Consider the following 72,089-nt stretch of genomic DNA (forward strand, 5'->3'; position numbering starts at 1 on the left):
ACTGTCTCCTTTCTTGTGGTTGGGAGGGGTCTGAAGATAGGCCAAGGAACCTCTCCTCCATGAGGTCCTCTAGCTCTTCCTCAGATCCCCAGGAGCAGTCTGACTCCATCTCAGAAAAATATTCTTCATACAATGTCTATGTCCATACCTGCCTTGCACAGCCATGCTCTTGGCAAGAGCACCAAGGTATGGGTCCTCTCCTGGACTCTGGGGTTGTGTCCTCCCCTGATGGGCTGGAAAGGAGCACCACATCAATTGATACTGGCTCCTGGCAAGACACCAGTGTTGATGAGTGGCCGACAGGAAGAGAATGAGCTTCTAGGATAGGCTGGAGAGGCACCATAATCTGCACTGGTGTCCTCATCGCCTTGGTGTAACGCCAAGCTAGGATATATCCTAGCTCCTCCTGTAACATGACCCAGAGCCACTCCTCAAGGGCAGGCACCAGGTCATGGGTAAAGGCTGGGCCAGTGCAAGTGTGGAGACAGTCTGTCAAGATATCGGAGCTGAATTAGAGGTGGGGTCCCGCTTCAGGAGACTGATGTATTGGCACTGCTTCCTCAGAGACAGAGCAGTCCTCACAGTGCCAATGTTTCTCAGGTGCTTCAAAAAGGACCAGTGCTGATAATTCTTCACCTTTGCTTGAAGCCCAGCATCAAGGTCATTTGGTGCTGATGAGGACAATGCAGTATCCTCATGAGCCCTCGAAGAAGGATCTGATGATGCTTGATCCAAGCAGGCACTACCACTGCCCAACAATCAAGGCAGGTGGAGATGTTGATGCATTTCCAGTGTCTGGTGCAGTTCCAGAAGCAATAGGAACTGATGCCTTCGATGCTAACATCAATGGACCAGACTCTGGCATGCCAAAAAGTCTCTCACACAGAGCCTCTCGACTTTTCTGTGTTCTCCTCTGCATTTGAGCACAATGGGAACAATGAAAAGACTTAAGGTCAGGGCCCAAACAAAGTTAGGCACACATCATGCGGGTCAGTCACAGACATGGTCCTAGTACAGTCTGTGTGCTGCTTGAATGCACTGGAAGGTTTCTGGGAGATTGCAAGGAAAACAGTCACAGCAAAATCAAGCAGCTCAATTGTCATAATAGGATTTTAAAACAAAATCAAAACCCAGCTGGGAGCTCAGACCTAAGGAGGTTGCCAGCAGCAGTAAAAAGTAAGAAAGCTTGAAAAAAATCAAGCAAAAAAGGAAACAAAAAAGTCTCTCTGAGCAGAAACAGGCCGGCATGTCTGTACCGTTCCATGAATGAAGAGAAACTGTGGGTCCTGTGCAAGTCAGGTGGGCACACATGCATGCAGTCGGGCCTGCCAAAGATTTCTGGAAACCTCAATATAATGGGCAGCACTGCACCAGGGCTCTGTAGATGATGTCACCCACAAGTAAGCAAACTATGTCCTGCTTGTCCTCAGAGAATATTGTGCTTCCCTCCAGTCGTGTGTAACAAGCTAAGAACAAACTGCTTAGGTGATCCAGAACTATATCCTTTTCTTCACTAGGAAGGGGACATAACATCCTTGGTCTTGGCCACCTTAATGCTAGAATCAGGTGTCTCAGCCAGAGTAAGCACTTTAGAGGTGGGGAGGGGGGCTATATATTACTGTCTCTCATGGCTCATCTCAACTGCAAAAGCTAAGTGAAAGCAATATATATTACTTTTTTGCATAGAAGCAACACTATAAAGGATGGCACTTGGAGGCATTACTTTATATTAATAGAGATGTGCTGTGATTAAATGTCTGGACAACTTTTGGAGATCTTGACATCTGTGATTGTCCTAAGAAAACATATAAACGGCCTTATACACAAATTTATAAGGAGGAATGAGATTATTCAATAGTTTTTGTATGATATCATTTATGTTTTTTCAGATGAGAATCTAACATTGTGCAGTAGCTTTGATCTTTCTCACCTTCATTTCAGTAAGTTTTTCCCTTCCTGTTATTTTCAACGGTTTATTCATCCAAGAGATAAGCAGGAATGCCCTTGAAAATGAGTCAAAAACAAAAACAAGAGGCACTAACCTGCCCACTGAGAAATCAACAAAAAAAAAGCAGATTACATAAAAACCACAGAAACGAGTGAGTAAAAAAGAAGAGGTTTATTAAAACAGTTACCCACTGTCTTATTCCATTTGCACTGCACTAGCCACAACTCAATTTAGGGAAACCCTCCAGCTTCACTTCTGGTCAGGTGCTAAATTTCTACAGATTGGACCCACTCAACTGGTACCTGCTTCTCTGCCTGCTCCCCAATGTCCAACACGTTAAATTGCTATGACATGTGCAAGCATGCCATCTCTCTTTTTTTCTAAACAAACTGAAAGCAAGTAGAGGGAGAGCAGATTGCATTCATCTACTTGGTGCCTGCTTGGTTCCCAGCTCCTAGGCCAAATGTGCTGACATACTGAACTGTCATCACTTACTGGCCGCATGTCACCTCCTCTTTTTCCAGACATACTGGAAACTAATGGAAGGAGAGGAGGTGTGTGATCACTTCAGACCCCCTACCCCCAAACACAGCACCATAAAAAAGTGTGAGACAGTACCAATGGTGTGGGGACTCAGTCTCCAGCCTAGTCTGTTCAAGGGAGATAAGAGTGGAAGAGACATTAGCCCAACAAGACTGTAGCTAGCAGTATATCTGGAATCTGGGCCTAAATACTTCCTGGGAGTGGCCTACTATCAGTCGCTGTACCAACCAGGTCATATGTATGTACCAACTGCTGGAGCCAGACAAATAGGAGCTGAAGGCAGCAACATCCCCTCTATAAGAGGAGTGAAGTCAGCTCCAAGTTGTTTTTCTTTGGCATCATTTGTTGGCAGGGGGTACATGGATGATAGAAAAAGGAGTATTTTATACTGTATCACACCTAGAATATTTGTTGATCAGGCATATAAAAAATATACTACTTTTGTTAAAGTTTCGATTAACATCTCTAATTAACTAATATATCTCCATGATCTTATACCTATGACTATACTGTTGTTGATTTTAGTCCCCCCTGCACACAAGTGCTGACCTATGAATGACTTATAGGGGCTGACACAAGTGTGAAGGTTTCCACGGCAGGCCGAGTGGGTGGGTTGCCAACACATTTCCCAGCCAGTCCAAGGCAAAGGAGGGTTTGGTGGATCACCCAAGGCCACAAGCAACTGCCGGAGGATTTGAACATGAGCTTTGGGATTCCGTTTGCTGCTCTAATGACTAGGCCAATTTTTCCCAAGTTGGTCCTGGGTAACCTCTTGCCAGTCAGGTTTTCAGGATATCCACAATGAATATGCATGAAAGAAATAGTAACATAGTAACATAGTAGATGACGGCAGAAAAAGACCTGCATGGTCCATCCAGTCTGCCCAACAAGATAAACTTATATGTGTATACCTTACCTTGATTTGTACCTGCCTTTTTCAGGGCACAGACCGTACAAGTCTGCCCAGCAGTATTTCCCGCCTCCCAACCACCAGTCCCGCCTCCCATCTCCGGCTCTGGCAGAGACCGTATAAGTCTGCTCTCCACTATCCTTGCCTCCCAACTACCAACCTCTCTTCCCCCACCTGCTCCGCCACCCAATTTTGGCTAAGCTTCTGAGGATCCATTCCTACTGCATAGGATTCCTTTATGCACATCCCACGCATGTTTGAATTCCGTTACCGTTTTCATCTCCACCACCTCTGCATATATATATCTGCATATAGTGGAGGCAGTCTATGCAAATCAATCTCTTGCCTATTCATTGTGGATATCTTGAAAACCTGACTGGCAAGGGAGTACTGGAGGACCAACTAGGGAAACACTGGACTGTAGAGCTGCACGGGAACGGGGTTTGTGGGAATCCCGCTGAACCCGCGGGGATGAAGGCAGTTCCTGCGGGGTTCCCGTGGGGATGGAAGCAGCTCTGCGGGGTTTCCGCGGGGATGGAGGCAGTTCCTGCGGGGTTCCCGCGGGGATGGAAGCAGTTCTGCGGTCTTCTCTTAGAAGTGTAAGCTGCACCTGCACCAGCCTCTCATCTACCGAATACCAATTTCTTTGAGTGCTGTCTTCTCCTCCTCTTCTTCTTCCTTCCTTTAACAGCACAAATGTGGAAAGTCTTCCATTAAGGAGGTGGTAGAGTCACAAATGATGACGGAATTCAAAAAGGCGTGGGATGAACACAGAGGATCTCTAATTAGAATATGGAAGTTATATAAAACCTAACCTTAAATGGCTGCATGTGTGTGGATGTGTCAAGTGACGCTTAGATGGCGACTCTGGCTGTGATGAACAAGGGCTGATACCTGGCAGACTTGTATGGTCTGTGTCTCATACATGGCAATCTGGTTTAGGATGGGCTGGAAAGGGCTTAGACAGCAACTTCAGTGGCTGGAACATGAGTACAGTGGTGGACAGACTTTTACGGTCTGTGTCCCACAAATGAGAAGACGAATAGACTGGAGTAGGCTTCAACGGCGGCAACTCCAGTAGTTGGAACATAAGGATAGGGCCAGATAGACTTCTGTGGTCTTTGTTCCAGAAACACGAAAGAAAGACCATAATCAAGTATATAATATCACACTCGTTGATTTAATGATGAATTGATTATGAGTGTGACTATTGGCAGAGTGGATGGACCGTTCAGGTCTATTTGCTGTCACTTACTATATTACTATTAATCCTCTTTGCTACCAGGCTGGTGCACAGACCTCAGCTCTGACACAGGCACGAGAATCAGATGTCACCTGACCTACTGGCGCGTGCATGTGGCGACCTCTCAGCACACAGTGCAAGTGAATCGGAGACAAGTCTTACATGTGCGCACCAGAGTGTTCCAACTTCCGTTCTTTCCTTGCCTACAGTGCTGTGGCTCAAATCCAGAGAGAGACTGAGGGAGCTGACTGGAATTTTCTTTTATGTAACATTAAATTCTTACGGGGATGGGTGGGGATGGGTTAAATTCTTGCGGGGACGGGTTGGGATGGGTTAAATTTTTGTGGGGATAGGTGGGAATGGGTAAGATTCCAGTGGGGACGGGTAAGATTCCAGCAGGGACGGGCGGGGATGGGTAAGATTTCTGTTCCCGTGCAACTCTCTACACTGGACTAAGCTCCTCTACCCATCTATAAAATATAAATAAGAATGAAACTACTCAGTTTAAGAGACAGTAAAAATTTAATGAAAAATTTTGTTAGAATAATTAATACATGATTTTAACATTAAACACACAAAACGTTCCATACTAAAAATAACTTTGTTACTATTAATATAACACATTCAAAAGAAGTTTAAGTTTGAACTATGAATAAATTAACAACAAAAATTATTATTTTTGTAAATATAAACTATCCCCCCTGTTTACTAAGCCACGTTAACAGCTGCTGTGCGCTAAAGCTGACATGGCCCATTCACTTTGAACGGGCTGTGTCAGCATTGCCACACGGCTTAGTAAACAGGAGGGTATATTTAACTAAAACATACAAAGGTTATATAATATATGTCCCATTTTTTCTTTGCTAACAGTCTGCTAGGACAGATGCTTTGGCTGTCAAAAAATAAAATAAAATAAAAACTTTTTTCCTTATTATCTTGGAAAACACATAATGGTTAAAAAATAATTTCTGGCCAAGTGTTCTAATTTTTAACACAAAAGTCACCCCTGCTAACTGGCTAATTCAATGTAGTTGTAACACCAGTAATGTAGGCATGTGAATAATAAAGGACTATAAAATAATTAATAATAAGAAACATTGTAACAGAAACCACTGGGTCTACCTAACCCACTTTCTTTACAAATTGTAAATATTAATTTGATGCTAAGTTAAATAATTCAAACAACCTACCAAGAAAACATTTAATAACTTTTAAAACTTTTATTATTGAGAAAGTCGGAAAAAAACTCAAGCATTCTTAACTCAAAATAAAAGGTCACTGCTCTGAATAAATACATACTGTTAATCCGAACCATATCCACAAGTTCAATCAAAAAGTAAAATTAAATTTCTTTTTTGCACAGTAAATAAACTTTCACTTGGTTCAGCCTTTTTCTTTCAAAAGAAAGACGAATAAAAACATACTGTTAATCCGAACCATATCCACAAGTTCAATCAAAAAGTAAAATTAAATTTTTTTTTTGCACAGTAAATAAACTTTCACTTGGTTCAGCCTTTTTCTTTCAAAAGAAAGACGCTTGATTGGAAATATACAATCGCTGTCCAACATGACTGCCATTAGTTAGTGGAATTGTTGGTGACAAGGGATAGCCTGGATATGAATAAGGTCTTGATGTATATGGTAGTACGCTGGGTGTCCCAGAGGACATAGTGGTATTGACTGGGGACATATTATTCACTGGGCTGCGACGAAAATTGTAGTCTGAAAATAAATACAAAATAAGTTTTATTTTACATGTATATTACAAATTCTAATGTGTTCAAAATAATAGTACAGATTATTACACGCAAACTTTTCACGGTATTTCTAGTAACTATATATATATATATATTTTTTTTTTTTTTTTAACAAAGTAAAATTACTTACCTACACTTATTCTCTTAAAAGAGCAGTTCAATGGAGTCACGCACGCAGGTCAAAGAACCACATCACATGTGTAATCAGAAAAATATTTAGAACTTTGTACAATAAATTTTGTAAATGCACAGTAGGAAATCTGTGTGCTACCATTCCCAGTTTCAGTCAATTTAAAGACTGGTTTAGAAACAAAGAAAAGCAGGAGGAAAAGAACAAGATAGAAAAGAAAATCTGAATTGTATAAATGAGCTGCTATTATAAGAGAATGGCAATTACATGCATGTAATTTCATTCTCTCTCATAAGCAGACTCACTGGGAGTCACACATATGGGACTAACTAGTAAAGAGATCTGTTCAAAGAAAAACTGGGAAAGACAAAACAAAGGGCAGCACCAAACAGTGGAGAACAATTGAGCAGAAATTCCATTTGACTCTGAATTTCTTTGTTTTCTTTAACAAGAAACATTAAGCATAGATAAGAAGATAGCTTTGGAAACCAACAATAAAAATGAGTCCCAACAGTAGTTGACTCTGTAGTCTTTCAAGCATGGATAATGCAATATTTGAATCCTGAGAAAAAGTCAAAAGTAAGTTGCTTACCTGCAAATAGTAATCACTGTGGACTGCAGGAAATAGTTGTAATTGTGTTATGTCATTGTTATTATCCTGGATATGGAATTTATATAGCTTTAGAAAAGCTTGGAAGACTTTTTTTGTGTTCCTTCATGTCAGACATACTGTAAACACTTGAACTGTGAGGCCCTTTCAGTCATATAATATAACTTAATAAAAACATTTTTGAACTTCAAAGGGAGTAGGAGGAGGGTGTATCCTGTTGTTCACAAAAAGCACCAGCTACAGGTAAGTAACTTTGCCTTCTCCACTGACATGTACACTAGGTCCACGTGGGCAAACTTCCAAGATAAAGGGTAATCTTGAATTCTCCTTCCCAATTTCCTCCTTAACGCAATCAGTAAAAATGGGTATATGATGAAAAGAATTGAGAAGGAAGTTTTTTAGTCAATTGTAAATAAATTCTTCAGTACTGACTTCCCAAATCTGCTATGCTGATGAAGTCTGTATCTAGATGTAGTAGGCTCACCAAAATGTACCTTCTGCACATACAGAGAGGACCATTGTTGGTGCCTAGTCCTATCCTAACCTTCTAATAGTATGAAGTAATGAAGGACAGACTTGTCTGTGAGGCACTAGGAAGGAGAAATCCCCTCTCAAATGTGGAGGGAAGTATACAGGGCCCTGTAACAAAAAGCCCTGGGTCTTCTTTCCTAAAGAGAATCCGGGAGAGTGGGAGAGGTTGTCAGAGTGTCATGATTTGCAGATAGATATCATTATTAAAGTGGAAATAGTCAAATAAGAATGCATTTGATTAATTTTGCAATAGTTTATGGTGTGCATTGGTAGTCCAGGGTAGAGATATTTTTAGGGATTTAACACCCTTGGTGCACAAGACAAACAGTTTCATACAAGACATCTCAGACTTTATGAACAAATTAAAAAAAAAAAACAACATCAAGCAGCTACCACACTTGGTACAATGTACAATCACTAACAGTAAATTCCCCAAACAGATGGCATAGCCACATGTATAAATTTCTAAAAACATCTACCATGGACCACCAAAACCTGCTAGAATTGTGTAATGAGGAAACTCTGGAAGAAAATAGAGCATTTATGTCAGCTGATAGTGGCAGCAAGGTGCACAGCTGCACACACACGGAAAAAAATCAGAAGCCCTGTCCCTTATGGAGTGGGTTAATTGGGAGAGACTAATTTGGTTAATGGAGAAATTTATAACAATCCAAAGTGAGTGGATCCAGAAATTTGAAAAGATTTAGATACCATTCTAACAGTATTTAAAAGACAAGGACTAAAGTAGGGAGGGGAGAAAAAAAGACTAAAGCAATTGGGCAAATAAACAGAAAAAAAGGTGGGACGTAAAGTGGAGAGGAGGAAATATGGGAGGGAAAGGAGAAGGAAGGGGTACAGAAGAGGAGAAGAAATGGGCTCTAGCTTACACTAGACATAGAAAAATGCATTTTATTTTCAGATTAGTGATTGTAATATGTGACCTGGTAGCTATATACTGAACTTCTTGGGGTAAGCCAGATGCTCTGGAAACCAGAGCAAATCTCTGACTTGAACATATTTCTCACAGAGAATTTATTTGCTAGAAATAAACTGATTATGTTGGCCAATATTCCCTAGTGTCTAATTTCTGGCCAGCCCTGGAGCTGACAATTTTGATGTTCTAATTTTGTATTAAACCCCAAATTATTTTGGGGTAGAAAGCTTATAAAAAGGTGCTTTCAGTTATACGCTCCATGGATAAATCCTTCTTATCTGTTCCCTTCTCCACTACTGCCAACTCCAGACTTCGCGCCTTCTGTCTCGCTGCACCCTACGCCTGGAATAAACTTCCTGAGCCCCTACGTCTTGCCCCATCCTTGGCCACCTTTAAATCTAGACTGAAAGCCCACCTCTTTAACATTGCTTTTGACTCGTAACCACTTGTAACCACTCGCCTCCACCTACCCTCCTCTCTTCCTTCCCGTTCACATTAATTGATTTGATTACTTTATTTATTTTTTGTCTATTAGATTGTAAGCTCTTTGAGCAGGGACTGTCTTTCTTCTATGTTTGTGCAGCGCTGCGTACGCCTTGTAGCACTATAGAAATGCTAAATAGTAGTAGTAGTAGTAGTAGATTACTACAATTTTCCATGGTGATAGTCTACTGGACTTCCCCATTCTTCTCAACTGTAATGACTGCTCACTACTAGCACTACAGAAAATAAGTGTCCCAGACTCAACATCAAAAATCTGGTAGCCACAGCCAGTTGATATTGTGTCATAGCTTAGAAATATAATGTATAGTTATAGATTATTAGATTTGTTATACCGCCATGGCTAACTAGCAGATCTTGGCGGTTTACAAAAATCCGAACAGTTTAAAACAGAAAGGAACTACAAATTTGATAGCAAAGATAATCAATCATACAAGAAAACACTTCCAGACTGGGACACGAGGAGAGAAAAGAGAGGCTGGTGAGAAGGAGCATATCTATATGCCTCTGTGAGTAGTAGGGACCCCCTCTTCGACTTGCCCAAAAACCTCCTGGATGAGGAGGACGGTACAGAAGGTGCCTGGATGGACAGACTATCAATGGTGTCAGTGTGTTGCTTAATGAGATCAGCAACCTCCTGTACCTTCTCTCCAAACAGGTTATCCTCCAGCACGTGGCATACGCCAATTTCTGCTGGACCGCAGGATTCAGGTCACAGACATGGCAGCCATGACAGTCTGTACATTGCTATACTCAGGGCAGAGATGTGGGATGTCACATCAAAAGTATTGTAAGCGCCCCTGGTCAAAAACGTAGGACACACCTTCTGCTGCTTGACCAGCTGGTGAAGAGATTCGGCCTGCTCCAGTTGGAGACAGTTTGCCCAATCAGACATACTGTGCACCAAGTTCCAGCTCATGTATAGCTGGAAAGATTGTATGCAGGACATGAGCTGAGAGGCCCAATACATCTTCCATCCAAAGCAATCCAGAGGTCAAGCTTCTCTGCCAGGGGGTGCCGAAGCAAAGTCCCTGAAACTCCTGGCTCTTTCGAGCGTGGGTTCCACCACTAGGGAATGAGGCAACTGAGGCCTGTCAAAGCCCTGGGAACTTTGGATCCAATACATGGTATCAATCTTTTTGGGAAGGACAGGGACCGACAGAGGGACCTCCCTGTTCTTCACCTGAACATCTTTAAGGATCCAGTGAAATGGTGCCTTAACTGCCTCTCAAGCAGAAGTCGTAGTCCAGGACCTCAAACATCTCAGCCTTGGGCTCGTCCTCCGTATCCAAATGAATAGTAATGGCGGCTGCCATTTCCATAACAAACCCTGGAAGGAATGACACTCTGGTAGAGACTTCCTCCTTTCCTCTGGAGGAGAGGGGTGAGATGAGGTACCATAGGACTGCTCCTTTGAGTAGTACACCTAGGGTACTCGTTAGACGTCCGTGAGCACTCCTCATTTGTGTCAGCAAAGTAAGAGGAACCATGCCCTTGTCTAGAGGGGCATCAAGGTGCAGGCTCCACCTGAGACTCCAGCAAAGCTTCATTCTTTATGTCAAGGGGGTGCCAGCACAGACGGCTGTCAATGCCGGTACTGCATGCGGTCCCAAGGTCAGAGGTTTCACTATAGGCTGAGGGCCTTGCTGGGCAGCAGGAAGAGGCATGGCTGGTGGAAGCACCCCAGACACCTATTAACTCTGCTGAAGAAGCCCTGTCAAATGCTCATGGAGCATGGCCTGGATGTGCTCATCGAGGGCCACCATCAGAAAAGGATGGAGCATTGGTTTAGAAGCACTCTGCTGAACAGTCAGGGTCAGTGCAGGTGCCTGGCCCTGGGTGCATGGAGACCCAAACATCGGCACCTCTACAATAGAGGGAGAGCGGACTGCCTGGTGCGAATGCTTCTTGGGGACCGGATCCCTCGGTACCCTGATGCTTCCAGCACCATTCGTTGAGGTGGATCAATGCTGTTGCTTCTTTGCCTTCGCACGATACTGGTCATTGATATTTCTTAGTGCTGAAGAGGACAATGTCAAATTCTCCATGCCTCCTCGTTGTCGGGTCTGATGCTGACCAATCCCAGGAGCCTTGCACAGAGGCTGGCACCAAGGCAGCTCAATATATGTCCACTTCCAGTGTCTGATAGGGGCCTAGCAGCCATAGGAACCGATGCACCCGATGCAAGGCTCAATGTCGATGGCGAGGATTCGGACTGGGCTACAAAACGTTTCTCTCTCTGAGCCTCTCTGGCCAGCTGAGTGCCTTTAGGCCCCAAACACTGGAGACACAAAGAATGTGTGTCCTTATCAGAGATGGTCTGATTGCACCAAGCACAGCTTAAGCCACTGGATACTTTCAATGACATGAAAGAAAAAACAGCTGTGGCCATATCAAACAACTGAATAGTAAGCAAATCACCCAGAAAAATTAGGAAAAAAGCCCGACCGGAGCTCAGGCCTAACAGGGGCTACTGAGCGTAAAAAAATAATGAAAACCATGGGGAAAAAATGAACTAAAACATAAGGGGAAGTAAAAAAAAACCCAAAAGGGGAAAAACACCAAAGAACACCGGGGAAAAAAATCCTTCAGGGAAGACAAAAAAACTGTTCTAAAAACAACCGCACCAGATGCAGTGAGGGAACCGTGAAGCAGCGTGTCTTCTCCTCACAGTGGATGGAAGAAGATTGCAGGTCCTGTGTTCTCATAGTAGGCGGGAAGGCACTTGGTCATGAGTGGTGACGAAGCTGTCACGTGTTCTTAAGGCTGTATTACTCTTTTTAAATGTTCCACACAAGCTGACATGAATGACATCACACACATTGCCCTCGGAGAATCATTCAGTCTCTCCGATATAGCTTTGTCATCCCTGAGCGCCCCTTTTGCTCCTTGATAACATAACGGTCTAATGGATTCACTCACAGGCTTCCTCCTTCTGATATACCTAAATAAGTTATTACTATGAGTTTTTGCCTTTAGCCTAGTGGTTATTGCAGTGGACTTTGATCCTGGGGAACTGAGTTCAATTCCCACTGCAGCTCCTTGTGACTCTGGGCAAGTCACTTAACCCTCCACTGTCCCTGGTACAAAATAAGTACCTGAATATATGTAAACCGCTTTGAATGTAGTTGCAAAAACCTCAGAAAGGCCGTATATCAAGTCCCATTTCCATATTCTCTTTTAGCATTCTTTATCAATGCTTTGCATCAAAATTGCCAGTGTTGCTTTTTATTTTCTTCATTCAGATCCTTTTCCCATTCTTTGAAGAATGTTCTTTTGGTTCTAATAGCCTCCTTCATTTCACATTTTAACTATGCTGGCCCTTCAGAAGACAACTCCAGAAGTAGGGGGAACCACAATTATCTAGGCCAGAAAGGATAGATGAGGATCATGATTCCCTTGTATTGAAAATCTTCCCTATCAAAGAGATGGGAGGATATGCATACAGACGACCTGTTCCTCAATGGAGAAAGGCAAAATGGAAGAAGGAACCAACTGAAAATAATAAGAAACTGCATAAGGAATGTCAAGTTAAATGCAAAGTGCTGATAAGGACAGCAAAGGAGGAATTTAAAATAAATAAAAGATTGCGTTGGAGGCAAAAACATATAGAGGGGCATTTTTGACCTGGGACGCCCATCTCTAAGGGCAGCGCTGCGAAGGGGCAGGGCCAACCGTATTTTCAAACAAGATGGGCGTCCATCTTTCGTTTCGATAATACGGTTGGGGCTGGCCAAATGTCAGAGATGGCCGGGTTTGAGATACCAAGGCCCGCCATCTCAAACCTGGCCAAATCCAAAGCATTTGGTCGTGGGAGGAGCCAGCATTTGTAGTGCACTGGTCCCCCTGACATGCCAGGACATCAACCGGGCACCCTAGAGGGCACTTCTAAAAATTAAAAAAATAAAATAAAAATAGCTTCCAGATGCATAGCTCCCTTACCTTGGGTGCTGAGCCCCCCAAATCCCCCCCAAAACCCACTCCCCACAACTCTACACCATTGAAGGGGAGCACCTACATGTGGGTACAGTGGGTTTCGGATGGGTTTTGAATGGCTCCCATGTTCCACCACAAGTGTAACAGGTGGGGGGGTGGATGGGACTGGGTCCGCCTGCCTGAAGTCCACTGCACCCACTAAAACTGCTCCAGGGATCTGTATACTGCTGCCATGGACCTGAGTATGACATTTGAGGCTGGCAAAAAAAGTTTTTAAAGTTGTTTTTTTGAGGGTGGGAGGGGGTTAGTGACCACTGGGGGAGTCAGGGGAGGTGATTCCCGATTCCCTCCGGTGGTCATCTGGTCAGTTTGGGCACTGTTTTGGACTTGGACCTGAAAAAAAAGGGACCAAATAAAGTGGACCAAATTCTCGCCAGGGACGCCCTTCTTTGACAAATAGAAGAGTAGTAAATCTCCTGGATCAGATGGTATTCATCCCAGTGTACTGAAATAATTGAAAAATGAACTTGCGGAACTATTGATAGTAATAAGTAATTTATCTTTAAAATAAAGCGTGGTACTGGAAGATTGGAGGGTGGTCAATGTAACGCCGATTTTTTAAAAAGGTTCCAGGGGAGATCCGGGAAATTATAGACCGGTGAGTCTGACGTCGGTGCTGGGGAAAATGGTAGAGGCTATTATCAAAAACAAAATTACAGAGCACATCCGAGGACTTGGATTACTGAGACCAAGTCAGCACGGCTTTTGTGTAGGGAAATCTTGCCTGACCAATTTACTTCAATTCTTTGACGGAGTAAACAAACATGTGGACAAAGGGGAGCCGGTTGATATTGTGTATCTGGATTTTCAAAAGGCGTTTGACAAGGTACCTCATGAAAGGCTACAGAGGAAATTAGAGGGATTAAAAACTGGCTGAAGGATAGGAAACAGTGGTGTTAAATGGGCTATACTCACAATGGAGAAGGGTAGTTAGTGGGATTCCTCAGGGGTCTGTGCTAGGACTGCTGCTTTTTAATATATTTATAAATGTATGTTTTTGTAGACTCCTGATGCAGGCCTGACGGCCGAAACATGACGTTGTGTCGAGTCTTCAAAACCTCCAATAAACTTTTGATTTAAGCACATCGTCCTGTTTCTGATATCCTTGGTCGCTCTCCCACTTTTTGTACTTTACAAAGTTCTTCAAAGTCGTTAACTCGTGACAGGATTGTGAAAAATTACAAGACGACCTTACGAGTGGAGACTGGGCGTCTAAATGGCAGATGACGTTTAATGTGAGCAAGTGCAAGGTGATGCATGTGGGAAAAAAGAACCCGAATTATAGCTACGTCATGCAAGGTTCCACGTTAGGAGTTACGGACCAAGAAAGGGATCTGGGTGTCGTCGTCGATAATACACTGAAACCTTTTGCTCAGCAAATAGAATGTTGGGTATTATTAGGAAAGGTATGGAAAACAGGTGTGAGGATGTTATAATGCCGTTGTATCGCTCCATGGTGCGACCGCACCTTGAGTATTGTGTTCAATTCTAGTCGCCGCATCTCAAGAAAGATATAGTAGAATTGGAAAAGGTGCAGTGAAGGGCGACTAAAATGATAGCAGGGATGGGATGACTTCCCTATGAAGAAAGACTAAGGAGGCTAGGGCTTTTCAGCTTGGAGAAGAGACGGCTGAGGGGAGACATGATAGAGGTATATAAAATAATGAGTGGAATGGAACAGGTGCATGTGAAGCGTCTGTTCACACTTTCCAAAAATACTAGGACTAGGGGGCATGCGATGAAACTACAGTGTAGTAAATTTAAAACAAATTGGAGAAAATGTTTCTTCACCCAACGCGTAATTAAACTCTGGAATTCATTGCCGGAGAATGTGGTGAAGGCGGTTAGCTTAGCAGAGTTTAAAAAGGGGTTAGACGATTTCCTAAAGGACAAGTCCATAAACCACTACTAAATGGACTTGGGAAAAATCCACAATTCCAGGAATAACATGTATAGAATGTTTGTATGTTTGGGAAGCTTGCCAGGTGCCCTTGGCCTGGATTGGCCGCTGTTGTGGACAGGATGCTGGGCTCGATGGACCCTTGGTCTTTTCCCAGTGTGGCACTACTTATGCACTTATGTACACCTTTCACCAAGGACTTCAAGTAAAGGTTCATGTAGAACAGGTAGGTTTAGTTGCAATAAATGAGCATCAAGGCCTGAAACACTTTTCTCCCAGAGGAATCCAGAGTCTAAGCCTCCCCGCCTGGGGAAGCCGAGGCATAAACTCCTTGACAGCTTTACAAAAATAAAGTAAAGTCGAGCACTAAGTTATGGTCAGATCAAGAGAGAGGAAAAAGATTTTCTCAATGCTTTCCCTGTCGAAGCACAGCCCTTGAAAAAACCCACAAGCGAAACAGATGGGGCCACCGTCGGGCAACAGATAAGTGCTCGACTTTACTTTATTTTTGTAAAGATGCTTTAGAGCACTCCATGAGAATCAGTGAAGGTTTTTATGAACCAAAGAAAATTTGAAGTTAGCATTGATATTGTCAATATATTTAAAAAATTTTCTTGTAAAAAGAGCAAAATTGTTAAAATCTATTTGGAAATAAATTAAAAGTTAAAATAATTCTTTCCAAGCAAGGTTTTTATGACCAGTGATGAACACCACGCCCCCAGTTAAAGCCGCTGAAAACTGAAAGTAAGCGGTTGGGCATTTTGAGGTCTTTTCCTTGCTTTTTAGAAATATTTTGTTAAAATCAAACATTATATTTCCATATAAATTTTATTGGATTCCTCTTTATATGTTTGGTCCCATAACCAAGACAAAATATTGAATTCACTCACCTGAAGGATGAAGCACCTTTGGGATGAGGGTAGAGAAAAGGCCCCACAAAGCTCCACTGGGTCGTGTGTGCCTGCGTGGTCACATTAGAGCTTCGCAGAGCCTTTTCTCTATCCACCTCAAGACAGTGCTGCATCCTTCAGGTGGGCTAATTCAATTTTTCTGCCATAAATAGTTATTAACCGTCCTTGGAGTTGCTAGTGAGATTCCACCTAAAGTGTTGCATTTAACTTTGGGGGCTGCACATTGGAAAGGACATAGAAACCTAGAAAAAAGTAGGCAGATAAAGACCATATGGCCCATCCAGTCTGCCCAATCATGCCATTTATTCTCACTATCACTTCCTTAGAGATCTTATGTACTTGTCTCAAGCTTTCTTTAATTCTGAGACTGTTTTCGTCTCTACTGCTTCCACCGGGAGGCCATTCCGTGAATTCACCACCCTTTCCATGAAGAAATATTTCCTCAGGTTACTTCTGAGTCTATCCCCTTTCACCTTCATCCTATGCCCTCTCATTCAATCTTCCTTTCATTTGAAAGAGACTCGTCTCCTGTGCAATTATGCCATATATTTAAATGTCTCTATCATATATCCCCTCTCCTGCCTTTCTTCCAAAATATACATACTGAGATCTTTAAGTTTGTCCCATACTCATTATGATGAAGACCACTGACCATTTTTGATTTCTATTGATAACCTTTAAGAGTGGACTAACATGGCTACCACACCTCTTTATACCAGTTTTATAAAGACAAAAAGTATATATGTGCCTTTATAAAATGGCACCCAGATCTATCCCCAGTACACATTTTACAAAATACAAGTCAGCATACATTGTAACTCCGCTATGTGCGTATGACTATAAAAACTATTGTCCACATGAAAACTATGCTTTACACACAGAAAATGCTTTGTAAAATTACCCTTTTGGTGACTAAAACTTAGGGAGCCTAAAAAGGGTATTTTCAAAGCACTTATGCTTACAAAGGTACGTAACCTATAGAACTTTAAGTGCTTTGAAAATGAGCCCCTTAATGAAACACGGAACATTTTTTTAAATAAACTGATCAAAAAGCAATAAATATTCTCACAGCCTGATTCAAAAGCGCTTATCCAAGTAGCACCACCTGCTACCTAGATAAGTGGAACTGACCAGGACCACGATCCAGGGTCAAGTGAGAAAATATCCAGAAAAACTGCTGTCATACGTTGTCCAGAAAGTTATCCAGATGGCCGCACTTATTATCACAGTAAGCCAGATAACGGCAGCAGTTTCTGACATTCCCAGATATTTGCCAGTGCTGAATATCCAGGAGTATATTGTCTCAGTTACAAACACTCCGGAGACAGGAAAACATCTACAGTACCTGAATGTAACCACCCTGAACTACTGAGAAAGGCACACACTAAATCCAAATCTCAATATATTTAAACAACACAGCCAGTGTTTAATAAAAATGCTGACTAGAGTTTAAATATTGACCAATCAATGCCTTAACACAATATAACATTATAGAAAAACATAACATTAAGCTATAATACAAATTAAAAAAAACATCATTTAATGCAAACTTTTAATTAAAATGAATAAATATGTTTAAAAACATACCTAAATGTAGCAGTGTAAACTGTGCTGCCAATTCTTTTGCATCTTCTAATGCTGTACACAATTTGTCTGGCATGAAATAACTATGGGTATTATTTGCAATAGTCGGAATGACTACCTTATAAACCAATAATACTTTTCCATCTTGATTTGAGGTTGAATACAAATAGTATTCTGGTGGTGTCCAATTATTTTTGTTGCAGTAGTAATCTAAATGTGTAACAGCAGAATGAAAATGGTTGGATTTTAAAGAATACATACTAATTGGAGTGAGCTTTGTTCCTGGATAAAATGGATAAGTGCACCTTTCAAGTTCAGGTGAGCTTGGACTTGGCTGACCATTAAGACGAGCTGGAAGACTTGGGGGCCTTCCTAAAGGCTTTTGACTCCCATCTTCTTTATTTACAAATGTTAGAAGATTTTCAGAGTTAGGACTAATCTGACCATTCAAATGCTGTCTCCAAGTCCCTTCTTTATTTACAGGTTTTGCCAAAGTTACTTCAATACTTGCCCCATCAATACATTTCCCATTCATTATGGACATAGCAGCAACTGCATCTTCTCGATTAAAAAAGTGTACAAAAGCATAGTCTCTCAATTTCTTCACACGTTCAACTGATCCGGATTTGAATTTATTAAATTCTGCTTTAATTGTGTCTTCTGTAGTAGAAATCATTAAGTTCCTCACATACAGTACTTTGACTCTCTGCATTGTTTCCTCATCAACTTCCTTTTCTGGGTCAGCCCAGTCTACCTGAATAGTATGACCCCAAAGCTGGAATGTTCCTGCAACAGAAAAGATTATTAACCTTGCAGATTATTTTAATTTTTTTTTCATTTTATGCTTTCTCCTTTGGTCTCACAAGAAAATAAAAAGAACCTGACTTTTTGGATACCACATCTTTATTTTGTTCTTTCATGAGCACAACGAAGTCATGCAAATCTGTTTATGTAGATGACCCTTAACTAGCAAGAAAAACTAATTAGGAAAAGAATCAAACTTGCATTCTGTAAATACATGAAGTGTATCTTGAAGAAAAGGAAAAATTATGTCTATCTACCAGCGGAAGGAGACAGAGAAAAATATTTCATGTAATTTAAGCTTAAAGGGTATCATGCAGCCTGGAATGTTCTCTGTTTAGATTAGCTAAGCAGTGTCTAGACTGTATTTACTGGTCTTTATTGAAACTTGAGCATACTGAACCCACTCAGGCAAAACGTTTTATGCAGAAAAGCAGGCGTAAAGTCCACTAGAATCCAGGTGGTTCACTGATTCAGGAAGCATGTGAAATTGATCAAGGAGAAAACAACTGAAAGCAGAATGAGAAAAGTCATTGAAAGAGATGGACGGGTATCTAAACTGATCTGGCATGACTAAAGGAAAGAAAATAATCAGGTAAGATTTCCCTTCCTTGTCGTCATACCACACCAGTCTATATGTAATCCGTTGGGTTGGTCGTGAGCCCTTGGGCCCTGGCCGAGGCCAGCAGGGCGCCGACCCAGGCCAAGGGGAGACCGACCCACCACCACACACCCCAGCTACACAATGCCCCTAAGCTACCCCTTCCCGCAGTCCCTCAGGAAGAAGGGAAATAGGCAAACAGGCGGGCCTCGCAGCTGAACCGGAACCCATGCACACAGAGCCACTCGTTTGGGCCTCACGGCCGAACGGGAACCCAGACACACACACAGGGAGGGGTGAAAGAACCCAGAGGGCCCCCGGGACCCTTAAGATGCCAGACACGCGCTGAACCCCAGCAATAGGGCAGAGGAAGAAACAAAAGAACCAGAGCGGACCATGCCCACCCAGGGGACTAGCGCAGGACAGGGAACTAACACAGCCCCCAAAAGGGTAGGAAGCCCCCCAGGCAGAAGCCAGAGGAACCAGACACAAAAAGGGAGGCAGAAAGCCTATGCCTTACTCCCACAGCAGACAGAGGCAGAGATACAGCACACAAAGGGTTAAGCTGGCAGGGCCAGCACATGAGAGAGAGAGAGAGAGAGAGAGAGAGAGAGAGAGAGAGAGCTCCTATAACAACAAACAAGCCGAGAGAAAGCTCCCCACAGAGGGGAAGCACAGCCCTACTAAACAACACACCGTAAGAGACAGGGACACAGCACACACAGAACACAAAGGGTTACTCACTGCACAGGGGGAGAGAAATCCTTCAAACAAACAAACAATGGAGATAACACTCTCACTCAGCCCAGAGCCCAGGAGGCTGAACAACGCCCAGCCCCCACTAACAAACGAGCAGCTGGCCCTGATTACAGAGCTACGCACACACACGCAGCAGCAGCTAACCCAGAGGGAAGGAAAAGAAAACTCTAACACAAACACAGATCCCTGTCAGAACCCAGAGCATGTTCTGAGAGAAAACTATCCGGCTTTCCAGTTACCACCAAGTGTAAGTAACGTCAAAGCAGAGGGACTCGTCAGCTGCAGGCTAAAGTACTATGCCCTGATGTCAGCCCAACCCTGGCAGCCAATCAGAAGAGACATACCCCTCCCCCTCAGCCATACCGGCAGAATCATAACACTACATCCCAGATCAATGGGATGTAGCAAAGTAGTAACCACAGAGAGACACAAACCAACCAACCTCGGTCCCCAAAGGGAGAAGAGGACACCCATAGCCCTGATCTACAAAAGACAGCAAAGAGGGGAATAAATGAAGAAGAAGAGTACCAATGCCAAATGGTTGAACTATAAGCAAAACGAGAGAGACTGCTGAACTAGGCCACAACGGACACCAGAAGGTGAAGAATATTCACCAAACATATGGAACAGGCAGCAGAAGAATCCAGCCACGATAGCGTAGGAATAAGACTGGAATAAATATGCCAGATTGAACTAGGATCCCCAACTAGAATAGAGGAGGCGCCCTAGTCCCACAGTGTGTGAAAGCTATTGGCCAGATCCCAACAAAGACTGAATATGGCCAGAAATAAAGGTAAAAAAAAGACACAAACTGCATTACCACACTGTCCAGCTGGAGAAAGGCTTGTAGGCTGAGGGACAGAAATGCCAATGGGACCATCAAATGGAAGAAGTGTGCCACACAGACACTATCCAGCTTATTTTCGAAAGAGAAAGACGCCCATATTTTGACCCAAATCGGGATGGGTGTCTTTCTCCCATGGGCGCCCAAATCGGTATAATCGAAAGCCGATTTTGGGCGTCTTAAACTGCAATCTGTCACGGAAACGGCCAAAGTTGACGGGGGCGTGTCGGAGGCGTGGTGAAGGCGGGACTGGGGCGTGTTTATCGGCCGAGGAGAGATGGGCGTCCTCGGCTGATAATCGAAAAAAGGCGTTTTTAGCGAGAATTTGTGTCACTTTTTTTGGACCCTTTTTTTTCACGAACAAGTCTCAAAAAAGTGCCCTAATTGACCAGATGACCACCAGAGGGAATCTGGGATGACCACCCCTGACTCCCCTAGTGGTCACTAACCCCTTCCCACCCAAAAAACTACTTTAAAAACTTTTTTTTCCAGCCTGTATGCCAGCCTCAAATGTCATACCCAGCTCCATCACAGCAGTGTGCAGGTCCCTGGAGCAGTTGTTAGTGGGTGCAGTGGACTTCAGCCAGGTGCACCCAGGCCCATCCTCCCCTACCTGTTACACTTGTGCTAGTAAATGGGAGCCCTCCAAACCGCCCCCAAACCCACTGTACCCACATCTAGGTGCCCCCCTTCAGCCATAAGTGCTATGGTAATGGTGTAGAGTTCTGGGGAGTGGGTTTTGGGGGGGATTTGGGGGGCTCAGTCTTAGAAAGAAAATAAAAATATAAGAGAGGGATGTAAATATTATTAACTAGTTTCCATTTTGTACAATCCCTTTTCCCTATAGTTTTAAACTGAAAATTTTCTCTAGAGATAGAAACTTAACAGCCAATAGTATAAAAAGGATAGTAACTAGGCTTAAACTATTCTAAAAGAAAGTTATTCTCTGTTCTTGCCTGCTGGAGAGGTAGCACTGCAGTTGACCTGAATTAGGTGTGAATGAAGGTGTGAGGAAGAAGAACAGTTGCTAAGGTTACTAAGGGCAATTTGATTACTGGGCTAGCTTCAAAGGGTTTATTTGAAATAGTCTCCTTAGAATCCAAACTATACAGAGAGGAAAGATCCCACTCAACTTTCTTTCTGTGACATGCTATTATTCTGAGATTGGTAATTTAAAGATTAGGGTTTAAAAAAGAAATTGTAGGATACTGATAAACACAGTTAGAATTTTAAAATTAAAAAAGCAAGCAAATTTTATTAGCAAATCTCCATACCCTTTTCCCCATAGTTTTAAAACTTGAAGTTTCTGCCACAGTTTAAAGATTAGGGTTTAAAAGAGGACTTGTAGGATATTGATAAACACAGTTAAAATTTTAAAATAATCCCCTCCGAAGGGACACCACCTTGTAGTGGTGGAGGTAGGGTTACCATTTTTTGTCCTTAAAAAAAGAGGACACTTGCCCCGCCCGTGCCCCGCCCCCACTTCCCACCATTTCCACGCCCCTTTCAAGCCCTTGCCCCGCCCCTTGTCGCACTTCGCCCCACCCCCTGTCACATTTTCCCTTCCCCCTGGTCACCCCTCGGCCTCACCTCCCCTCCCCCCCCCCCGGCTCTGTCACCACCTCTCCCCTTACTCACGATCTTCCCTGGTGGTGTAGTGACGTTCGGGGCATGACCAAACATAAAATCAGTTTTCAGAAACATCATACCTTTCGGCGTCTTTGTCCTGAATTAGTTTCCTTGAAATAATGATGACAAAGTCTGCGTATCATCCGTTCGTTATCTTGTGCTTCTACCTGGGGTTTCGGTGACTTTGAGTTTGGAGGGGAGCCTGCTCCACCATTTCTTTTGGGAGTAGATTTCAGGGACATTGAGTGAGCTTGTGTTTCTGCACCTTCCTTGCTTATTGATGGAAACATGTGTGCGTGGGGTCCAAATGCTGGGACGGGATTACTAAGGGCCGGTGCACCTGGTTTTCTAGATCTTTCTTATTTGTTGCTGATGGCACACGCTCAAGGTGTGATATTTTCATAATCAGTTTTCTGCTCTGGGTGTAGCTTTAATTCTCCAAAAGAATGTACCTAGACAAATTAGAGGCTGCTCCATATGACTGGCGGGCTGAGAAGGCGGCAAGCTGCAGTACAGTAGCAACTGCGCCTGCATGCAGCGTCCAGCGTCATCATCAGCTGATCAGGCAGGCGCTGGCTGGCACGCACACAGACGCTGCCGGCCTGTGTAACCTGCCTGCGCTGCGTTGGCCCACGCATCAGAGGACGAGGAGTCGAGGACAGAGATGACGTGATGCTGTTGCCAACCCCCTCCGCCGACATGGTAAGTGAAGGGCGGAGTCAGCGGACCCTCTCGGCAACGTTACAGGATAGCGGTAGGGTTACCATTCGTCCGACGAAACCCGGACAAATCGGGGAAATGCGGAAATCCGCCCGGACTCCCCACGGCGCCCTCAAAAAGAGGACATGTCCGGGGAAATCCGGACGAATGGTAACCCTAGGTGGAGGGGCTTCTGTGTTTCAGTGACTCAGAGGGCTATGCTGAAGGGTTACCCATATCAGACAGGCCTCTGAGGAGAAACCAAAGAGTGTCCCAAACTGGGAGAGTGGTAAGATGGCTACCTGAAGTTCGTATGCCCAACTGCCCTCTAAAGTTTCGTCTTTACGTAAATTTTCTCTCTGCAATTGCAGTTACCTTAACTGAGAGGGAGGGGACAACTGCCGGTCAGCCGCCGATGGCCAGCGTTTTGTCCCCTGAGCAGCAAGTGCGGGACCACTGCACGACGAACTGCCCACAGATGAAAGGGTTGGCGAGTCCTTTGATTAGCACTGGCGAAGGAGCATTGACACTCCTGGACCTGGAAAAAACAACTCCATCGCTCCCGAATTATTCAACTACCATGTCCAAAGGAGTGGAGGAGTGAGTTAGAGGCATATGCTGAAACGGAGGACGTTTACAGCAGAACCTGAAGCGGCGGAACCACTCCTAAACACCTAAGAGAAATCAACTTGGAGTTTTTGGCTCCCGTGGAGGTTACTATTGAATACCATCTGGAAGGCGCTTCGGGACCTAACGGTGGCAGTAAATAATTTTGTTTCAGATATAATTTTATTAGAGAGTTACATGGACAATTCAACTGAACCCTTTGAGAATAAAAAATTGATATAACAAATGATTCCACATGAGCAAGAAGTGATTATGATTTTGAAAATGATAATAGGCCAGAAACTTTGAATAATAAAATGAATATTATTATAGATGATTAATATCGAAATTATTGTTTTTCCCAGAGTTCCGGGTATGACTCCTAAAGTTTTCCTCAGAAATATTTCCTCAAATTATTACTTTAAAAGGAGTGAAGCCTGTGAAAACTGGGATTACTTTAATCAGTGGGATTTGAATTACAGACTTAAGTATATGTATTGTTAAATAACTTCTGGTTTTTAAAAGAGAAAGAATGTAATCAGATGTATTATTTCTAATATTTATTTATTTAACAAATTTATACCCCACATTTTCCCACTAGTCGCAGGCTCAATGTGGCTTACACAATACTGTAGGGCAGACTACAGTTCAGTAAAATACAGATAACTGAGTGCCTGAGTGATGTTATTGGACAATAAGTATGTTTTCAATGAAATGATTTGACTATACACCGTATTGGCCTTGAAGAAGCCAACCAAACGATCAATGTGGAATAATGAATTAGACGAGTAATATCTGGGGATAATCAGGTTATTACCACGTTTTTTTTCCTGTTTGTTGTTTAATTGATCTCCTTATCTTGTTTCACTCTCCCCATTTAGTGGTCTAAGGAAGAGAATACAATTACCTGACTTAGTAACATAGTAGATGACGGCAGAAAAAGACCTGCATGGTCCATCCAGTCTGCCCAACAAGATAAACTCATATGTGCTACTTTTTGTGTATACCTTACCTTGATTTGTATCTGTTATTTTCAGGGCACAGACCGTATAAGTCTGCCCAGCAATATCCTCGCCTCCCAACCACCAGCCCCGCCTCCCACCACCGGCTCTGCCACCTAATCTCAGCTAAGCTTCTGAGAATCCATTCCCTCGGAACAGGATTCCTTTATGTTTATCCCACGCATGCTTGAATTTCGTTACCGTTTTCCTCTCCACCACCTCCCGCGGGAGAGCATTCCAAGCATCCACCACTCTCTCCATGAAAAAATACTTCCTGACATTTTTCTTGAGTCTGCCCCCCTTCAATCTTGTATCGTGCCCTCTAGTTCTACCGCCTTCCCATCTCCGGAAAAGGTTTGCTTGCGGATTAATACCTTTCAGATATTTGAACATCTGTATCGTATCACCCCTGTTTCTCCTTTCCTCCAGGGTATATATGCTCAGGTCAGCAAGTCTTTCCTCATACGTCTTGTAACGCAAATCCCATACCATTCTCGTAGCTTTTCTTTGCACCGCTTCAATTCTTTTTACATCCTTAGCAAGATACGGCCTCCAGAACTGAACACAATACTCCAGGTGGGGCCTCACCAACGACTTATACAGGGGCATTAAAACATCTTTTCTTCTGCTGGTCACTCCCCTCTCTATACAGCCTAGCAACCTTCTACTTACGGCCACCGCCTTGTCACACTGTTTCGTCACCTTCAGATCCTCATATACTATCACCCCAAGATCCCTCTCCCCGTCGGTACCTATCAGACTCTCCCTGCCTAACACATACGTCTCCCTTGGATTTCTACTCCCTAAGTGCATCACTTTGCATTTCTTCGCATTGAATTTTAATTGCCAAACCTTAGACTATTCTTCTAGCTTCCGCAGATCCTTTTTCATGTTTTCCACTCCCTCCCGGGTGTCCACTCTGTTACAAATCTTAGTATCATCTGCAAAAAGGCAAACTTTACCTTCTAACCCTTCAGCAATGTCACTCACAAATATATTGAACAGAATCGGTCCCAGCACCGATCCTTGAGGCACTCCACTACTCACCTTTCCCTCCTCCGAGCGAATTCCATTTACCACCACCCTCTGGCGTCTGTCCGTCAACCAGTTCCTAATCCAGTTCACCACTTCGGGTCCTATCTTCAGCCCGTCCAGTTTGTTCAAGAGCCTCCTGTGGGGAACTGTGTCAAAAGCTTGAAATAATTCCTATATATTACTTTCTCTGTATTTCCAGCAAGTTGTTTTATCGCTTGTAAAAATTTAAATGGTTATAAATAAAAAAAAATTGTAAATTTTTTAATAATAATTTTAAAAAAGCAAGCAAACTTTATTAGTTAGTCTCCATACCCTTTTCCCCATAGTTTGAAACCTTGAAGTTTCTGCCACAGCATCAACAGTCTCTAGAAGGCACAGAAGGGCCCAGTTCAGTCCTCATTCCCACCCACCCCTAGCTCAACTCTTTATTTATAGTCAATTATTCAAATTAAGACAACAAGCGGGGAATTTTCAATTTCATTATAGTCTAAATTTAATTTAGTTTCTAAGAAGCAAACCCTAAATAAACTACAACAGTCAAAAGGATCATTATATTCATCTGATATCCCTAGTACCTTAAGAAGTTTTAATTAAACAACTCTATAATACTAAGACAGTAGTCCAGCATCGAGAGGGGTGCTATCCAGTCTTTTGCATTGAGTGTCACATGTATGATTATCTCCCAGTTGGTAAGATGTCATATGTGTGTGCTCGATGCAAAGAGCTCCTAGCTATCAGAAAATGAGTCCGTTTTCTTGAGGTTAGAGTAGCAGACTTGGAGGGCCTGAGGGAGACAGAGGCACATAGAGGCCTACAGGGACGTTATAGAGAAGTCCCACCTCTAAACTGGCAGCCTCTGTGCTGCCTTGGAGGAGGGACGCCTTTTAGAAGGAGAGAATCAACCTGGTGAGTCATGAAAATCCTGTAGACAAGACCAGCACACCAGGGAATGCAATATCCTGTCGCACCAAGGATGTGTCTCCAGGAGCTAGTGCCCAGGTGGGAAGGGTTAGGAAAGCTGTTATAGTTGGTGATTTGATCATCAGGCATGTAGATAGCTGGGTGGCTGGTGGACATGAGGATCGCCTGATCACTTGCCTGCCTGGTGCGAAGGTGGCGGACCTCATGTGTCAACTAGATAGGATTTTAGGTAGTGCTGGGGAGGATATGGCTGTCTTGGTACATGTGAGAACTAATGAAATAGGAAAATGTGGGAGAGAGGTTCTAGAAGACAAATTTAGGTTCATAGGTGGAAAGTTCAAATTCAGAACCTCTAGGGTAGCATTTTCTGAAGTACTACCTGTTCCACGCGCAGGGCCCACTAGACACACAGAGCTCCGGATTCTCAATGGTGGATGAGACGATGGTGAAGAGAGGAGGGTTTTAGATTTGTTAGCAAATGGGTAACATTCTAGGGAAGGAGGAGCCTATTCCAAAAGGATGGGCTCCACCTTAACCAGGGTGGGACCAGGCAGTTGGCATCGGCATTTAAAAAGGAGATAGAGCAGATTTTATACTAGAGAGGTGGGGATGGCCAACAGTCCTTCAAAAGCGCATGGTTCCAAATAAGGTATCTTATAAAGATATCACCAAAATAAGGATAGGGTATCCCGATAGTGAGGTTCTAAAAGAGACCACAGTACATCAGGTGTCCTTAAATAAAAATAAAAATCAGACAAAAGATTGCAAATTAATACTGTCATATTGTAAATAGGAACAACAAACATAGTTTGAAATGTCTATATGCGAATGCCAGAAGCTAAGAAATAAGATGGGAGAGAATATATTGCACTAAATGAAAAATGAGCTGTAACAGGCATCTTTGAGACCCGGTGGAAGGTAAAATTATGTATAATCATACCTGATAATTTTCTTTCCATTAATCATAGCTGATCAATCCATAGACTGGTGGGTTGTGTCCATCTACCAGCAGGTGGAGATAGAGAGCAAACTTTTGCCTCCCTACATGTGGTCATGTGCTGCCGGAAACTCCTCAGTATGTTCTCTATCTCAGCAGGTGGTGGTCACACACAGCAGCAGCTCTGGCTAGGTCTCCAAGCCTAATTTTTAGGTTTTGTTGAGTACCTGGGGTTGAGGGCTCTTCTTGAGCTCCATCCGCAGGACTCAGCACTTAGAGAATTACACCCACGAAGGGACACTCTGCCCAGCTCACCACCGCCGAAACGGGGGAGGGGAATTAACCCAGCTCATCCCCACACAAGTGGGGGAGGGGAATCCGTCCAGCTCATCCCCGCGGAGCGGGGGAGGGACACCACACCCGCCGATGCGGGGGGATCTGGCTTATCCTGCAACCGCAACCGCGGGAGGAGCTGACTGACCCTAACACCGCCGAAGCGGGAGGTGTACAAAGCTGCCCTACAGCCGCACGAAGCGGGAGGGAGTGCCGGCAGAATTTATGTCTCAATCCAGCCCCGTAAAACGGGGGGGAGAGGAATGCAGCAGCTCACTGTAACACAAACTCGTCTCAACTCTTGAAGAATCCAAGTGAAAAAACTTGAACACGAAGTCTTTCTGAAGTAACTGAAGACTAAACTTGAACCTGAAATGCAACCAGAATAAAAACAGTACAGATATCTGGGAGGGGCTATGGATTGATCAGCTATGATTAATGGAAAGAAAATTATCAGGTATGATTATACATAATTTTACCTTCCATATCATCAAGCTGATCAATCCATAGACTGGTGGGATGTACCGAAGCAGTACTCACCCAGGGCGGGACATTGAAATCCCTGACCTCAACACTGAAGCTCCAAACCGGACCTCCGCCCGTGCAGCCACCGTCAAACGGTAATGCTTGGAGAATGTATGAGCCGAAGCACAAGTTGCCGCCTTGCATATCTCTTCCAAGGAGACGGATCCGGCCTCTGCCATCGAGGCCGCCTGAGCTCTCGTGGAGTGAGCCTTCAGCTGGATAGGCGGCACCTTCCTTGCGGCCACATAAGCCACTGCAATGGCTTCCTTGACCCATCTTGCCACTGTAGGCTTAGCAGCCTGCAGACCCTTACGAGGACCTGCAAACAGGACAAACAGATGATCCGATTTCCGGAAATCATTGGTCACTTCCAAGTATCTGATGATGACTCGTCTCACATCCAGAAATTTAAGAGCAGAGTACTCCTCTGGGTAGTCCTCCCTACGAAAGGAAGGGAGACAGAGCTGCTGATTCACATGGAAGCGAGAAACAATCTTGGGCAGGAAGGAAGGCACTGTGCGAATAGTCACTCCTGCCTCAGTGAACTGCAGAAAAGGCTCTCGACATGAGAGCGCCTGGAGCTCGGAAACTCTTCTGGCTGAAGTGATAGCCACCAAAAAGACTGCTTTCAACGTCAGGTCTTTCAGAGATGCCCTCGACAAGGGTTCAAAAGGCGGCTTCTGCAATGCTCTTAGTACCAGGTTGAGATTCCACGCAGGCACCACTGAGTGCAGAGGAGGGCGCAGGTGATTAACTCCCTTGAGAAAGCGCACCACATCTGGCTGCGAAGCCAGGGAAGCACCCTTCAGGCGGCCCCTGAAGCAAGCCAGAGCCGCTACCTGGACTTTAAGGGAACTGAGCGACAGGCCTTTCTCCAGACCTTCTTGCAGGAACGCCAACACTGAAGAAATTGGAGCAGTGAAGGGAGAAAGTGAGCCTGCTTCACACCACGCTGCAAAGGTACGCCAAACCCTGGCGTAAGCAGTAGAAGTAGAGCGCTTCCTCGCTCTCAGCATAGTGGCGATGACCTTGTCTGAGAAGCCCTTCTTCCTCAGACGCTGCCGCTCAATAGCCAGGCCGTAAGACCAAAGGGGGAGGGATCCTCCATCACCACGGGACCCTGATGTAACAGGCCCTGCTCCACTGGCAGCCGCAGAGGATCGTCGACTGAGAGCCTGATCAAGTCCGCATACCAGGGACGCCTGGGCCAATCCGGACCCACCAGGATTACCCTGCCGGGATGCTTTGCCACCCGGTCTAGCACCCTGCCCAACATGGGCCAGGGCGGGAACACATAGAGAAGCTCTTGTGTCGGCCACTGTTGGAGAAGAGCATCTACTCCCAGGGATCGAGGGTCCCGTCCTCTGCTGAAAAAGCGCGGCACTTGGCAATTGGCCGATGACGCCATCAGATCTAGGCTCGGCTGGCCCCAGCGCTTCGTGATGTCCAAGAACGCCTGAGCAGATAGCTGCCACTCTCCGGGCTCCAAGGTATGGCGACTGAGAAAGTCCGCCTTGACATTCATGACTCCGGCAATGTGGGCCACTGAAAGCTGCTCCAGGTTCGCTTCCGCCCACTGGCAAAGATTCATAGCCTCCTTGGCTAGAGGGGCGCTCTTGGTACCTCCCTGGCGGTTGACATAGGCCACAGCCGTGGCATTGTCCGACAGGACCCGTACAGGCTTCAACACCAGTAGCGGGATGAACTCCAAAAGCGCCAACCGAATGGCTCTGAGTTCCAGGAGGTTGATAGACCACTTTGCCTCTGCAGGAGACCAGAGCCCCTGCGCTGTCCCTTCCCAAGCAGTGGGCTCCCCAGCCCGACAACGAGGCGTTCGTCGTGACGACAATCCACTCTGGGGTCACCAGAGGCATTCCCGCAGACAACTTGTCTGTCTGCATCCACCAGCTCAGCGCCTTGCGCACTGCTGGGTCCAAGGGAAGGTGCACAGCATAATCCTCCGACATCGGAGTCCAGCGCTGCAGCAAAGAGTGTTGAAGTGGTCTCATATGAGCCCTGGCCCAGGGCACAACTTCCATCGTGGCCGTCATAGAGCCCAACAGCTGCACATAGTCCCAAGCCCGAAGGGGAGAGGCTACTAGGAACTGGTCCACCTGAGCCTGAAGTTTGACAATCCGATTGTCTGGCAGGAACACTCTGCCCACTTGGGTGTCGAATCGAACTCCCAGGTACTCCAGGGACTGAGTCGGGCGCAGCTGGCTCTTCTCCCAGTTGATGATCCATCCCAGGGAGCTCAAAAGAGCAACTACCCGGTCCACAGCTTTGCCGCACTCTGCATAAGAGGGGGCTCGGATCAACCAGTCGTCCAGATAAGGATGGACTTGTACCCCTTCCTTTCGTAGGAAGGCCGCGATGACCACCATTACTTTGGAAAAGGTCCGCGGAGCAGTAGCCAACCCGAAAGGGAGGGCTCTGAACTGGAAGTGTCGTCCCAGGACTGCAAAACGCAGAAAGCGTTGATGAGGAGGCCAGATGGGAATATGCAGGTACGCTTCCTTGATGTCTAAGGATGCCAGGAACTCTCCTGCCTTCACTGCCGCTATAACAGAGCGGAGAGTCTCCATGCGAAAGTGCCGCACTTTCAAGGCCCGATTGACCCCTTTGAGGTCGAGGATAGGCCGGACAGAACCTCCTTTCTTTGGTACCACAAAGTAAATGGAGTAACGTCCCTTGCCAAGCTGACTTTCTGGCACCGGAACGACCGCGCCCAGGCAGATCAGATTGTCCAAGGTCTGCTGCACTGCCACAGCTTTGACCGGAGACTTGCAGGGAGAGAGTACAAACCCGTCTTCTAAGGGTCGGCAGAACTCTAGTTTGTAGCCGTCTCTGATGACTTCCAGCACCCACGCGTCTGAAGTTATTGTGGTCCACTCGCCCAGAAACGAGGACAGCCTTCCTCCAATCTGCACTGGGGCGTGGACCAAGACCCCGTCATTGGGTACGAGACCCTGGGGGAGGACCGGAGGGAGCACCTCCGGGACGGCGGTCTCTGCGAAAGGAATGCTGCTTGGGGGAGAAATTCCTCTTGAAGGAAGAGGGGGCAGAGGAACCCGACTTGCCCGGGCGGTACCGACGGGCTTCCTGCAGCCATCCTCTGGAGGTACCGGGACGAGTACTAGCCCGAGCCCTGACCTCTGGTAATTTCTTGCCCTTAGACGTGCCGAGATCGGTCACGAGTTTGTCCAGCTCGACCCCAAAGAGCAGCTTGCCTTTAAAAGGCAACCTAGCCAGGCGGGATTTAGAGGCGTGGTCAGCAGACCAATGTTTCAGCCAAAGCCACCGCCGCGCAGAGATTGTCTGAGCCATGCCTTTCGCTGAGGCCCTCAAGACATCATACAGCAAGTCTGCCAAATAGGCTAAGCCCGATTCCAGGGCCGGCCAATCAGCCCTCAAGGAATGATCCGAGGGGGAAGCCCGCTGCACCATAGTCAGGCATGCCCTGGCCACATAGGAGCCGCAAACTGAGGCCTGCAAACTTAAAGCAGCCGCCTCAAAGGACGACCTTAAGGCCGCCTCCAATCTTCTGTCTTGGGCGTCCTTTAGGGCTGTGCCACCTTCCACCGGCAAAGCCGTTTTCTTAGTCACCGCAGTGATTAAAGAATCCACGGTAGGCCACAGATAGGCCTCACGTTCACTCACAGCCAAAGGATAGAGGCGGGACATAGCCCTAGCCACTTTAAGGCTCGCTTCCGGGACATCCCATTGAGCCGAAATTAAGGTGTGCATGGCATCATGCACGTGGAAGGTTCTAGGCGGGCGCTTCGTCCCCAGCATAATGGCAGAGCCAACAGGGGCTGAGGGAGAGACGTCCTCCGGAGAGGAAATCTTCAAAGTGTCCATGGCCTGTAACAACAGGTTGGGCAAATCCTCTGGGCTAAAAAGCCGCGCTGCAGAGGGGTCATCCGCTCCATCCGAGCGGGGATCTATCTCCTCCAAGGAATCCGCAAAGGACCGTTGGGAGACCTCAGACACGCTGCCCTCATCTACATCGGAGGAGACAAAGTCCTCCAAGGCCTGGGAATCAACCCGAGGGCGTTTACCTCTGGGAACCTCAACCTCTTTACCAGAAGAGGGAGCAGGGGCAGCGTTTTGCATGAGGAAAGCCTGATGCAGCAGCAAAACAAACTCGGGGGAGAAACCCCCCAGACTGTGCACTTCCGCAGCCTGGGCAACAGCCCTAGACGCACCCTCAACCGGCGTTCGCAAGAGCAGGGGAGAGACATGCTGCGCATCCAAAATGGCGTCCGGCGCGACACTCCGCGAAGGAGCCGCGCGGGAAGAACGGCGCTTAACTTTAGCCGCTTTTGTGCCGTCGCCCAAATTAAGGGCGTTCATGGCATTAATGTCTCCAACCTCAAGGGCGGCCCACGAAGAAGCCGTCCGAGCCGCGTGGCCGGCCAAGATGGCGGAGGCGAGGAGCGGGGGATGGGCGTTTATGGCGGGAAAAACCGCCACGCCAGAGGAAGGACCGGGACATTCATCGGTCACTAAACTGTCACCCATCAAGGGCGAATCAGGCTGTAAAACCCCCGCATCCCTTCTAGAAGCGCTCCAGCGATCCGGGGAGCGACCCTTTGCGCCCTCGCCCTCCGACGCCATATGCCACGAGGAGAAGAATCGGGGAACCCCCTGCCCGCTATAAAAAGGTAAAATTACCTGCTTGCCGCTCCGAGCTGTAACGAACTGGTGTCCCAGTGAGTAGCTGCAATGAACGTTTAAATAAACGTCGAAATAAACGCCTTTAAGGACGTTTAAAAAATTTTTTTTTTTTTTTTTTTTTAACGGAGCCAGCGGGAGGGGGGAGAAAAGGAGGGACCTGGCACCACCAGGTTTGCACTTGCTCAAAAGAGCCCTCAACCCCAGGCCTCAACAAAACCTAAGGATTAGGCTTGGAGGCCTAGCCAGAGCTGCTGCTGTGTGTGATCACCACCTGCTGAGATAGAGAACATACTGAGGAGTTTCCGGCAGCACATGACCACATATAGGGAGGCAAAAGTTTGCTCTCTATCTCCACCTGCTGGTAGATGGACACAACCCACCAGTCTATGGATTGATCAGCTTGATGATATGGAAGGAGGATAACCAGTGGACACTGTCATACCGGGATACAAATTATATCGCAGTGATAGGGTGGATCGAATTGGTGGAGGGGTAGCACTGTATGTTAAGGAGTGCCTTGAATCAACTAGATTGAAGATTATTTAGGAAACAAAACACATCTTGGAATCCCTATGGATTGAACTTCCATGTGTAAAGGGGAAAAGGACAGTGATAGGTGTGTACTACTGTCCGTCTGGACAGGATGAACAGATGGATGTAGAAATGTTAGCGGAAATTAAGGAGGCTACCAAATTGGGCAACACGATAATAATAGGTGATTTCAATTACCCTGATATTGACTGGGTAAATGTAACATCAGGGCGTGCTAGAGAGGTTACATTCCTTGATGAAATCAAGGACTGATTTATGGAGCAGCTGGTACAGGAGCCGACAAAAGAAGGAAAAATTCTAGACCTAGTCCTTAATGGAGCACGTGATCTGGTGCAGGAGGTAATGGTGATGGGGCCGCTTTGGTAACAGTGATCATAATATGATCAGATTTGATATTAGCTTTGAAGAAAGTATAAACAGAAAATCCAATACGCTAGCGTTTAACTTTCAAAAAGGAGACTATGATAAAATGAGAAGAACAGTGAAAAGAAACCAAAGAGGAGCAGTTGCGAGAGTCAAAAATTTACATCAGGCATGGATGCTATTCAAAAATACCATCCTGGAAGCCCAGGCCAAATATATTCTGTGTATTAAAAAAGGAGGGAGGAAGACCAAACGACAGCCAGCATGGTTAAAAAGTAAGGTGAAGGAAGCTATTAGAGCTAAAAGAAAATCCTTCAGCAAATAGAAGAAGGAACCAACTGAAAAAAATAAGAAACAGCATAAGGAATGTCAAGTCAAATGCAAAGCGCTGATAAGGAAGGCAAAAACACATAGTAAAATGTTTTTAGGTATATTAAAATAAAGAAGCTTGCAAAAGAATCGGTTCGACCGCTAGATGACCAAGGGATAAAGGGGGCGATCAGGGAAGACAAAGCCATAGCGGAGAAATTAAATGAATTCTTTGCTTCGGTCTTCACCGAAGATTTTGGAATGATACCGGTGCCAGAAATGGTATAGTTGACGAGTCGGAGAAACTGAATGAAATCTCTATAAACCTAGAGGATGTAATGGGGCAATTTAACAAACTGAAGAGTAGCAAATCTCCTGGACCAGATGGTATTCATCCCAGAGTACTGATAGAATTAAAAAATGAGCTGGCAGAACTATTGTTAGCAATATGTAATTTCTCTTTAAAATCTTGAGTGGTCACCAGAAGATCAGAGGGTAGCCCGTATAACACCGATATTAATAAAGGTTCCAGAGGGGATCCGGGAAATTATAGACCGGTGAGCCTGACGTCGGTGCCGGGCAAAATGGTTGAGACTATTTTAAGTACATAAGTAATGCCACACTGGGAAAAGACCAAGGGTCCATCGAGCCCAGCATCCTGTCCACGACAGCAGCCAATCCAGGCCAAGGGCACCTGGCAAGATTCCCAAACGTACAAACATTCTATACATGTTATTCCTGGAATTGTGGATTTTTCCCAAGTCCATTTAGTAGCGGTTTATGGACTTGTCCTTTAGGAAACCGTCTAACCCCTTTTTAAACTCTGCTAAGCTAACCGCCTTCACCACGTTCTCCGGCAACGAATTCCAGAGTTTAATTACGCATTGGGTGAAGAAAAATTTTCTCCAATTTGTTTTAAATTTACTACACTGTAGTTTCATTGCATGCCCCCTAGTCCTAGTATTTTTGGAAAGCGTGAACAGACGCTTCACATCCACCTGTTCCACTCCACTCATTATTTTATATAGCTCTATCATGTCTCCCCTCAGCCGTCTTGTCTCCAAGCTGAAAAGCCCTAGCCTCCTTAGTCTTTCTTCATAGGGAAGTCGTCCCATCCCCGCTATCATTCTAGTCGCCCTTTGCTGTACCTTTTCCAATTCCACCATATCTTTCTTGAGATGCGAGCCCCGCTACTGATTTGCGCTTGCCACATTTAGAACAGCGCTTTACAGTCTCCGCAGCCATCGCCGAAAACAGCGGTAAAATTCAAAATATGGTGGTTCGTGCCAAAAACGTCCTGATCGCGGGCCCACCCCGGAGGAGTCCGAAAACACTCTTACCTCACTAGACCGAGTATCACAGCTCCGGTCCTGCAGAAGAATCTCAAGAAAAAACCCTCTTTTCCAAGATCGCTGCACTAAAGCGCGACGCGACTTTAATTATTTTTTTTTAACGCTGTGAGGAAAGCAGAGGCAAAAGAGGTAAATAAAAACACTCCGGAGGCTCAGATAAGTGGGAAAGGCAGGGAAAGACGAACCAATGTGCCTGCATCCACTGAGTGGGAAAGGACAGGGAAAAGCAAGCTAATATGTCCACATCCACGGGGGCATGGGTAAGGCAGGGAAAGGGCTGACCTATGTGCCTTCAAAGTGAAGCTGCTATAGCCTCTAACACCCCGGCTAACAACTGGCAAGCCAGGAGTCACTCCCAGGCAGATTTCTGATGGAGCTAGAAGAAGCTGCAGCCACCCTGCTTGGGGAGATAGAGAATACTGAAGAGGCAGTGGAGCTAGCTGGCCATGAGGCACTGAGAAAAGTTGAGTGTTCTCTATCTCCCCCTGCTGGTTGATGGACACAACCCATACGTAATGGCTTCATCTGCTTGATGACAAGGAACATCCTGTTCTTCAAGTATTCGGGGCCATTTCATTCAAGGGCCTTGAAGATCAGACATGGAGGGGCATAATCGAACGGCGCCGGCCAAATACTACTACTACTACTACTACTACTATTTAGCATTTCTATAGCGCTACAAGGCATACGCAGCGCTGCACAAACATAGAAGAAAGACAGTCCCTGCTCAAAGAGCTTACAATCTAATAGACAAAAAATAAAGTAAGCAAATCAAATCAATTAGTGTGTTCAGGAAGGAGGAGGGTAGGTGGAGGCAGGTGGTTACAAGTGGTTACGAGTCAAAAGCAATGTTAAAGAGATGGGCTTTCAGTCTAGATTTAAAGGTGGCCAAGGAAGGGGCAAGACGTAGGGGCTCAGGAAGTTTATTCCAGGCGTAGGGTGCAGTGAGACAGAAGGTGCGAAGTCTGGAGTTGGCAGTAGTGGAGAAGGGAACAGATAAGAAGGATTTATCCATGGAGCGGAGTGCACGGGAAGGGGTGTAGGGAAGGACGAGTGTGGAGAGATACTGGGGAGCAGCAGAGTGAGTACATTTATAGGTTAGTAGAAGAAGTTTGAACAGGATGCGAAAACGGATAGGGAGCCAGTGAAGTGACTTGAGGAGAGGGGTAGTATGAGTAAAGCGACCCTGGCGGAAGACGAGACGGGCAGCAGAGTTTTGAACCGATTGGAGAGGGGAGAGGTGACTAAGTGGGAGGCCAGCAAGAAGCAGATTGCAGTAGTCTAAACGAGAGGTGACAAGGGTGTGGATGAGGGTTTTGGTAGAGTGCTCGGAAAGAAAGGGGCGGATTTTATGGATGTTGTAAAGAAAGAAACGACAGGTCTTGGCGGTCTGCTGGATGTGAGCAGAGAAGGAGAGAGAAGAGTCAAAGATGACCCCAAGGTTTCGAGCCAAGGAGACAGGGAGAATGAGAGAGCCATCAACAGAAATAGAAAACGGGGGGAGTGGGGAGGTGGGTTTGGGGGGAAAAATGAGAAGTTCGGTTTTGGTCATGTTTAATTTCAGGTGGCGTTGAGACATCCAGATAGCAATGTCAGACAAGCACGCTGAAACTTTGGTTTGGATGCAAGGTGAGATATCAGGGGTAGAAAGGTAGATTTGTGAGTCATCAGCATAGAGATGGTAGGAAAAGCCATGGGATGAGATTAATGAACCAAGGGAAGAAGTGTAGATAGAAAAGAGGAGGGGACCAAGAACAGAACCCTGAGGTACGCCGACAGGCAGAGGGATAGAAGTAGAAGAGGATCCACCAGAGTGAACACTAAAGGTGCGGAGGGAGAGGTAGGAAGAGAACCAGGAAAGGACAGAGCCCTGGAATCCAAGTGAGGACAGGATATCAAGGAGTATGCTGTGATCGACAGTGTCAAAAGCAGCGGAAAGATCAAGAAGAATGAGGATGGAATAGAGACCTCTGGATTTAGGCCAGTAATAGGTCATTGGAGACTTTAGTAAGAGCAGTTTCGATTGAGTGGAGAGGGCGAAAACCAGATTGTAGTGGGTCATGAATAGCATGTGAGGAGAGAAAATCAAGGCAGCGGCGAACAGCACGCTCAAGTAATTTGGAGAGAAAAGGGAGGAGGGAGATGGGTCGATAATTAGAGGGACAAGTAGGGTCGAGTGAAGGCTTCTTAAGGAGAGGTGTGACCACAGCATGTTTAAAGGCAGTAGGGACAGTTGCAGTGGAAAGTGAGAGGTTGAGAATGTGACAGATAAAAGGAATAAGAGCAGGTGAGATGGCATTAAGAAGGTGGGTGGGAATGGGATCAGAGGAACAGGTGGTACATTTTGAGGAAGAAAGGAGAAGTGTAGTTTCCTCTATAGTAACTTCAGGAAAGGAGGAAAAAGAATGAGGGGAAGGAGAGAGAGGGGAACAGACTAGTGGAGGGAGAGGTGGCGAGGTAGAGAAGGTAAAATTATGTATCATACCTGATAATTTTCTTTCCATTAATCATAGCTGATCAATCCATAGACTGGTGGGTTGTGTCCATCTACCAGCAGGTGGAGATAGAGAGCAATCCTTTTGCCTCCCTATATGTGGTCATGTGCTGCCGGAAACTCCTCAGTATGTCGATATCCAAGCTCCATCCGCAGGACTCAGCACTTAGAGAATTACACCCACAAAGGGACACTCTGCCCAGCTTACCACCGCCGAAACGGGGGAGGGGAATTAACCCAGCTCATCCCCACACAAGTGGGGGAGGGGAATCCGTCCAGCTCATCCCCGCGGAGCGGGGGAGGGACACCACCCCGCCAATGCGGGGGGATCTGGCTTATCCTGCAACCGCAACCGCGGGAGGAGCTGACTGACCCTAACACCGCCGAAGCGGGAGGGAGCGCCGGCAGAATTTAGGTCTCAATCCAGCCCCGTAAAACGGAGGGGAGAGGAATGCAGCAGCTCACTGTAACACAAACTCGTCTCAACTCTTGAAGAATCCAATTGAAAAAACTTGAACACGAAGTCCTTCTGAACAGGAACTGAAGACTAAACTTGAACCTGAAATGCAACCAGAATATAAACAGTACAGATATCTGGGAGGGGCTATGGATTGATCAGCTATGATTAATGGAAAGAAAATTATCAGGTATGATACATAATTTTACCTTCCATATCATCATGCTGATCAATCCATAGACTGGTGGGATGTACCGAAGCAGTACTCACCCAGGGCGGGACATTGAAATCCCTGACTGCAACACTGAAGCTTCAAACCGGGCCTCCGCCCGAGCAGCCACAGTCAAGCGGTAATGCCTGGAGAAGGTATGGGCCGATGCCCAAGTTGCCGCCTTGCAAATCTCTTCCAAGGAGACGGACCCGACCTCTGCCATCGAGGCCGCCTCAGCTCTAGTGGAGTGAGCCTTCAGCTGAATAGGCGGCACCTTCCCCGTGGCCACATAAGCTGCTGCAATGGCTTCCTTGACCCATCTTGTCACTGTAGGCTTAGCAGCCTGCAGACCCTTACGAGGACCTGCAAACAGGACAAACAGATGATCCGTCTTCCGGAAATCATTGGTCACTTCCAAGTATCTGATGATGACTCGTCTCACATCCAGATATTTAAGAGCAGAGTATTCCTCTGGGTAGTCCTCCCTACGAAAGGAAGGGAGACAGAGCTGCTGATTCACATGGAAGCGAGAAACAATCTTGGGCAGGAAGGAAGGCACTGTGCGAATAGTCACTCCTGCCTCAGTGAACTGCAGAAAAGGCTCTCGACATGAGAGTGCCTGGAGCTGGGAAATTCTTCTGGCTGAAGTGATAGCCACCAAAAAGACTGCTTTCAACGTCAGGTCTTTTAGAGATGCCCTCGACAAGGGTTCAAAAGGCGGCTTCTGCAAGGCTCTTAGCACCAGGTTGAGATTCCACGCAGGCACCACTGAGTGCAGAGGAGGGCGCAGGTGATTAACTCCCTTGAGAAAACGCACCACATCTGGCTGCGAAGCCAGGGAAGCACCCTTTAGGCAGCCCCTGAAGCAAGCCAGAGCCGCTACCTGGACTTTAAGGGAACTGAGCGACAGGCCTTTCTCCAGACCTTCTTGCAGGAACGCCAACACTGAAGAAATTGGAGCAGTGAAGGGAGAAAGTGAGCCTGCTTCACACCACGCTGCAAAGGTACGCCAAACCCTGGCGTAAGCAGTAGAAGTAGAGCGCTTCCTCGCTCTCAGCATAGTGGCGATGACCTTGTCTTAGAAGCCCTTCTTCCTCAGACGCTGCCGCTCAATAGCCAGGCTGTAAGACCAAAGGGGGAGGGATCCTTCATCACCACGGGACCCTGATGCAACAGGCCCTGCTCCACTGGCAATCGCAGAGGGTCGTCCACTGAGAGCCTGATCAAGTCCGCATACCAGGGACGTCTGGGCCAGTCCGGACCCACCAGGATTATCCGGCCCGGATGCTTTGCCACCCGGTCTAGCACCCTGCCCAACATGGGCCAGGGCGGGAACACATAGAGAAGCTCCTGTGTCAGCCACTGTTGGAGAAGAGCATCTACTCCCAGGGATCGAGGGTCCCGTCCTCTGCTGAAAAAGCGCGGCACTTGGCAATTGGCCGATGATGCCATCAGATCTAGGCTCGGCTGGCCCCAGCGCTTCGTGATGTCCAAGAACGCCTGAGACGATAACTGCCACTCTCCGGGATCCAAGGTATGGCGACAGAGAAAGTCCGCCTTGACATTCATGACTCCGGCAATGTGGGCCGCTGACAGCTGCTCCAGGCTCGCTTCCGCCCACTGGCATAGATTCATGGCCTCCTTGGCTAGAGGGGCGCTCTTGGTACCTCCCTAGCGGTTGACATAGGCCACAGCCGTGGCATTGTCCGACAGGACCCGTACTGGCTTCAACGCCAGTATCGGGAGGAACTGCAATAGCGCCAACCGAATGGCTCTGAGTTCCAGGAGGTTGATAGACCACTTTGCCTCTGCAGGAGACCAGAGCCCCTGCGCTGTCCTTCCCAAACAGTGGGCTCCCCAGCCCGTCAAAGAGGCGTCCGTCGTGACGACAATCCACTCCGGGGTCACAAGAGGCATCCCTGCAGACAACTTGTCTGTCTTCAGCCACCAGCTCAGCGCCTTGCGCACTGCTGGGTCCAAGGGAAGGTGCACAGCATAATCCTCCGACACCGGAGTCCAGCGCTGCAGCAGAGAGTGTTGTAGTGGTCTCATATGACCCCTGGCCCAGGGCACTACTTCCATCGTGGCCGTCATAGAGCCAAACAGCTGCACATAGTCCCAAGCCCGAAGCGGAGAGGCTACTAGGAACTGGTCCACCTGAGCCTGAAGTTTGACAATCCGATTGTCCGGCAGGAACACTCTGCCCACTTGGGTGTCGAATCGAACTCCCAGATACTCCAGGGACTGAGTCGGGCGCAGCTGGCTTTTCTCCCAGTTGATGATCCACCCCAGGGAGCTCAAAAGAGCAACCACCCGGTCCACAGCTTTGCCGCACTCTGCATAAGAGGGGGCTCGGATCAACCAGTCGTCCAGATAAGGATGGACTTGTACTACTTCCTTTCGCAGGAAGGCCGCGATGACCACCATTACCTTGGAGAAGGTCCGCGGAGCAGTAGCCAACCCGAACGGGAGGGCTCTGAACTGGAAGTGTCGGCCCAGGACTGCAAAACGCAGAAAGCGTTGATGAGGAGGCCAGATGGGAATATGCAAGTACGCTTCCTTGATGTCCAAGGATGCCAGGAACTGCCCTGCCTTCACTGCCGCTATAACAGAGCGGAGAGTCTCCATGCGAAAGTGCCGAACTTTCAAGGCCCGATTGACCCCTTTGAGGTCGAGGATAGGCCGTACAGAACCTCCTTTCTTTGGTACCACAAAGTAAATGGAGTAACGTCCCTTGCCAAGCTGATTTTCTGGCTCCGGAACGACCGCACCCAGGCGGATGAGATTGTCCAAGGTCTGCTGCACTGCCACAGCTTTGACCGGAGACTTGCAGGGAGAGAGTACAAACCCGTCTCTTAAGGGTCGGCAGAACTCTAGCTCGTAGCCGTCTCTGATGACTTCCAGCACCCAAGCGTCTGAAGTTACCCTGGTCCACTCGCCCAGAAACGAGGACAGGCGTCCTCCAATCTGCACTGGGCCATGGACCAGGACCCCGTCATTGGGTACGAGACCCTGGGGGAGGACCGGAGGGCGCACCTCCGGGACGGCGGTCTCTGCGAAAGGAATGCTGCTTGGGGGAGAAGTTCCTCTTGAAGGAAGAGGGGGCAGAGGAGCCCGACTTGCCCGGGCGGTACCGACGGGCTTCCTGAAACCGTCCTCTGGAGTTACCGGGGCGAGCACTGGCCCGAGCCCTGACCTCTGGTAACCTCTTGCCCTTAGACATGCCGAGATCGGTCACAATTTTGTCCAGCTCGACCCCAAAGAGCAGCTTGCCTTTAAAAGGCAACTTAGCCAGGCGGGACTTAGAGGCGTGGTCAGCAGACCAATGCTTCAGCCAAAGCCACCGCCGCGCAGAGACTGTCTGAGCCATACCTTTAGCTGAGGCTCTCAAGACAACATACAGTAAGTCTGCCAAATAAGCCAAGCCCGATTCCAGGGCCGGCCAATCAGCCCTCAAGGAAGGATCCGAGGGGGAAGCCCGTTGCACAATCGTCAGGCACGCCCTGGCCACATAGGAGCCGCAAACTGAGGCCTGCAAACTTAAGGCAGCCGCCTCGAAGGACGACCTTAAGGCCGCCTCCAATCTTCTGTCTTGTGCGTCCTTTAGGGCCATGCCACCTTCTACTGGCAACGCCGTTTTCTTAGTCACCGCAGTGATTAAAGAATCCACGGTAGGCCAAAGAAAGGCCTCCCGTTCACTTTCAGGCAAAGGATAGAGGCGGGACATAGCCCTAGCCACTTTGAGGCTCGCTTCCGGGACATCCCATTGAGCCGAAATTAAGGTGTGCATGGCATCATGCACGTGGAAGGTTCCAGGCGGGCGCTTCGTCCCCAGCATAATGGCGGAGCCAACAGGGGCTGAGGGAGAGACGTCCTCTGGAGAGGAAATCTTCAAAATGCTCATGGCCTGCACTAACAGGTTGGGCAAATCCTCTGAGCGAAAGATCCGCGCTGCAGAGGGGTCATCCGCTCCATCCGAGCGGGAATCCGTCTCCTCCAAGGAATCCCCAAAGGACCGTTGGGAGAACTCAGATACGCTGCCCTCATCTACATCAGAGGAGACAGAGTCCTCTAAGGCCTGGGAATCCACCCGAGGGCGTTTACTTCCGGGGGCCTCAACCCCTTTATCGGCCAAGGGAGCAGGGGCAGCGTTTTGCATAAGGAAGGCCTGATGCAGCAGCAAAATAAACTCGGGGGAGAAACCCCCCAGACTGTGCACTTCAGCAGCCTGGGCCACAGCCCTAGATGCACCCTCAACCGGCGCTCGCAAGAGCGGGGGAGAAACATGCTGCGCATCCAAGATGGCGTCCAGCGCGACACTCCGCGAAGGAGCCGCGCGGGAAGAATGGCGCTTAACTTTAGCCGCTTTTTTGCCGTCGCCCAAATAAAGGGCGGCTATGGCATTAATGTCTCCCAGCTGAAGGGCGGCCCAAGAAGAAGCCGTCCGAGCAGAGTGGCCGGCCAAGATGGCGGAGGCGAGCAGCGGGGGATGGGCGTTTATGGCGGGAAAAACCGCCACACCGGAGGAAGAACCGGGACACTGACCGGCCTCCAAACTGACACCCAACAAGGGCGAATCAGACTTTAAGACCCCCGCATCCCCGCTAGAAGCGCACACGCGGTCCGGGGAGCGATTCTTCGCGCCCTCGCCCTCCGACACCATAGGCCACGTGGAGATCGATCGGGGAACCCCCTGCCCGCTATAAAAAGGTAAAAATTACCTGCTTCTCGCTCCGAGCTGTAATGAACTGGTGTCCCAGTGAGTAGCTGCAATAAACGTTTAAATAAACGTTGAAATAAACGCCCTTAAGGACGTCCCAATTTTTTTTTTTTTTTAACTGAGCCAGCGGGAGGGGGGAGAAAAGGAGGGACCTGGCACCACCAGGTTTGCACTTGCTCAAGAAGAGCCCTCAACCCCAGGTACTCAACAAAACCTAAAAATTAGGCTTGGAGACCTAGCCAGAGCTGCTGCTGTGTGTGACCACCACCTGCTGAGATAGAGAACATACTGAGGAGTTTCCGGCAGCACATGACCACATATAGGGAGGCAAAAGGATTGCTCTCTATCTCCACCTGCTGGTAGATGGACACAACCCACCAGTCTATGGATTGATCAGCATGATGATATGGAATTCAAGGTTTATCTTTTGAACCTTGTCGTGAAAGAATTCAGCAAGGGTCTGAGGAGATAATGAAGGGGGAGTTGGGGGAGGGGGCACCTTGAGGAGAGAGTTCAATGTGGTGAAGAGAAGTCGAGGGTTAGAGCCAAGAGAGTTGGTCAGTTGGATATAATAATCCTGTTTGGCGCGTAAAAGAGGAGATTGGAAGGAGGTCAGCATGAACTTAAAGTGTAGGAAATCAGCAAGGGCCCGAGATTTCTGCCAGAGGCGTTCGGCGGAGCGGGTACAGGAACGTAGGTAGCGGATATTAGAAGTCAGCCAAGGTTGGGGTTTTGTGCGCCTTATAGGGCGGGTCATCAAAGGTGCAAGAGTGTCTAAGTCAGAGGATAGAGTATTGTTATAAGAAGAAACAGCCTCGTTGACAGACGTGGATGGTGCCACAGTAGAGAGGAGGTTTGAAACATGGGAGGATAGAGATGAAGGGTCAATATCGTGAAGATTCCTAGATAAATTAGATATAATAGGACGGGACTGGGAGGGAGGAGATTTAAGTGTGAAAGTTATAAGATGGTGATCAGAGAGGGGAAGATCAGAGGCAAGGAAACTAGAGGTTGAACAGTTGGAGGAGAAGATGAGATCAAGACAGTGACCATTTTGATGAGTGGGGGAGGTGGAGCATAGTTGAAGATTAAAGGAGGATGTTAAAGCGAGTAACTTGGAAATATAAGAGTTGGAAGGATCATTAGCAGGAATATTAAAGTCACCAAGGATGAGAGAGGGGGAGGAAGGATCATGGAAGAAGGCAAGTCAGGCATCAAAGTCACTGAGAAAGGATGAAAGGGACTTATCAGGGGGACGATAAATGACCGCTATTCGAAGAGGCAGAGGAGAGAAAAGGCGGATAGAGTGGACTTCAAAGGAGAAAAAACAGTGAGATTGAGGTGGAAGAAGGGGTTGAAATCTGGAGGAGGGAGAGAGAAGTAGTCCAACACCGCCCCCGCGACCAGTAGGGCGAGGAGTATGTGAAAAAAGATAACCACCATGGCAGAGGGCTGCGACTGAAGCAGAGTCATCAGGGCAGAGCCAGGTTTCTGTTATGGCGAGCAGATGGAGGTGACACGAGATAAAGAGGTCCTGGATATAGGGGAGTTTGTTACAGATAGAGCGGGCATTCCATCTATTTGGCCGGTGTCACAAAGAGCACTCCCGAACCGTATTATCGAAAAAGATGGCTGGCCATCTTTCGTTTCAATAATACGGTTGGGGCCGGCCAAATGTCAGAGATGGCCGGGTTTGAGATGGCCAGCATCGGTTTTCACCGATAATGGGAAACGAAGCCGGCGATCTCAAACCCAGCCAAATCCAAGGCATTTGGTCGTGGGAGGAGCCAGCATTTGTAGTGCACTGGTCCCCCTGACATGCCAGGACACCAACTGGGCACCCTAGGGGGCACTTCTAAAAATTAAAAAAAAAAAAAATAGCGCCCAGGTGCATAGCTCCTTTACCTTGGGTGCTGAGCCCCCCAAATCCCCCTAAAACCCACTCCCCACAACTCTACACCACTACCATAGCCCTTATGGGTGAAGGGGGGCACCTACATGTGGATACAGTGGGTTTTGGTGGGGGGGGGGGGGGGGGGGGTTGGAGTGCTCCCATTTACCACTACAAGTGTAACAGGTAGGGGGGATGGGCCTGGGTCCACCTGCCTGAAGTGCACTGCACCCACTAAAAACTGCTCCAGGGACTTGCATACTGCTGTCAGGGAGCTGGGTATGACATTTCAGGCTGGCATTTTTTTTTTTGGGTGAGAGGAGGTTGGTGACCACTGGGGGAGTAAGGGGAGGTCATCCCCGATTCCCTCCGGTGGTCATTTGGTCAGTTGGGGCACCTTTTTGAAGATAGGTCGTGAAAAAAAAGGGACCAAGTAAAGCCGGCAAAATGCTCGTCAAGGCTGGCTTTCTTTTTTCCATTATCGGGCGAAGCTGGCCATCTCAAAGCTCGCCCCTGTGCCGCCTTCGCTACTCGACCGAAACGCCCCCTTGAAGTTTGGCCAGCTCCGCGACGGAAAGCAGTTGGCGCCGGCCAAAATCGGCTTTCGATTATACCGATTTGGCCGGTTTCAGGAGATCGCCGGCCATCTCCCGATTTGTGTCGGAAGATGGCCGGCGATCTCCTTCGAAAATAAGCTGGATAAAGTTTTAAATTTAGCCCTCTATTGTAATGGTAGCCAATGAAGGTTTTGCAAAAATGGTGTGATGTGGTCACATCGCTTGCAACCTTCTATGACTTATAGCCCCTTCCAAATTGCTCAGGGTCTTGGCCATCAGATACTATAAAAAGTTTCTAGATCTCTTCAGAATGTCCCTGTCTACCAGTCTGCTACTGACTGCTGTTCATTCTGCAATTGTAGGAACTTCTGGCATAAAACTCCTCTGAAGAACCAGAGTCCCAGCTCTATAACCCTTTTCCAGCTGTCCTGTTGGCTTGCCCCTGATTCTACCATTAGTCTACTACTACACAGTCAACTAGAAACTTCTTCCTAAATGTGTACACCTACAAATCTGCTCTCCAAGCAGAATAATGACAAAACTAGAGGTGTGGGCAGTTTGCAATATACATAAAAGCAGCAACCTACACCACATAAGTAGGTTAAAAAGCTGTATAAAATCCTCAAAAGGAGGTGCTGTGAGCTGAAATAGAATACTTTCTCTAAAGTAATTATTTTGGTAATTACACAAATCTTAAACAGCTGATAAATTACCTGGAATTAGTTTTCTTCTAGCCATAGCAGCAGCTCTGTGAGACTCATACTCAACAAAAGCAAAGCCTCTATTTTTAGTTTTATCAGTTGCACTTGGATACACAATAACATCCACAACTCCTTCTGTAACCTTCTTCATTTCATCCAAGATTTCTTCTTTTTTCTTTTCTTTTGGAATGGCACCAATAAATAATCTGCAATTATCCAAACTCACACAAACACCAATAAATTTCCCAGGTCGAATCTCATAATTATTAAGCATCCTAATTGCAAGTTGTGCTTCCTCTTTAGTTGTGTACATCACAAATGCATAACCTCGATTCTCACCACTGAATTCCATCATAAGTCTGAATTCATATATTTTCCCTGCTCTTTCAAATACAGGAACTAATTCATCTTCATACATATCACGAGGAATCTTTCCCACAAAAACTTCACAACCTCGAGGTGGAGGAGGGCCTTCCCATCCTAAGAAACAGAAAATGAAAAATTCATGAACAATAATTCACTGAAAATTTTGTACACACTTTCTGTAATTTATAAAAAAGATAATCAAAACATTTGAATGTTCTGTACAAAATGTAAAAATTAGCAATTAAACTGACTCCTTTCAGAATGAAATGTTAATAAATAAGCAAAGTTAACAAAACAAGCATGTCTGGTTAACTTTCCTATTCACTGGCCTCAAAGTTTCACCTATTTATTAACTTTTTTCCTACCAAAGTTTAACAACTTTGAGGGAGTAGTTAATAAGCTGCAGTAAAATCTCAGGTGATTAACTTTCATGGTAGATGAATAACATAACTTGAAATCAACCTTGAAGCTGTATAATTCTGCTCTGCAGGAGCATTATGCAACTAACACAAAGCCTCATGCTCCCAGGCACCATTTTAAGGGGACAGTATAAATCAAAAACCTTATGTGGACCTCCCCCCCAAGAGACCCCCCCCATATTAGTTTCCACTCTCACCCCACCACCCCAAAGTCCTTCATAGAACCCCTAGGAACTTAGCGGGCAACAGTAACCAGGAAATGCTCCTGTTAAGCCACTGAAGACTAAGGACATTCCAGGAAGAACTCTGGGAAGGTTTTGGGATTCTGGGTAGAGCTTCATGAAAGCAAGAGGCTTCACTTGGAGGGGTCCAAGCAGAGGATTTTGGGGGAGCGGCTGACTGGCAGGGGTGGAGGAGGGGGTCCACACAGGGCTTTTCTTTACACTGGTCCCTTTAAGATGGTACTCAGGAGCACTGGGGAGTGTAAGTTCAAAGATGGTGTTATTTTATCAGGAATAATTCCGCTTGAAAAGTTTGCTGCAAGCTGCATTTGTCTATTTGCATAATAAGGTGCTTTACATATACTGGTGATTGCAGAATCTACATCAACCAGGATTTTAATAGGAGCAGGGAACTGTGAGAATAGTACACCTGTATTCACATCCCTACATTGGTTACCAGTGAACTTCCATATTAGATTCAAATTGGTAACTTTACAACATCATACTTTAGCCTGTAAAGCATCCCTGTTTATATTATTATTATATTATATTATTGTTTATATTATTATTATTATTTTAAGAGTTTATAAGCCAATTAGATCTTTCTAATCAGAGAGAGCCTGGTTCTTCTCTCTGTGAGGCTGTTTCACTTAAACAAACTAAAAAAATAAAACATTTAACATCACTGGTATGTGTTACTTCTGGTGAACTTTTCATCAACAACAGATAGTAACAGTTTTTATTTGTTAATCTTTAATTGCCTCTGCTTTCTTCTGTAGCTTTCTAAAGTTAGTTTTGGGTGTGTCTGTTCTCTGATGTACCTGGGATCTGTCCTGTCAATGGTGTTCTGTTTTGTTTTATTTTTATATATTTTTGAAATATTAGAAATCGCTTAGATAAGGGATTTCCCAGGGTTTGGCAAATCATCAAATTATTAATACACAAACATATATCTGACTGAAACAGCTTGTTTAGAATTAAGATTTCTGGAAAATATGTAGACAAGTAGTAAGAAGAAACTCAGAATAAAAACAACAACCTTAAACAACTTGCTAACTTAACACTAACCAGCAGACTGCTAACACCTGTCATTTCTTTCTCTATAACATCACCAAAATTCGCCCTTTCCTTTCTGAGCACACTACCAGAACCCTCATCCACAAGCTTATCACCTCTTGCTTAGACTATTGCAACTTGCTTCTCAGAGGCCTCCCACTTAGCCATCTCTCTCCTCTTCAATCTGTTCAAAATTCTGCTGCACGACTAATATTCCGCCGGTGTCATTATGCTCATATTAGCCCTCTCCTCAAGTCACTTCACTGGCTTCCTATCCGTTTCCGCATACAGTTCAAACTCCTTTTATTGACCTATAAGTGCATTCACTCTGCAGCTCCTCAGTACCTCTCCACTCTCATCTCTCCATACATTCCTCCCTGGGAACTCCGTTCACTGGGTAAATCTCTCTTATCTGCACCCTTCTCCTCCACTGCTAACTCCAGACGCCGTTCCTTTTATCTTGCTGCACCATATGCCTGGAATAGACTTCCTGAGCCGGTATGTCAAGCTCCATCTCTGGCGGTCTTCAAATCTAAGCTAAAAGCCCACCTTTTTGATGCAGCTTTTAACTCCTAACCCTTATTCACTTGTTCAGAACCCTTATTTTATCATTCTCACTTTAATATTCCCTTATCTCGTTTGTCCTGTTTGTCTGTCCTAATTAGATTATAAGCTCTGTCGAGCAGGGACTGTCTCTTCATGTTCAAGTGTACAGCGCTGCATACGTCTAGTAGCGCTTTAGAAATGATAAGTAAGTAGTAGTAGTAACCAGACGAACAACTATGTGTGGACCTCTCTCATCTTTGGACAACTTGTAGAGAACAAGAGATATGCAGGAAGAACCATGCAAGGTGACAGTCATTATTTGACTAGTTACTATGTACCGAGTAAACATCTCAGAAACCTCGGGAGGGCCTCAAGAATAGAGGAAAGGACTAATGGAAAGAAAATTATCAGGCAAAATCTAACTTCTTCTTCCACTGCGTAGCTTCCCACTACTCCAGAATCTGTAGGATGTTCAAAAGCAACCCCTAGAGTAGGTGGGATCCTCATACCACTGCCCCGAGGACCAAAACAAAAAAACTGTCTTCCAAGTGCACCAATGTCTACCCTGTGGTGCTTGACAAAGGTATGCAGCGTCCACCATGATGCCACCTTGCATGGCCAGTGCTAGGGTTTCTGGCACCCCACCCACCCATCCAGCATCTCCTCTCTCTCCTTTGTCCTCCCAACTCTCCCCCTCCCCTCTCTCTCCTCCCAATCCCTCCCCTCCCCCCTGTCTAGCACGTTCTCTCTCCCCTACCCTCAGTAGGAGCAACACAAACTCCTCCACTACTAGACACCTGACCAGTGCTTTTTTGTAACCTCAGGGACGGGATCATTATGGCTCCACCCCTACAGTAGCAACACCTCTTTTACCAGCCATGGCGCGCACAAACAGAAATATTTCACCAGTATAGCAGAAGAAAAATAACTTGTGATTTTCTTTTTCATTGTAAATAATTTCTGTAAGCTGTTACAGCTCCAATAAACCCAAAATGACACAAACCAAATTAGCACACAGAGTAGGAATCAAGAGAACAGTCTTGCCAAATCTGAAACACAATACATTATCAAAATATCAGAACCTAACAAACAGATCCCTATTCAGACACTTGGCCTTGCAGTCACACAAGCAGAAAAGAGATAGCCCCTCTTAAAAAATTAACCTGAAATCCTAAGAAGCTAGACTATGCATGCAGCACAATACCAGAAAAACAGAAAGAAAGCGAAGATACATACCTGTAGCAGGTATTCTCCGAGGACAACAGGCTGATTGTTCTCACTGATGGGTCGGCGTCCACGGCAGCCCGAGGAACGGAAATCTTCCTAGCAACAAAAGTTTGCTAGAGCCTTCGAGCGCGCACAACGCATGCACCGCGCATGCGCAGCCATCTACCGGCCCATCGCGCGAGAGCCCCTATCAGTTCGATAACAAAGCAATAAGAAGGAGAAAGACAACTCCAAAGGGGAGGTGGGCGGGTTTGTGAGAACAATCAGCCTGCTGTCCTCGGAGAATACCTGCTACAGGTATGTATCTTCGCTTTCTCCGAGGTCAAGCAGGTTGCTTGTTCTCACTGATGGGGTATCCCTAACCCCCAGGCTCACTCAAAACAACAAAGATAGGTCAATTGGGCCTTGCAACGGCGAGGACATAACAAGGATTGACCTACGAAGAACATCTAACTGAGAGTGCAGCCTGGAACAGAACAAAAATGGGCCTAGGGGGGTTGGATTCTAAACCCCAAACAGATTCTGCAGAACCGACTGCCCAAACCAACTGTCGCGTCGGGAATCCTGCTGAAGGCAGTAGTGAGATGTGAATGTGTGGACTAATGACCACATCGCAGCCCTGCAAATCTCTTCTATAGTGGCTGACTTCAAGTGGGCCACCGACGCTGCCATGGCTCTAACACTGAGCCGTGACATGACCCTCAAGATTCAGCCCAGCCTCGGCATAAGTGAAGGAAATGCAATCTGCTAGCCAACTGGAAATGGTGCATTTCCCAACAGCAACTCCCCTTCTGTTGGGATCAAAAGAAACAAACATTTAGGCGGACTGTCTGAAGGGGCTTGTCCGCTCCAGATAGAAGGCCAATGCTCGCTTGCAGTCCAATGTGTGCAACTGACGTTCAGCAGGGCAGGTATGAGAACGGGGAAAGAATGTTGGCAAGACAATTGACTGGTTCAGATGGAACTCCGACACCACCTTCGGCAAGAACTTAGGGTGAGTATGGAGGACTACTCTGTTATGATGAAATTTAGTATATGGAGCATGGGCTACCAAGGCTTGGAGCTCACTGACTCTACGAGCTGAAGTAACAGCCACCAAGAAAATGACCTTCCACGTCAAGTACTTCAGATGGCAGGAATTCAGTGGCTCAAAAGGAGGTTTCATCAGCTGGGTGAGAACGACATTGAGATCCCATGACACTGGTGGAGGTTTGACAGGGGGCTTTGACAAAAGCAAACCTCTCACGAAGCGAACAACTAAAGGCAGTCCAGAGATAGGCTTACCTTCCACATGGTAATGAAAAGCACTATTTGCACTAAGATGAACTCTTACGGAGTTGGTCTTAAGACCAGACTCAGATAAGTGCAGAAGGTATTCAAGCAGGGTCTGTGTAGGACAAGGGTCTGTGTAGGACAAGGGTCTGTGTAGGACAAGAGCGAGGGTCTAGGGCCTTGCTATCACACCAGACGACAAACCTGCTCCATTTAAAAGTGTAACTCTTTTTAGTGGAATCTTTCCTGGAAGCAAGCAGGACTCGGGAGACACCCTCCGACAGACCCAAGGAGGCAAAGTCTACCCTCTCAACATCCAGGCCGTGAGAGCCAGAGACTGGAGGTTGGGATGCAGAAGCGTCCCCTCGTTCTGAGTTATGAGGGTTGGAAAACACTCCAATCTCCACAGTTCTTCGAAGGACAACTCCAGAAGAAGAGGGAACCAGATCTGACGCGGCCCGAAGGGCGCAATCAGAATCATGGTCCCGCGATCCCGCTTGAGTTTCAGCAAAGTCTTCCCCACCAAAGGTATGGGAGGATACGCATACAGGAAACCCTTCCCCCCAATAAAGGAGAAAGGCATCCGATGCTAGCCTTTCGTGGGCCTGAAGTCTGGAACAGAACTGAGGGACCTTGTGATTGGTCTGAGCAGCAAAGAGATCGACCAAGGGGGTGCCCCACTCGTGAGGTTGCATTATCCTGCTCAGCCTGTCAGCCAGACTGTTGTTTACGCCTGCCAGATACGTGGCTTGGAGAAACATGCCGTGACGGCAAGCCCAAAGCCACATCTGGATGGCTTCCTGACACAGGGGGCTCGATCCGGTGCCCCCCTGCTTGTTGATGTAATACATTGCAACCTGATTGTCCATCTGAATTTGAATAATTTGATTGGACAGCCAATCTCTGAAAGCCTTCAGAGCATTCCAGACCACTCGCAACTCCAGGAGATTGATCTGAAAACCAGTTTCCTGGAGGGACCAACGTCCTTGAGTGTGAAGCCCATCAACATGGGCTCCCCACCTGAGGAGAGACGCATCCGTTGTCAGCGCTTTTTGTGGCTGAGGAATTTGAAAGGGACGTCCCAAGGTCAAATTGGATCGAATAGTCCACCAATGTAGGGATTGGAGAAACCCCATGGACAGCTGGATCGCGTCCGCCAGATCCCCGGTAGCTTGAAACCACTGGGAAGCCAGGGTCCATTGAGCTGATCTCATGTGAAGATGGGCCATGGGAGTCATGAACTGTGGAGGCCATGTGGCCGAGCAATCTCAACATCTGCCGAGCTGTGATCTGCTGAGACGCTCGGACCCAGGAAACAAGAGCCAGAAGGTTGTCTGCCCTCGCCTCGGGGAGGTAGGCATGAGCAGTCTGGGAATCCAGCAGAGCTCCTATGAATTCTAGTCTCTGAACTGGAAGAAGGTGGGACTTTGGATAATTATCACAAACCCTAGTAGCTCCAGGAGTTGAATAGTCATCTGCATGGACTGTAGAGCTCCTGCATGCAAGGTGTTCTTCACCAGCCAATCGTCGAGATAAGGGAACACATGCACTCCCAATCTGCGCAGCGACGCCGCTACCACCGCCAGGCATTTGGTAAACACCCTGGGCGCAGAGGCGAGACCAAAGGGCAGTACACAATACTGAAAGTGCTGCGTTCCCAGACGGAATCGAAGATACTGCCTGTGAGCTGGCAGTATCGGGACGTGTGTATAAGCATCCTTTAAGTCCAGAGAGCATAGCCAATCGTTTTCCTGAATCATGGGAAGAAGGGTGCCCAGAGAAAGCATCCTGAACTTTTCTCGGACCAGATATTTGTTCAGGGCCCTTAGGTCTAGGATGGGACGCATCCCCCGTTTTCTTTTGCACAAGAAAGTAACTGGAATAGAACCCCAGCCCTTCCTGCCCCGGTGGCACGGGCTCGACCGCATTGGCGCTGAGAAGGGCGGAGAGTTCCTCTGCAAGTACCTGCCTGTGCTGGAAGCTGAAAGACTGAGCTCTCGGAGGGCAAGTTGGAGGTTTTGATATCAAATTGAGGGAGTATCCCAGCCGGACTATTTGAAAAACCCATTGGTCGGAGGTTACGAGAGGCCACCTTTGGTGAAAACATTTTAACCTCCCCCCCAACCGGTAGGTCGTCCGGCACGGACACTTTTATGTCGGCTATGCTCGCCTGGAGCCAGTCAAAAGCCCGTCCCTTGCTTTTGCTGGGGAGCTGCAGGGGCCTGTTGAGGCGCACGCTGTTGACGTGAATGAGCGCGCTGGGGTTTAGCCTGAGCAGGCTGGCGAGAAGGTGGATTGTACCTACGCCTATTAGAAGCATCGGGAACATTCCTCCTTCCCCCATAAAAACGTCTACCTGAAGAGGTAGATACTGAAGGCGTCCGGTGGGAGAGTTTGTCAAATTTGGTGTCCCGCTGGTGGAGCTGCTCTACCACCTGTTCGACCTTCTCGCCAAAAATGTTATCCCCCCCGGCAAGGAACATCCGCAATCCGCTATTCTCCAGGTCAGAGGCAAGCAGCCAGAGCAGCGGCCCTAGACGCAACATCAAAAGTGTCATAAGCATCCCTGGACAGGAATTTGCGACACGCCTTCAGCTGCCTGACCATCTCCTGAAAAGGCTTGGCCTGCTCCGACGGGAGCTTATCAACCAAGTCCGTCAGCTGCCTCACATTGTTCCGCAAGTGGATGCTCGTGTAGAGCTGGTAGGACTGGATCTTGGACACGAGCATAGCAGAATGGTAGGCCTTCCTCCCAAAAGAGTCCAGAGTTCTAGACTCCCGCACCGGGGGCGCCGAGGCGTAATCCCGAGAACTCTTGGCCCTCTTGAGAGCGGAGTCCACAACACCAGAGTCATGAGGCAACTGGGTCTTCATCAACTCTGGGTTTCCGTGGATCCGACACTGGGCCTCAATCTTTTGGGGATGGAGGGATTAGTTAATGGTTTCGTCCAGTTCGCCAGCAATGTCTGTTTGAGGACATTATGCAGGGGAACAGTGGACGACTCCTTAGGTGGCGAAGGATAGTCCAGGACCTCGAACATCTCAGCCCTGGGCTCACCCTCAGTAACCACTGGGAAGGGAATGGCCGTAGACATTTCCCGTACAAAGTAAGAGAAAGACAGACTCTCAGGAGGAGAAAGTTTTCTCTCTGGCAAAGGAGTAGGATCAGAAGGAAGACCACAAGACTCCTCATCAGAGAAATATCTCGGGTCTTCCTCTGCCTCCCATGAGGCCTCACCCTCGGTATCGGACACAAGTTCTCTGACTTCAGTCCGAATCCGGGCCCGTCTCGACGCTGAGGAACTATGTCCTCGAAGGTGATGCCGAGAAGAAGACTCCTGCGCCGCCGGCAACGAAGCTCCCTCCAGCGACGTTGAAGGGGAGTCAACTTGGGTGGCAGCAGAAGCCGATGCCGCAAGCATAAGTCCCAGTGAGTCAGCTAAGTGCTGTTTCAAAGAAAGTTCTCTAGGTATGACCAGAAATGGTCTGATCAAAGAATTTTCAGTTGATTTAACTTTCAAATTCCCCTAGAATATAACTTTCCTTTTGTAAATAAATCTAAATATTCCCAATAATTATAGCAGTTTCATCAATGTAAAATGCAACTTTATAACCACAATGCAGTTTGAAAAGCCTATCCTCTATCAGAGCTAGGCAGGAAAAGAAAGAGGGTTCACAGGACAAATTAATTAAGCAATAAGCATTAAATTAAAGAGAATATCAGGTTTCTAAACCTGTAGCCAAAAAGTTGAGAAGTTAGAATAAAATAATCAGAATTTACTTAGCAGTAATTTGGTTCAGGTCCAGCACATGGAATGCTACAAACAAGTGGTCTCTGTCTCTCTATTCAGAGCCCAACCCACCTCCTGCTGTGCAGTGATTTCCTCACAGTGAGTCAGCTAAGTGCTGTATCAAAGAAAGTTCTCTAGGTATAACCAGAAATGGTACAGTCTGATCAAAGAATTTGCTAAACTACGACTTCTTAGAGCTTTAAGATCTTATACAATTTAGATTACTAGTACAGGCAATAATTTTGTCATACCTGGACTATTGTAATTCATTGTACACCGGGACTAATCAGGTTCTTTTAAAAAGACTCCAGTTGTTGCAGAGTAGTGCTGCGAGGTTGATTTTCAGTTGTAAGAAATTTGACCATATCACTCCACTCTTTAAGGCCCTCATTGATTACTTATTGATCTAACAGCAGACTTTAAGATACGTCTAGTTCACAAGATTTTTTTTTTTACAGATGTTGTCCATTAGATCATGTTAATTTAATTCAGAACACAAAAATCGTCCCACTTGTAGTCAATATTTTAAAAATTTAGCTCTCCCTTCAGTGACTAAAATTTGCTATAAACATTTTTTTGAACAGCTTGTTTAGCTATTATGCAGTTAAATAGTGGCATTCTATTCCTACTCAACTCCGGACCATCTAAGACTATTACTTGTTTAGGAAGTTTTTTAAATAGTCCCATAAACAGTATCCACTTCCCAACTAAACCGTGCACCCCTAATACAACAACTTCCCCTTCCCCACCCCTCTAACCGTTGCCAAACCCAACTCAACTTAAGAATGCCCCCTTGTTCTTTGGGACACTCTCTCTCCCCCTTCCCCTCTCCCACCCCCCCATAATACTCCACAATCCTAAATACATGTCAATCGCTGGTGAAATCGAGCCCATCCACCCGTATGTCGCAGTGCCCCCCTCCCTGCGGTATGCCGTTAGTCGCTCCAATTTACATTTCCAGTCACCCAAAGTCGGGGGGGGGTCTGCCCTCTTCCAATACTGTGCTATGAGGCACTTAGCTGCTGCCAACCCCAAGCGTAACCATTTCCTCTCCTCCCAAGAGTCCCTCTCATTATATAAGCCTAAGAGGCACACCAAAGGGCTACACACCAAAGATGATCCAATCAACTTTACTAGCGCTGTCATAACTGCTTGCCAAAAGGACACCACCCTGCAGCATGCCCACCATATGTGTAGAAATGATCCCCTTTGTGACTTACACCTCCAGCACAAGTCGGATGTACCAGGGTACATCCTCTTCAATCTCTCAGGTGTGTAATACCATCTGGATAGAACTTTATATGAATTTTCTTGTACCAAAACACAGATCGAAACTTTCTGAACTTCTCCACAAATAATTTCCCACTCCTGATCGGAAAAGCGGCAATTTAAATCTTCCTCCCAAGCCCCCTGAAAACCAAATGGTCTGGGATCATAGCCCCTAAAATATTTATCCATCACTGATACAGGTCTGGGCACCTTTCTCAACAAAAGCCACAGATTTTCCAAACTTTCCTTCTCCTGAGGGTCTCCCCCTTCCATCCCATTGTTCCCACAAAATGTTGAATCTGTATATAGGGAAAATTGTCCCCCCCTCCCGACAAACTATACATGGAGTACAGCGTATCAAAACTCTTCACCCTCCCCCCTTGCAGCACATCCCGAAAATTCACAATACCCGCTTGCTCCCAACACACAAAACTGGCATTTTCTCTCCCTGCCCCAAATTTAGGCTCCCATCTCAAAGATGTCAATGTCGATACCCTACCAAACTGCCCCCATTTTCTCCACACTTCCCCCCACAATTCCACCAAATGCCTCACATATGTATTGTGTACCCCAGCCAAGATCACTCTCACTCCCTCACTAGTCCATAAATAAGAGCTCATCAGCCTGTGCGGGCTATATGCTTGCTCCACCTGACTAGCAGGCTTAGTCATCCCCCTCTCCCAGTCTAGAATCATCCTCAATCGAGCAGCCACATACCACCATTCAATATTGGGTACCATTCTACCCCCCCCCCCCTCAGGAACACCCCAAAACACTCATCCAGCCAAACGAGGATGCCAACCCCCCCCCCCCCCCCCCACCATATATACTGTGACACAAAACCCTGCAATAGCTTAAGTGTCCGATTCGGTACCTTCACTGGCAGCACCTGAAACAAAATTAGCAGTCTAGGCAACACATTCATCTTCACCACTGCCATATGCCCCCACCACGAGAGCCACAATCCCTTCCCTTAAATCGCAGGTTGTTGCGTCGTGACCTATTCTCCAGGTCCTCCACCTGTTCCTTGAGTTGTTGTTATTCCCGCGTGTCCTTATTCACCACTTTGTGTAGTTTTCTCATATCTTGCTTGAAAGTCTCCATCCCCTCCTCCACCTCTCCGACACATGTTCCCAAATCACGGATTTCAGCCCTGATTTCTCTCAGGGCAATCTGTATATCCTGTCTGACCCCTGCCAAATCAGCCTTCAGGTCCTGAAACCAATCCATCATCTCCTGTTTCACGATGTCACCAGGATCAGGGCCCTCCTCAGCCTGCTCCTCTCTGGCCCCCGCCGGACTCACCGCTATCTTTGTTCCACTCCTCTCTGTCCCCGCTGACGCCACCAAGGTTTTTTTCCTTTGCTCCATTGAAACGGAATATCTCCAATCCCTTCTTTGGTGGCATTCCTCAGGGATCTTTCCCCCTCGAGGCACCCTTCCAGATGCCACAGATTCACTCGCTCAGTTTAAGGCCCCAATGGATCTCTGCACTGAAGCTGTCCTCTCCGTCCGTAACCTGCAGGCACCCCACAGCTTTATTTCTATTGTTTCCAGTCTTCTCTTTCACTCTGCCTGCCCACGCTCTTCTTCAGAAAATCAGTCCTCTCTAAAGGAAAGTAGCAAGGAGCGGGCCGAAGCAGTCAAAAACCATCTGAAGGCAGTTTTACTTTAAAAGCTATGCTGTCAGTGTAAGATTCTACACAGAGAACTGCGTTACCTTTCAAGTCTCTGTAGTTTGCAGCTCCTCTCCCAGCAGTGCCCCAGCTGGCCTATCCGCAGGAACGGCAATTCTCCTCCACTCATCACCCAGCCTCCACCCCGAAGGCCGACACCGACGAGCCCCAACGCTGCAAAAGCGTCCAGCAACGTTCCTCAGATGCCGCCGCCCTCTGCGGCTCACTGTCTCCTCAGCGACTGCCTTCCCCCTCGCCGATCCACCGCTCCCGCCTCACAATGAACTCAGTATCCTCCCGTCTGCAGCGGCGGCACCTCTCTCCCGCAATCGCCCGCTCCATGCAAGCACGGGCACGCTTTCCTGATCCTCCCCGCTCTTCGATCTCTTCAAATCAGCGCCTCTCAGCCGCCGACTACTCAGCTTTTAATCCCTGGCGATTTTGGCACCCACTCTGGGCAGGTACGGGTGTGCATCCATATCTTTTTGGGATATGTCCTTCTACTCAGCCGCCATCTTGGATCCCCCGGTATCAGTATGTTTCTTGATGAGGTCAGCAACCGCCTCAACCTTCTCTCCAAAAAGGTTATCCCCCTGGTATGCAGCATCCGTCAATCTCTGATGAATCGCCGGTTCCAAGTCAGAGACATGCAGCCATGAGAGTCTGCACATCGCTATACTTTGGGCAGAGATCCTGGACGCCACATAAAAAGTGTCAAAGGTACCCCTGGCCAAGAACTGATGACATGCCTTCTGCTCTTTGGCCAACTGGTGAAGTGACTCTGCCTGCTCTGGTGGGAGACAGTCAGCCAAATCTAACATCTTATGAACCAAGTCCCGCAAGTAGACACTCGTGAAGAGCTGATATGATTGCATATGTGACATGAGCATAGAGGCCTGAAAATCTTCCACCCAGGAGTCCAGGGTTCTAGATTCTCTGCCCGGGGGCACCAAAGCATAGTTCCTAGAACTGCGGGTACTATGCTATCACGGCAGGCGGGAGGGCACTCATGCGTGCGCAGTGGAGCATGACTCGCACTCCACAAAGCTCTTATAAGCTGATTACAAGCCAGGCTGGGCAACGCAGCTCAAATTTATCCACATGTGAGAATAGGCCTGCTTGTCCTCAGGGAAGGTACTTTACTAATTCTCAATATGTTAAAACTGACTAATCTCTGTATCTGGCTATTAATTGAACTGGGCACCATCAATATCTTATTAACAGTACCAGAAACATACAAAATTCATGTAAATTCTATTTACAAATTCAATATATATGCTCACCAGGTGGAGGACCACCAAATTTCCTTTGTCCATTTTCTTGTACCATGTTGTACCCAGTTTTTTCCATTAGAGCCAGTAAAGCAGCTTCATTCTGTGTCCCAGTTCGTGCTTTGTTGCATCCATTTGTTATATCTGAACTTTCATCATTCATAATTGCAGCAGCTTTAAAATAGAAAAGCAGAGTTTAACATAACCAAATAAAAATTATCCAAAATCCATAAGCCCATAAAATAAAGATTTTAATAACATTGGACTATTTATGAAGTTGTGTAAAAATGGCAGATTTTAATGTTAGTTCCCATGGGATTTACCAAACTATAGTGCTGAATTTCCCTGGTTTGCAATCACAGCACAAGGCCATGATCTTTTTAAAAATTATTTTTAGAAGTAACAGTAGACCCAATTGAGGAATTCCCACATCCATCCCTGGCAAAACTCATTTGCAAAAATAAAAAAAGGAGCATCCCTCTATTTCCCCCCACCCCCAACAAAAAAAACCCTCACTTTTTCCTAACAGAGAGAAAGTCAGTATGTCCAATCCCTTAGCTTAAAAACACCCCAGCCTGAAGATGCTGATCCCACCAAATTCTTTGAAAAAGATACCCCACATCAACTTTCTCCACCTCAGACCTTCATCTTTCCAAGTCTACCACAAAATGTTTTGCATAGGACCTATACCCAATTGTTCCTGTCCCAAAATTACTATCATCAAAAAGGGTAAATTAGACCTTACCTGCTAATTTGCTTTCCTTTAGTCCCTCCGGACCAGCCCAGAATATGACTGATGGGTTGTGCACGCCTTCCAGCAGGTGGAGACTGAGAAAAAAACTGTAACTCCAGCTAGCCAATAAGAGCCCTTGCCAGCCAGAGAAAGATCCAGTAATAAAGTACCAAAGTAGAAGGAAAAACAGAAGAAACATATATATATAACCTGTGCCCCCAAAAACCTGAGCAGCCACCGGCACTTTGCCAACAAAGGGTGAGTGCCTCCCAACATAACATGTTCCTGCAAAAACAGGCCAATTTATATATATATATATATATAGATATAGATATAGATATATATAGATATATATAGATAGATAGATATATTTTTTTAAAATCTTTTAAACTACCAAGCAACAACACAGCTCCAATAAAGAAGAAAACACCGTAACACATGAACATACAGCTATCCAAAGGGAGGGATCTGGGCCGGTCCGGATGGACTAAAGGAAAGCAACTTAGCAGGTAAGGTCTAATTTACCCTTCCTTAGCGTCCCTCCAGACCGGCCCAGAATGTGACTGATGGGAAGTAACAAAGCAGTGAAATTATGAGAGGGACCCTAGCAGCACCGCTGACAAAACGCTCGGTCCGAAAGCAACCTAACGACGGCTGAGAACGTCTAAACAATAAGCTGAGAAAAAGAATGCAAAGATGATCAGGTCGCTGCCCACAAATGTCTCCCGGAGGCACAAGACAGCGCTCTGCCCAAACGGCAACCTGACCACCTGTAGAGTGAGGCCTAACATGCTCTGGAACATATTCCCCAGAGAAAAGATAAACTGAGGCGATCATTTCTTTAATCCAAAGAGAAATAGTGGACTTATAAACTGAAGCAATCATTCCTTTAAGCCAAGGGAAAAAATAGTGGGCTTAGAAGCCTTAAACACTATGGGCGGGCGTCCAAACAGAATAAACAAACGACCAGAACGCCGAACGTCAACAGTAGACTTGATTTAGTGTTACAATGTTCACTTGATATCCAAACACTACAGAAGACGCTAGTCTGCAGAACCAGAGAAAGAACACAGTACAGGCAAAAAACTACCGACTGAGAAACATGAACCCAATCATCAGAAAACTCCAAAACGACGAACTACTGGACAATGCCTGCAACTCTGAAACTTGCCTAGCCGAAGCAATGGCCACAAAAAATACTGTCTTCAAAGCCAAGGCTTTCAGAGAATAGGACGACCAAGGCTCGAAAAGAGGTTTAATAAAAACCAAAAACACCACATTCAGATCCCAGCGAGGAAAAGAACTGTGAGACAGAGGCCGAAGAAAAGTAATTCCTTTCAAAAGACGCACCACATCCGGATAAAAAGAAAAAGGTTTACCTTGGACATGACCACGAAAACAAGCCAATTCCGCAATCTGCACTGTAAGATAAGTAAAGCAAAGCTCTTGTCAAAACCTTGCTGCCAAAAATGTAAAATTAAAGAATTAAAGAAAGACTCAACTCCTTACAGGATTCATCAGATATCCTCCAGGTGCGCACAGAATTCAAAGAAGCAGAAAAACGTCGCGAGCGAAGCATAGTAGAAAGACCTGAGCGGAAAAACCTCTCTTAGTTACCGCAGCCCTCACAAGAGCCAGGCTGTAAGACAGAAACTATCCAAATCTGGAAGAATGACCGGACCCTGCGACAACAGATCTTACGTGACCGGAAGCCTGAAGGGAACATCCACCAGCAGCTACCGAAAGCCAGCGTACTACGGTCTGTGAGGCCAAAACGAAGCTACATAAATCAGCTGTGTGCTGCGAACCTCGACTTCCGGAGAAGACGCCCCATCAGATGCCACGGAGGAAAGGCATACATTAGACCAACCGGCCCTGATTGAAGAAGAAAGACCACACCTTACAGTTTGGGATCCTCACGACTGAAGAACAGAGAAAGCTTTGCATTGTCAGCTGAGGCAAACAGATCTATCCCGGGCGACCCCCAACGATTGACCTGTTGCCAAAACGCCCCTTCTCTCAGCGACCAGTCTCTGGGATTGAGCCAGTGACGACTGAGAAAATCGGCCTGGACATTTATGACCCCAACACGTGAGCCGCTGAAAGAGCTACCAGATGGACCTACGACTACTGAAGGAGCAGCGATGCCTCTCTCTCCAACGGCAGGCTCCTCAACCTTCCTTGCCGATTGAAATACGCAACCGCCGTGGCAATGTCTGACACTACTCGGACTGCCTGACCTCTCAACCAAGGCACAAAGTGCTGGAGCGCCAGCAAAGTGCTCTGGTCTCTAACAGATTGATTGAAAAAACACCTCTCCTGGCAAGAGCAAAGACCCTGAGCAAAAGTGGCCCAGACAGTGAACTTCCCAGTCTTGGAAACTGGCATCTGTTGTCACCACCATCCAGCTGGACTGTTCTAGAGGCAGAGCTATGGTCTACCAGAGAGCCACCAATTGCAGCCTGCCCTGCCAAAACCGAAACCTCAAAAGAATTCTTCAACAAGGATTCAATCCGGCGATCCTGAGGATCTCGCAGAGCCGTAGCACCATCTACCGGGACAGTGTTTCGCTTGGTAACCGCTGAAACTACCGCATCTACTATAGGAGAGCATAAAAAAGTCTTTATCTAAATCAGGAACTGGATAAAGCCTGCCCATGGACCTAGGCAGCTGAAAAGCAGAACTAGGAAACTCCCACTGAGCCTGAATAATATCCCTAATATCCTGATGCATAGGAAAGGACTTACCCGCTCTGCGAATGCCCTTGACCTGCAAATATATCTTTCTGGGCTCCGAGACTTGAAGATCCTGATCAGCAAACCTCAGAGTAGAAGAAACCTGAAAAATCAACTTCTGAAGACCATCCTTGTGGAAAATCCTTACCACTTAGGAATCTTCTCCCACCGGAAGAGATTCCTCACCTTCTGCAGAGTGCTCAAGCTCCTCAGCAAACCGCTCATCAGGAAAAAATGCCTCCTCTTCAAAGGAGGGCAACTCCTGGCCATGAGCACAAACAAATCCTGAACTGAAAATGACGACCCAGCACTGCAAAAACGAAAGAAATGTAGATGTGTCCGAAGAATAGAAATGTGAAAATAAGGTCGAGCGAAGTCAGAAACTCCCCGGACCGCAGCGCCCGAATAATGGACCGCAACCTTTCCATACTTAGAGAGCTTGATTCACCGTTTTTTTTGTTTGTTTGTTGTTGGGTTTTTGTTTTTGTTTTTTTGAAACGAGAAAGTAGCTGGAATAACAAATTTGATGCTGCTCTGCCAAAGGAACTGGACAAATGACCCGAAGATCCAGCAGCCAGTAGACCGCATCTCTGACGGCAGCAGTCTTGATGTGAGAACGGAAGGGGATAGCATGAAGGCATCCGACAAAGGATGAGCAAATTCTAATGCATACCCTTCTCAAATAACTCTAATACCGGATCAAGCCTATTGATCAAGCAAGCCGAAACACAGAATTAGGAACCTCCCACTGCGCCTGAATAACGTTTGAGACATCCTGACGCACAGGAAAGGACTTACCTGCTGTGCGAATACCACTGACTAACCAATCCATCTTTTTTTGGGGGGGGGGGGCAGACACCTGAAAATCCTGCTCATCAAAACGCAAAGAAGAGGAAACCTGCGAGATAAGCTCTTGAGAGTTATCTTTAATCTTTAAGTAAAAATCATTACCACCGAAGGATCCTCTCCTATAGGAAGAGATCCTTCACCTGCTGCCGTGTGCTCAAACTCCTCAAAAAACTTGACCTGAAAAGAAACCTCTTCATCTAAGGCAGGCATCTCCTGATCCGGAGAAAAAGAAAAAACATCTGGCTCCTCCTCAGAAAATCTAAAACGCTTTAGAGCTACAGAATTACTTTCCAGAGCCCTTGTCCCAGACTGGACCACAGGTGCTGCTTTGTGCAGGAGAACAAACCTGGGACATTATGTGGTTGGACAGGTTACTGGTATAGGATGCTGCTCTGGAGACCACACCTAATGAAATGATGCCAGATATGAGAGAGACTAGAAATACCTGAACAGTCTAAATACACAGGCAACAAACACTTCTCCATGGAAAGGAAGCTTTAAAAACAAGCCAGTATGACAGGAAAAATCTGCAGGGATAAAGCCAGAAGAAATGACAGGAATTTAACCTTCACAAATAACGGTGGGATATGTGTGGTATATCAAGTTCCGTCCTCTTTTCATAACTGACCTCCTGCCACCTGGTGCAGGAGGGAAAGGCTAAACTGCTAACATTTAAGAAAGCTTAGGAGAAGCACAATGGATCTGCAGCAAAGAATAAATGAAAGAGTGGTAGGGGTTAATTTAGGAGGCTACCCCTTAGGGAGAGACGAGTATCTGACACTTCTAAGTCCTGGCTACAACTAAGCCAGTAGAAATTGGATTGAGACAGCATCAGTTCAAACCGTTAACATGTTGTACCAACCAGTTGCAAAAATTAAGATATGAATGCTCAGTATCAAGCATTAACATAGGAGTGCTCAAACCGTTAACATGTTAAACTAACCAGTATCAAGCATTAAGATATGAGTGCTCAAGTTGTGAAAAAGAAAAATAAAGCTCAAAAAATAACCCCGCTGAGAAAACGGGAATCTGAGATAGAGAAACAGGCCCAGCAGGCAAAGGAGCAAGACGAGCAGCAGACAGCGATTCATTCAAGATGGCGGCGTTTCCTGCCGAAATCGGCATCGAAGGGGACGCAACCGCTGACAAGACAGCGGCATTGGGTCCCCCCAACGGAGAAACTAACGATTTCCCCACTGGCACCGAGCCTACACCGCTGACAAACGCACAACAGCAAAATTTCCGGACATCAGGGAAAGAACAGCTGATCAAGAAACAGCTGATCAAGAAACAGCTGATCAAGAAAACAAACTGGGAAGGAGCTACACTGCTTGGCTCCTTAAGGCAACAGACCCAAAATGGCTCTGCCAAACTAGCAGACCGAGGGGTCCAAAATATTTACTTCTCCTACTAAGTGGCTGCCTCTCCCCACCTCCAAAGCACCTCCCTTGAGGAGCTTGAGGTAACTTTTCTCTTTTAGCTGTGTAGGTAAAATGCCAGCAATAAAATCTTTTTAAAATCCATTCAAAATAGCTAGTAAGCAAGAGATATGGGGGAGGAAAGGGGGGAGGACCCGGCCTTCCGAGTGTAGCACCCCCAAGGCAAAAACAAGCCCTCACGGACCTCAGCCTCTACAGCAGGTTTTTTGTTTTTTTAAAGGGCACAAAAGACAAAAACACATTAAAGAATAACCAGACAGTGAGCAATAAAGAATTACAGAATAAAGCAATAAAGAACTGAGACTAAAGGGCTCACCACCTTCCACCTGCTGGAGACTGAGATTACTGGATCTTTCTCTGGCTGGCAAGGGTTCTTATTGGCTAGCTGGAGTTACAGTTTTTTTCTCAGTCTCCACCTGCTGGAAGGTGTGCACAACCCATCAGTCACATTCTGGGTCGGTCCGGAGGGACGCTAAGGAATGGCACTGTCTAACTCAGGATTAGCCTGTGTCTTTCCCCACAAATGCTACGGCTTGAGAGACGTTACATTCCATAAACCCTAGCTTAAGAGTGAGGTTCATTACGGTTGTTGTATGTACTAAATTAACCTATTTGGAGACATTGCCCTGAAGAAGGATCTCTAAAACAAATATTGGAATATTAGCAAAGTCTGCCTAAATCTGGTCAAAATCCCATCCCAGGTTTTAACTAAGCCTCTTCTTGACATCAATATTCTTGCTAAGAATCTTTAAACTGTGTGGGAGTCTTCCACCAGTATTCCTGTTGGTGGGACTGAAAACAATATCACAGCACCTCAACACCACCACAAATTTGTTCCAGAAACCTGCAGCTGCCCAAGAAAAACAAATATGTGCCCAAACTAACAAAAATTCTTTAGCAGCAAGCAAAGTCAAATTCCTTGAAGCACATGAACACAACTGACGGCTCGGCACATATGTTGTAGACTGATCCCCAAAAGAGCCTTAAAAACTAAACAGCAAACCTTAAATTTGGATTTCAGTGGGCAACCAGTTTAGTGCAAAAACAATGGTATAACCCTTTCCCAAAGTTTGTTTTAAGGGGTAACCATTCATGCACCACATTCTGAACACATCATAGCTTTTGCAGAACATACTTAAGCAAGCCTATATAACTAGTACTACAATAATTTTACAGTATTAATACAGTCAACTTGAATGATTGTTCGAAAATTTGTGGATGCAAATAAGAGCACAGATTACAAAACAATTTCAATTTCAACCAAGCCGTCCGCACCACTTGGTCGACCTGAGACTTCAAAGTAAGGGTCGAGGGAAGTAGAAGTGGAGTCACCAGGCAGAATGGCTATTTGAGAGATTAGCTCCATGCAAGCCTGAGCTATAATTGGAAAACTCGTGGATGAACCGGTACCATCACTGTTTTCCTTCTGTTTAATTGGATCCCTCTATTAAATGGCAACTGATGGAAATAACTCAGAAGCAGCGATCCATGAATTTAACAATACTTCCTTACAGTGGCGCATCGGAGGTGGCCCGCATGAAAGGCCCAACCATAGGGGGGCCTCCTTGGTGGAGCGGCCTATCCCTCCATCTTTCTCCTCTTCCCCCTCAGGATCTGTTTGCGTCGGGGGAAAACCAGGAGGTGAGCTAGATCAAAATCCGATGGGGGAAATACGCTCGCAGCTCCAAGAGATAAAAGAGGACATTAAAGCACTGCATATGGAACTTACTATTCTTGGGGCCGACTTCCGCGGTGAAATTAGCGAACTGGTCCATCGGATTGAGGATGCAAACTTGCAATTGGATGGGTGGAAACCATAGAGACCCTTAATAAGGATCTCCGAGGGGCCCAGGCGCAAACTAGACAAACTCTCGACAAGCTGGAGGACCACATAAATAGGAGCAGCCATCGCAATCTGTGGTTCCGGGGTATTCTGGATACCCATATGTACATAAGCATTGCCACACTGGGACAGACCAAAGCTCCATCAAGCCCAGCATCCTATTTCCAACAGTGGTCAATCCAGGTCACAAATACCTGGCAAAATCCTGAAAAAATTCAATACATTTTATGCTGCTTGATGACAAGGAATAGTCTTTACCACATTCTCTGGCAACGAATTCCAGAGTTTAATTACACGTTGAGTGAAGAAAAATTTCTCTGATTCGTTTTAAATTTACTACTTTGTAGCTTCATCGCATGCCCCCTAGTCCTAATATTTTTTGGAATGAGTAAACAAATGATTCACGTCTACCTGTTCCAGTCCACTCATTATTTTATAGACCTCTATCATATCTCCGCCCAGCCGTCTTTTCTCCACGCTGAAAAGCCCTAAACGCTTTAGCCTTTCCTCATAGGGAAGTCGTCCCATCCCCTTTATCATTTTCGTTGCCCTTCTCTGTACCTTTTCTACTTCCACTATATCTTTTTTGAGATGCGGTGACCAGAATTGAACACAATATTCGAGGTGCGGTCGCACCATGGAACGATACAAAGGCAATATAACGACCTCACTTTTGTTTTCCATTCCTTTCCTAATAGTACCTAACATTTTATTTGCTTTCTTAGCCACTGCTGAATACTGAGCAGAGGGTTTCAACGTATCATCAACAACGACGCTGAGATCCCTTTCTTGGTCCGTGACTCCTAATGTGCAACCTTGCATTATGTAACTATAGTTCGGGTTCCTTTTTCCCACATGCATCACTTTGCACTTGCTCACATTAAATGTCATCTGCTATTTAGACTCCCAGTCTCGTAAGGTTCTCTTGTAATTTTTCACAATCCTCTCACGATTACACAACTTTGAAAAACTTTGTGTATTCAACAAATTTAATTACCTCGCTAGTTACTCCCATCTCTAGATCATTTATAAATATGTTAAAAAGCAACGGTCCCAGCACAGACCCCTGGGGAACCCCACTATCTACCATTCTCCACTGAGAATACTGACCATTTAACCCTACTCTCTGTTTTCTATCTTTTAACCAGTTTTTAATCCACAATAGGACACTGCCTACTATTCCCATGACTCTCCAATTTCCTCTGGAGTCTTTCATGAGGTACTTTGTCAAACGTCTTTTGCAAATCCAGATACACAATCCAGCTTATTTTCGAAAGAGAAAGACGCCCATATTTCGACCCAAATCGGGAGATGGGTGTCTTTCTCCCGTGTGCAACCAAATCGGTATAATCGAAAGCCGATTTTGGTCGTCTTCAACTGCACTCCGTCGCAGGAACGAACAAAGTTGACGGGGGCGTGTCGGAGGCGTGGCGAAGGCGGGACTGGGGCGTAGTTATCGGCCAAGGAGAGATGGGCGTCTTTAGCTGATAATTGAAACAAGAAGGGCGTTTTGGACGACAATTTGGTCCGCTTTATTTGGACCCTTTTTTTTCAGGTCCAAGTCCCAAAACAGTGCCCCAACTGACCAGGGGATCACCTCCCCTGACTCCCCCAGTGGTCACTAACCCCCTCCCACCAAAAAAAACCCACTTTAAAAACTTTTTTTCCAGCCTCTATGCCAGCCTCAAATGCCGTACCCACCTCCATGACAGCAGAATGTGTTCTATCCTCTGACAGCCTTTCCCTGGTTCTGATGTGGCTCTCGGGTGAGTGTGACACCTTTTCTGTTATGCGCACTGCAGAGTCACATCAGCAATGCATTGTGGTGGGTGTAGGGTATTGGGCTCCGTGATTCCACTAGCTTGTGTTAAATGCTCACGATGTTGGTAGTTGGTAGGCTCTACTCCCATGGTGCTTTTCCCCCTGCTTACTGGGTCAGAGTGTGCCCTGTTTTGTTTCCGGTAGTCCATGAGGTAGTGGCCATTTTTGTAACACAGTTTTAGATCCCTTTCATGTGTTACCCACGTTACAGAACTTAGTTCTTCCCTTGAATGTTGCTGAAAGAGGGAATTGTACAGCATTCTGCCAGCTCTGACCTACTGCTAATCTCAGTACCAGGAAAACTCTTTGCCAGTGGGGCACAACCTCTGATCTGCAGTTAACTGTGAGTAAACGTGCTTATTCAAATAAAGGACTTTTTCAAAGAGATTAGTTTTCAGGTGTCAACTGGTGTGCCAAGGTTATATAGCAGCAACAAGTCCTTGAGGCCTGCATGTATGCAGGTCCCTGGAGCACTTTTAGTGGGTACTGCAGTGCACTTCAGGCAGGCGGACCCAGGCCCATCCCCCCTACCTGTAACACTTGTGCTGGTAAATGGGGGGGCCTCCAAAACCCATTGTACCCACATGTAGGTGCCCCATTCATCCCTAAGAGCTATGGTAGTGTTGTACATTTGTGGGTAGTGGGTTTTGGGGGAGGGGGGTTAGGGGCTCAGCACCCGTGGTAAGGGAGCTATGCATGTGGGAGCGTTTTCTGAAGTCCACCGCACTGACCTCTAGGGTGTCCAGTTGGTGTCCTGGCATGTTAGGGGGGCGAGTGTAGTACGAATCCTGGCCCCTCCCACGACCAAATGGCTTGGATTAGGACGTTTGTGAGCTGGGCATTTTTATCTTCCATTATCACTAAAAAAAAACAAACGCCCAGCTCACAAACGACTAAATCCATGGCATTTTGGTCTGAACAAACCGTATTTTCGAAATGAAAGATGGACGCCCATTTTTTTCGAAAATACGGACTGTCCCACCCCTTCACGTACCCGTTCTCGGACATAGACTCCCATTGAGATGGGCGTTTGCGTTCGATTATGCCCCTCAATATCAACCAGCTCACATTCATCCACATGTTTGTTGACCCCTTCAAAGAAATGTAGTAGATTGGTAAGGCAAGATTTCCTTTCACTAAATCCATGTTGGCTTTGTCTCATTGATCCATGTTTTTGAATATGCTCTGTAATTTTGTTCTTTATAATAGTCTCAACCATTTTGCCTGGCACCATCAAGATCACCGGTCTATAATTTAGCAGATCCCCTCTGGAACCTTTTTTAAATATCGGCATTAAATGGGCGACCCTCCAATCTTCCGGTACCACACTCGATTTTAAAGATAAATTAGAAATTACATATTACTAACAATAGTTCATTTTTCAATTCTATCAGTACTCTGGGATGAATACCATCTGCTCCAGGAGATTTGCTACTCTTCAGTTTGTCAAATTGCCCCATTACATCCTCTAGGTTTATAGAGGATGTTTCTCCAACTCGTCAGCTTTGAATATCATTTCTGGCACCGGTATCTCTCCCAAATCTTCTTCAGTGAAGACTGAAGCAAAGAATTCATTTAATCTCTCCGCTATGCCTTTGTCTTCCCTGAGTGCACCTTTTACCCCTCGATCATCTGGCGGTCCAACCGATTCTTTTACCGGTTTCTTGCTTTTAATATAGCTAAAAACATTTTTACTATATGTTTTTGCCTCCAACGCAACCTTTTTTTCAAAGTCCCTCTTTGCCTTCCTTATTAGCGCTTACATTTGACTTGACATTCCTTATGCTGTTTCTTATTATTTTCAGTCGGTTCCTCCTTCCATTCTCTGAAAGATTTTCTTTTAGCTGTAATAGCTTCCTTCACCTCACTTTTTAACCATACCGGCTGTCGTTTGGTCTTCCTCCCTCCTCTTTTAATACACGGAATATATTTGGCCTGGGCTTCCAGGATGGTATTTTTGAACAGCATTCACACCTGATGTTAATTTTTGACCCTTGCAGTGCTCCTCTAATTTTTGTTTTCACCGTTCATCTCATTTTATCATAGTCTCCTTTCTGAAAGTTAAACGCTAACGTATTGGATTTCCTGTTTATACTTACTCCAAAGCTAATATCAAATCTGATCATATTATGATTACTGTTATCAAGCACCCCCATCACCATTACCTCCCGCACCAGATCATGCGCTCCACTAGGTCTACAATTTTTCCTTCTCTTGTCGGCTCCTGTACCAGCTGCTCCATAAAGCAATCCCTGATTTTGTCAAGGAATTTTACCTCCCTATATCGGGGTACTTGAAATCACCCATTATTATCATGTTGCCCAGTTTGGTAGCCTCCCTAATTTCCGAAAACATTTCTACATCCGTCTTTTCATCCTGGCCAGGTGGATGGTAGTACACTCCTATCACTATCCTTTTCCCCTTTACACATGGAATTTCAATCCACAGGGATTCCAAGATGTGTTTTGTTTCCTGCAGAATTTTCAATCTATTATTTATTTATTATCACATTTATACCCCACATTTTCCCAATTGCATCCGCTCAATGTGGCTTACATCACACCGCAAAGGCAAACGCCAATCCAGTAAATTAAACTAATACAAAATAAAACCTACATAAGAAATAATGGAGAGGATGGGGAAGGAATGAAAGGAACAGGGAAACCAGGGGAGAGGAGGGAAGGGTGGATATGCCCAAAATTGTCATAAAATTGATGTGTATCAAGCAGTGGAGACACAGGCTGAGTCCTTGGGGTAGGCCTTTCCAAATAAGATGGTCTTAAGAGATTTCCTGAAATTTAGATGGTTTTGGATGGTTTTTATAGTTTTTGGCAAAGCATTCCATAGTTGTGAGTTGATGGAGAAGGATGAAGCATACATGGATTTATACTTAAGATCGTTGCAGCTTGGGTAATGAACGTTTAGGTATGAACGGGATAGTTTAATGCATTCCTGGGTGGTAGGATGATTAATTTAGTCATGTAGCCCGGGACTTCACCATAGAGAATTTTGTGAACTAGGGAGCAGATTTTAAGGGTGATTCGATCCCTGACAGGAAGCCAGTGCAATTTCTCTTGGA

The 72,089-nt window shown here is 46.4% G+C and overlaps 1 protein-coding gene across 1 annotated transcript; it reads right to left on the reverse strand.

Annotated features, from left to right (window-relative positions):
- Window positions 1-6,152: 6,152 nt before the first annotated feature.
- RBM46 (RNA binding motif protein 46) lies at window positions 6,153-59,753 on the reverse strand. The gene is made up of 4 exons (XM_030192688.1): window positions 59,603-59,753; window positions 46,489-46,956; window positions 17,502-18,284; window positions 6,153-6,366 (listed from the first exon to the last, which is right to left on the reverse strand). The coding sequence occupies exons 1-4, from the start codon at window positions 59,751-59,753 to the stop codon at window positions 6,167-6,169; spliced, it is 1,602 nt and encodes a 533-aa protein (XP_030048548.1). The 3' UTR covers window positions 6,153-6,166.
- Window positions 59,754-72,089: the final 12,336 nt, after the last annotated feature.

The sequence above is a fragment of the Microcaecilia unicolor genome, chromosome 2, assembly GCF_901765095.1.
Source record: "Microcaecilia unicolor chromosome 2, aMicUni1.1, whole genome shotgun sequence".
NCBI classification, from domain to species: Eukaryota; Metazoa; Chordata; class Amphibia; order Gymnophiona; family Siphonopidae; genus Microcaecilia; species Microcaecilia unicolor.

Excerpts from the sequence above, each read along its gene's own strand:
- RBM46 (XM_030192688.1), bottom strand. The coding sequence starts at position 59,753 with ATGAATGATGAAAGTTCAGATATAACAAATGGATGCAACAAAGCACGA. Across the intron at positions 46,957-59,602 it reads ATTTGGTGGTCCTCCACCTG|GATGGGAAGGCCCTCCTCCA; the intron begins GTGAGCATATAT and ends TCTGTTTCTTAG. Across the intron at positions 18,285-46,488 it reads TAGAAGAAAACTAATTCCAG|GAACATTCCAGCTTTGGGGT; the intron begins GTAATTTATCAG and ends TTTCTGTTGCAG.